Below are 68,163 nucleotides of genomic sequence, written 5' to 3'. Positions count from 1 at the left end.
TTACCATATTTACTATTTTTAAGTCTACAGTTCAATGGTGTGAAGTACCTTCATAATGTTGTGCAACCGTAAACACCATCTGTCTCCAGAACTCTTTTTTTTTAAAGATTTTATTTATTGGGGCACCTGGGTGGCTCAGTCGTTGGGCGTCTGCCTTCAGTTCAGGTCATGATCCCAGGGTCCTGGGATCGAGCCCCGCTTCGGGCTCCCTGCTCAGCGGGAAGCCTGCCTCTCCCTCACCCACTCCCCCTGCTTGTGTTCCCTCTCTCGCTGTCTGTCTCTGACAAATAAATAAAATCTTTTTAAAAAATAAAATTAAAATAAAGATTTTATTTATTTATTTGTCAGAGAGAGAGGGCGCACAAGCAGGGAGGAGCAGAAGGAGAGGGAGAAGCAGGCTCCCTGCTGAGCAAGGAGCCCGACCCCGACCCCGGGATCATGACCTGAGCCAAAGCAGATGCTTAACCAACTGAGCCACCCAGGCGTCCCTCCAGAACTCCCTTCATCTTGTAGAACTGAAACTCTGCCCCCGTTAAACAATAACTTCCCATTCCTCCTCCCCAGCCCCTAGCAATCGCCATTCCACTTTCTGTCTTTATGATTTTGACTACTTTAAGTAATTCCTATAAGTGGACTCACACACTGTCTTATTGTGAGTGGCTTATTTTACCTAGTGTAATGTCCTTAAGGTTCATCCACGTTGTTGCATGTGTCAGAATTTCCTTCCTTTTTATTTTTATTTTATTTTTTTAAAGATTTTACCTATTTGACAGAGAGACACAACGAGAGAGGGAACACAAGCACAGGGAGTGGGAGCCCGAGGCAGGGCTCCATCTCAGGACCCCGGGATCACTACCTGAGCCAAAGGCAGATGCTTAACACCTGAGCCACCTAGGCACCCCTTTCATTCCTTTTTAAAGCTAAGTAATATTCCACTGTATGTATATAACACATTTTGCTTATCCGTTCATCTGTCAATGGACACTTGGATTGCTTCCAGGTTTTAACTATTATGAATGATGCTGCTATGAATGTAGGTATATACATATACATATACATGTATATATTTATATATGACCCTGCTTTCAATTCTTTTGAGTATATACCCAGAAGTGGAATTGCTGGATTATATTGTAATATTATTTTCAATTTTTTGAGGAAGCACCATACTGTTTTCCACAGCAACTGCACCATTTTCAATTCCTACCAACACTGCACAGGGATTCCAATTTCTCCACATCCTCGCCAACACTTGTCATTTTCTGTTTCTTCTTCCCTCCTTCCTTCCTTCCTTCCCTCCCTCCCTCCTTCCTTCCTTCCTTCCCTCCCTCCCTCTGTTCTTTCTTTCTTTCTTTCTTTCTTTCTTTCTTTTTCTTTCTTTCTTTCTTTCTTTCTTTCTTTCCTCCCTCCCTTCCTTCCTTCCTTCCTTCCTTCCTTCCTTCCTTCCTTCTTTCTTTCTTTCTTTCTTTCTTTCTTTCTTTCTTTCTTTCTTTCTTTCTTTCTTTCTTTTTTTCTCCAACCTAATGAATGTGAGGTGGTATCGCATTGTAGTTTTGATGTGTATTTCCCTAATGATTAGTGATGTTGATCATGTTTTCACATGTTTATTGGCCACTGGTAGATCTTTTCTGGTGAAATGTCTATTCAAGTTCTTTACTCATTTTTGAATTGGGTTGTCACTATTGTTGTACCCATTTCTTTTTGAATGAGCTTTAACGGTTGGTGTTTGTCTTTTTTTTTAAGATTTTATTTATTTATTTGAGAGAGAGAATGAGAGAGAGAGAGCACATGAGAGGGGGGAGGGTCAGAGGGAGAAGCAGACTCCCTGCTAAGCAGGGAGCCCGATGCGGGACTCGATCCTGGGACTCCAGGATCATGACCTGAGCCGAAGGCAGTCGCTTAACCAGCTGAGCCACCCAGGCGCCCACAGTTGGTGTTTTTCAAGGAATTTGTTAATTTCATCTAAGTTGTGAAATTTATGGATATTTATGTTTGTAGTATTCCTTGCTTTTTTTTTAATGTCTTAGAGCCTGTAGTGATGTCCTCTAATTGCTATTATTTATAATTTACAGTTCTCCTTTTTTCTTGGTCAGTATGGCTAGAAGTTTATCAATTTTATTAATTTTTTTCCCAAAGAACTAATTTTTGGTTTCACTGATTTTTCTCTATTGTTTGTTCTTGGTTTCATTGATTTCTGTTCAATCTTTCTTTCTTTCTGCCTGACTTAGTTCTAATTTGCTCTTCTTTTCCTAGGTTTTTTTTTTTTTTAAGTAAACTCTATGCCCAACATGGGGCTCAAACTCACAACCCTGAGATCAAGAGTCGCATGCTCTACCCACTGAGCCAGCGAGGTATCCCTCTCTAGTTTTTTAAGGTAGAAGCTTAAATTACTGAGTTGAGATCTTTCTTATTTTCTTTTTTTTTTTTTTTAAGATTTTATTTATTTATCTGACAGAGAGAGAGACAGTGAGAGAGGGAAAACAAGCAGCGGGAGTGGAGAGGGAGAAGCAGGCTTCCCGCTGAGTGGGGAGCCCCATGCGGGGCCCGATCTCAGGACCCTGGGATCATGATCTGAGCTGAAGGCAGATGCTCAACGACTGAGCCACCCAGGCGCTCCAAGATCTTTCTTATTTTCTGACCTAAGTATTTAGTACTGTTTCCCTTGAGACACTGCTTAATTGCAACCCACAAATTTTGATGTTATCATCTGCATTCACTTTAAAATATTTTCTAATTTCCCTTATGACTTATCTTTGATCCATGGATTATTTACAAGTGACTTGCTTGGTTTTCAAATATTTAGAGTTTTTTTCCAGATGTCTTTTCTGTTATTGATTTCTAATTTAATTCTGTTACGGGCATAGATTATACTTCCTATGATTTCAGTTCTTTTACATTTGTTAAGGTTTGTTTTATGGCCCAGAATATAGTTTGTTTTGGTGAATGATCCATGTGCAGTTGAAGAGAATGTGTATTTTGCTATTGTTAGTTGGAATGTTCTACAAACATAACTCAGGTCAACTAGGGTGTTAGTGCTCCTCAGGTGTTCTATAGCCTTAGTAATTTTTGTCTACTTATTCTTTGGCTTATTGAGAGAGTGATTGTAGTTTCCTACCATAATTGTGGATTTATCTATTTTTCCTTTCCGTTCCATCAGTTTTTGTTTCATGCATTTGGATTTGTGTTAACAATTATGTATGACCTGTTTTTTAAAAATAAGTAAATTAGTGTTCACATAAATCAACCTGCAGGAATATCTAAATGATTAACAGTGATTACTGGGGTTTTGTTTTGTTTTGTTTTGTTTTTTTTTTTTGGAGGCTTTTATTCTCTGTGTTAGATAGGTCTATAATTTTAAGTGTTTTACATACAAATTTTTAATAATTGAAACATGAAGTTGTGGTTTAAAGTAAAAAGAGAGATAGTTGCCTGCCTATCAGTGTGTCCTGCAAAGCAGTCTCTGGACCACTGTGAAGAAGAGTCAGCTGGGCGCTCTCTGCCTGACCCATTCCTGCCAAGCTCCCCGACTGTGGCCCACACCTCCTGCTTCTGCTTCCTTACCAGCACTTCCTCACCTCCTGTCATCTGGCTTTGCGCCCAGGTACCCAGGAAAGAAACACCTTTCTGAGATCACCATGTGGCCTGCCAACCCAGCAGGCTTTCCACCATGTCATTTGACTTTGCCGAGCAAATTCACCCACTTTATCTTCGGGGTATTTCTTGAATATATTCATTTTCTTTCCTTTTTTTTTTCCTAACTGATCTCTACAGGCAACATGGGGCTCAAACACAACCCCGAGATCAAGAGTCGCATGTTCTACAGACTGAGTCAGCCAGGTGCCTGTGAATATATTCATTTTCTAGACCCTTGTTCCCTCAAGCCATTCCCCCTCTCTCATCACTGGGCCACCTCTTACTTTTCCCTTAGGGATCAGAACAAATATCTCTGCCTCCAGGAGGCGTGCCTAATCTAGCCCCCGCCCCCTCTGCTCCCCTCACTCCGTGCAGATACTCATCACTCTTTTTTTTTTTTAATTTTATTTATTTGGCAGAGAGAGCACAAGCAGAAGGAGAGAGAGGGAGAAGTAGGCTCCCTGCTGAGCAAGGAGCCCGATGTGGGACTCATGACCCGGACGGAAGGCAGCCGCTTAACCGACTGAGCCACCCAGGTGTCCCGATACTCATCACTCTTGTTGAATGCCGGGCTTCCGCGCTGACTGGAGGTCCTGTGGGGGCGGGGGCTATGTCGGCTTGCCTCTGCTATTCACTCACTGACCTGCAGATTCCCAATTTGCCTCCTTGTAGCCAATCCCTCCTGTATGTAGCTCCCAGGTGAATCACTTTAATCATGTCACTCCCCAGCTCAAGAACCTGCAATGACTCGCTGGTATGTACTGATTCAAGACCAGACTCTTCTTCTTGGGTGTATTTAATAATGTCAAAATTAAAGATTTCTGATCAATGAGGTGAACAAAATTAAGAGAGAGATGACAAGATGGGAGAATATTTTAGCAAGGTCTAAAACCACCAAAGGGTAGGGTCTTCCAGAACCTCTTGCAAATCAACATCCAAAAAGGCATCAACCTCAATAGAAATATGACCAAATGATCTGAGGAAACAGTTTGCATAATAAAGGCATCAACCTCAATAGAAATATGACCAAATGATCTGAGGAAACAGTTTGCATAATAGGAAATCTTAAAGACTAATCAGCAAATGCAGAGATGCTCGAGGTCTTTAGTGATCAGAGAGATGCAAGAACCATACCAAAACAAAAAAACAACCCAGTGAGGTAATAAATACCTCAGTCAGACTAGCAAAAATCAAAAAGGCTGAATAATGTCACTAATATGGGGTTATAGGAAACTCCTGGGCTGCCTGTGGGAGTGTGGACTGGTGCAGACAATGTGGAGAGAAATATAGCCATATTTAGTCAGGTCGAGACGGTCTATACCCGAGACTTAGCAAATCCACTCCTGGCCCCTGGGTTCATAACCCAAAGAGATTCTCACCAGAACCTTAAGGGGACATGCCCTTACTCGCTCTTCAAGTCCTTTGTGGGAAGGGAGTAGTGTGCAACTGGGTGTACCTCCCTGGGAGAGTAAAGAGGCCAAAGACAGCGGTGCCCCATGGAGCACCACACAAGAGCTAAAGCAACTCAGTGTTCACAGAGCAACTTCTGGATCTTAAAACCATAGTGCAGGGTGGGAAAGAGGACCAACAGAGCCAAGACTAGAACACGATGATGATAATGTATAGAAACACACACACGCATAGGACCAACCAATTGCAAAGAGACATCTTGAGAAATTTATTACAGATTGGATATTAGATAATACCAAGGTATTATTGCTCATTTTCTTGTGAGAGTGGTGCTGCAGTTGATAAGAAAATGTTCAATGCTGGTGGGAGGATGCATAGCTGAAGGGTATCGGGTGAAATGGCATGATGTTTGAGGTTCATTTTAAAGTATTAAGTTCAGCAAAAGGAAAAAAAGAGAAAGATGAAACAAATGTACTTTAGGCAAAGATGTAGGCAAGATTTCAAGATAAAGTCTTTTTAAAAAAAGATTTTACTTATTTATTTTTGAGAGAGTGAGTGAGCATGAGTGGGGGCGGGGGCAGAGGGAGAAGCCGGCTCCCCACTGAGCAGGGACCCCAATGTGGGACTCGATCCCAGTACCCTGGGATCATAACCTGAGCTGAAGGCAGACGCTTAACCGACTGAGCCACCCAGGCGCCCTCAAGACAAAGTCTTGTAATTTTTGAGTCTAGGAGATAAACAAATCCAGGAGTGGATTTGCTAAGTCTTATGTCTACTATTGTGTATGTATTAAAAATTCCATAATAAAATGTAAAACAATATCAATGACATCTTTTCAAGAACGTGCCCACACAAAAAGATACGTGTTCAACTTTTTAGAGCAGTTGGCTATGGAGGGAGAGTAAAAGAGGAGCAGGGGATGGAGACAAAGGGGAAGGAAGGAAAGAAGGAAAGAAAGGAGAGTTGTCAGGAGTGCCTGGGTGGTACGGCGTCTGGCCCGTGGCTTTGGCTCAGATCACGATGTCAGTGTCGTGAGATCGAGTCCCCTGTCGGGCTCAGCGCTCAGTGTGGAGTCGGCGTAGGATTCTCTCTGTCCCTCTCCCCCTCCCCCCGCCCCGCTCTCTTTCTCTCTCTCAAATAAATAAATAAATCTTAAAAAAGAAAGAAAGAAGAATGGTCAATGGTGATCTACCCTGAATTGAGGATGATGGATTTAACCCTTCGCACCAGGGGTCCAGATGCAGGAGGGGAAAAATCGATATCCCCTATAACTCTACCACCGCGGCATTTTCATTTCTCCTGTCTAAGCCTCTAAGCTTCATTCCTGTGCACACTACCCTCTTCTGCATGGCTGTCACCTTGAGGGTCACAGTACTTCATGCCTTGCTTAAGAAACAAGAATAAACATTTTGCTTACTAAATGCTAGCCCTGGGCTAGGACCTCGAGGTGTATGATTTCGATTTATTCTCTCAGTAACACTGTGAAGTATCATTACCTCCATCTTACAGATGCAGAAAACTGAGCTCAGAAATGGGTTGTCTGTCCATCTCCTACTAAATCACAAAGCTGGAATTCCAAACTCATTGACCTCGGAGGCCCAGGATCATGTGATTACACCAAGCTGATACAACAGCTTCTTCATCATCATTATTATTTGTTTGTTTTCTAAGTAATCTCTATGCCCAATGTGGGGCTCCAACCAACAACCCCAAGATCCAGAGTCAAATGCTCTACTGACTGAGCCAGCCAGGTGACCCTCATCATTATTATTTGTAGGACCCACCCTAGTGGTCTATTATATTGAGGTAGAGTGATTTACTGTAATTTACCACTCTCCTGTTACTGTTTGGCCTCTTCCTAGTCTTTTGCTTCCGCAGACAGTCCTGTAAAGAATATCTTCAGGTATAGGGGTCAGCTCAGTTGGTGGAGCATGCAACTCTTGATCTCAGGTCCTGAGTTCGAGCCCCATGTGTGGAGTAGGGTTTACTTAAAAAAAAAAAAAAAAGATATAAAAAAGAATATCTTCAGGTGTAGAGCTTTTAGATTCTGTTGAATTATTCCCTTACCTGGAGTGGGGTTATACTTTGTGCTCACACAAAAGTGTGGACCTCATTCCAGCAACCAGTTCACAGTGATGTAGTCTTCAAGAAGGGGTTGAACAAGGGGCACCTGGGTGGCTCAGTCAGTTAAGCATCTGGACTCTTGATTTCAGCTCAGGTCATGATCTCAGGGTCTTGGGATCAAACCCCTTGTTGGCTCCTCCGTGCTCAGTGGGGAGTCTGCCTGAGATTCTCTCATTCTACCTCTGACCTTTCCCTGGCTCGTGTGTGCTTGCCTCGTCTCTCTTTCTCTCTCAAATAAATACATCTTTTATTTATTTATTTTTATTTTTTTAAAGATTTTATTTATTCATTTCAGACACAGAGATACAGAGAGAGAGAGAGAGAGCATGAGCAGGGGGAGAGGGAGAAGGAGAGGGGGAAGCGGGCTCCACGCTGAGCCAGGAGCCCGATGTGGGGCTCGATCCCAGGACTCCGGGACCATGACCTGAGCCGAAGGCAGACGCCTAACCACCTGAGCCACCCAGGCGCCCCTAAATATATCTTTTAAAAAAATGGGGTTGAATTGGTGAGCAGGATTTAAAACCGCAGAGATTTTGAGGGAGCATTATATTTTGGGGGGTGGGAGTGGGTCAGAAGGACAGCTCTCAGAGGAAATGCAGGGGGGTGGAGAGAGTGGGTCAGGGCATCTGTGGGGGCGGGCAGGAAATGCAAGGGGAGGAAGGCCTCAGGACAGGCAGGAGGTCGATGAGATTGAATTCTGCAGCCTTCACACTTCCCTAATGCCTTCCCGGCTCAAGGTGGCCAATGAGGTTCTGGCAAGCCCTGGGGACAGGCCACCTGCTGCGGGGACATGAAGCTGCCGCACGTAGGAGTGGACAGCCGGGACTGCTCTCCCTGGGCCCAAGGTGGCTCCTCTGGCCCTTGGGCAGCTGCCCTGGGCAGCCCGGGAGGGGTCAGCTGGGGATAGGCAGCAAGTAAATATAGATGCAGGGAAGGAACCAGGCGGCCCAGGCCTGCACTGACCTCTTGCTGGAAGGCTGAGAAGGGTGGGGAGGGGTTAGGTTCTGGCAGCCTCCTCTTCAGGGCTGAATGACCCCCGGCTCAGCAGCCCCCTAGAATTGCTGGAAGCAGCTGGTCCTCCATGGGGACCAGAGTGAGGGCTCATAGAAAGCCTGGTGGAGAGGTGCTGCTCCTTTGTAACAGAGGGCAAACCGCATTCCCTCCCTGGTGGTCCCCTTCAGAGGCGCTGCCCAGCGTGATGAGTGCAGGAGAAGGTGCTGACCAGCCCAAAGGGACATGGGGCCCACAGTGCAGGGGTCTTGCTTATTCTGAAGAAGGATGTCCGGAGCGTAAAAGTGTCTTCCCTTGCTCTCCCACCCTCTCGCTGGCGGCTGGCCCTCTCCACCCCAGGACTCCGGGCCCCCAGTTCTGGCCCAGCCCCCAGAGCCACTGCCACCCCCCCACAGCCTGGCTCGCCCTGCCCCCACCCCGGGTCACAACTCTGGCACCAGCTCCCCACCATGCATGCCACGTCCACCCGGTCCAACCAAGACCCCTTAGCTCCCCGCCTCTTGCTCTGGGAGGGAAAGGCCAGCAAGGCAATCACTCCACCACAGACGTGTTTATTGGCAAAACCTATAACCAAGCATCAAGGGGAAGGGTGATAGCAGAGTGGTCTTTCCACTTTCCTTAGCGGTGTTCAAGGAGCGGGGGCGGGGGGGCCGCGGCATCCCAGGGAGGATAACCACACCAGCAGCTAACGTTTACAGAGCGCTTCCTCTGAGGCCTGAGGTCAGGCTGTGCTAAGCATGCGCTTTACTGTCTCATTTTATCCTTACAGCAATCCTACAAGGTAGGTACCATTATCGTCCCCACTTTCCTGATGAGGAATCTGAGACATAGGACAGTGAAGTGGTGAGAGGCGGCTGTCAGCCTTCAGGGCTGCACCTGACAGCCTCCCGTCAGGGGCCCCCAGCCCCTGGTTCTCTGTTTCAACCAATTCTCACCACTTCCAGTTCTTTCAGCTCTTTTTTATATTTTTGTTTTGTAAAAAAAAAATAGATTATGCCCATACTCTGCAGAGCCCACTGACCTTCACCCCAGTTGACCAAATCTGGGTTCTCCCCAAGATTCAGCTGGGGTGAGACCGTGGACAGCGCGTCTCAAACGAGAGGCCTGGGTGTTTGTGTGAAGCCAGAGTACAATGAGAGCTCTTAGAAAATACAATCAATAAATTACAAACCTCCCTCCCTTCCCCCACCCCGTTTCCTCCCACCCCCCCCATCCAAATCTAGAACAGACTGTGCATTGCCCCCCACCCCCCCCAACCCTGCCCCATGGCAGCATCTCGTCTCAAGTTGCTTCTGTATCTGCGGGGTCCGGGGCCCTCCATAAATGTTTGTGGAATGAATGAATGTGTGAGTGGGAGGAGGGAGTGAGCACGCTGGAGTCCTGAGTCGCAGCCCTGATTGTATCCTCACCTGCACTTTGCCCTCACCAGGACACCTCCCTCTGTCCCAGAAAAGAGGGTCCCCGGGATGGGGCTAGGAACAGAGAGGGGGAGGTGGGGAGTCAGCAGGGATATCTCTAAGCATGGGAAGGTAGGTGACTGAGGTAGAGCATAGGGCTCTGGCCTCGGAGTCAGGAGACCTGGTTCAGGTCCCAGCTGTAAGGCTCAGGAGCTGTGTGACCCTGGGCAGGCGGGAAGAAGAATGATGACTACCATATGATAGTCCTTTCAGAGCTGACAAGGCCCCTTTTTCACATTTATCTTTGGTCCTCAGTAACCATCCTGTAATATGGGTGTTATTATAAATATACCCATTTTACAGAAGAGGAAGCAGAGGCTGGGAGAAGTCAAGGGACTTGACAAGGTCACACAGCATGCAGGAACTTGAACCCCGCCCCCTCTACCTCCCTTGCTACGGCCCCTGCCTGTGCTGTGAAGAGGTTGGCTCAGATCTAAGTCCTCCAGCTTGGGAGCCCCACGTGGCAGCGGGGTGGCAGGAGAGACTGCACAGTGAATTCCCCGACGTAGACCCTACTGACCATCTCCAGCCATAAAAGCTGGTTTACCCCTCATGGAAGGGTTTCTAGACACCCCTTCCATTCCCCACCCACGACCCTGGGGTTCCAGTTGCGACCCCAGGCGGGATCTGAGAGTCCATGAGATACCCATGAAGTTCTGCTTTTCCTGGGAGAGTGGGGAAGTGGGAGGCAGGAGGGAGGGAGGAGGCCCATGCCTTCCCTTCACACGGGCATGGTCACCTCGTTGTATTCATCCCGACCTTCCTCTTCATCGAAGGTCGGCTTGGCATCGTCAGCATCCAGCTGGAAGGCAGAGTAGGAAGGAGAGAGAGGGTGAGCTTCTGGGGAGGGCTGGGGCAGATGAGCCCTCCCCCCAGTGCCGAGAGCACTTCTGGAATGAGGAGAGGGACTGGCTCTCACTGGACCTTGGATAAGTCATGTCCTGCCCTCTCAACCCCTAGGTTTGGTCTGGATGAGTTGTTTCCAAAGGGTGAGGGGCCCCTGGGGATGTGGCGCCCCGGCAGGGAAGGGCCTACAGAGGGTGGGCAGGACACCCCTTCACCAGGGTAGCCCCACGGCAACTCTCACACCGTGGGAGAATTCCAAAATGACTCAGAAAACCACAGGTTGAGCTGCTCCACGGTCAGGACAGCTCACGGGGGGAACACACCCTGCGCGCTTCTTAACCCCTCCCTGCCCCCAAGCTCTGGGGTCCGGGCCTCCTGCCTCTGCCCTTTCTTTGCCCTCCCTCCTGCCCCAGGTCCGCAGGGTAGGGGTGGGGAGCAGCCACGCACACACTGGAGCTCCAGCGTCCTGAAGATGAGCGGCAGCAGAAGGCGGCGCAGAGGCACCGTGAGAATGAGCACGAAGGGCAGGACCAGCGAGGTGGTGGGAAAGGTCTTCACCGTCCACAGCCCTGCCAGGCAGATGATCTGGATGATCGTGAACAAGTGCATGCGCCAGGTGTTCACCTGCAGGTGGAGGTGGGGGTTACTGCCTGCCCTGCCCTGGGGCCTGGCAACCCCCCCCCCACTCGGGGCTGGGCAGCCAGGAGGACTCTGTACCCGCTTGACGTAGGGCACATCTGGGTGGTACTTGGACGGCTTGAACAGAAGCAAGACGCGGTCAAAGAGCTGGATGCCGCTGAGGGACGTGACCCCCATGTAGAGGAAGATGCCAAACAGCACAGCCAGGGGGATGAGGGACAGTATGGGCCCCATGAGGATGGACAGGCCTGCAGGGAGAACCACGGACTCTTAGCCCCTGGGGCCGGGGGTGGGGGCGGGGGCCCAGAGGGCTGACAGCATCAGGGGCTGGGGAATGAAACCACAGGTACCATATGAAGCCCCTTCTGTGGATCCTCTTAATAGGTATTACCCCATTTTGCAGACGAGGAAACAGATTCAGAGAGGTTAAGCAACTTGCCTAAGGCCACATAGCTACTAAGTGGCAGATCAGGGAGTCAAACTCCTGCCTGCAGGACATCAAAGCCTATTCGTTTAGCCTCGGGGGTTCACAGAGGTCAGAGAAGCCCAACTTTTCTAACACCCCAGCCCAGAGTGCCCCCGTCCCCCTCCACCTATCCAAACCCTAACCTTCCTCCAGCTAACACCAACTTCGCCTCCTTTAAGAAACTTCCCTGGCAACTCCCTCAGTGACCATGGCGCAGCCCACACTGAGCCCAGCTGGACTCTCAGCTGCTCCATAACTTGGATCAACCCCAGTGATCCTCTGTCTTCTGCTTTCCCACCCCAGATTATGCTCGGAGCTCTGCCCTTGGCATCAGTTATAGAGCAGCCAAGCTAGAGAGACCTCAAGGGCATCTAATGAACCCGCTAATGGCACAGAGAAACTGAGGCCCAGGATGAGGAGGGATACTGAGTCCAGCAGGGCTGGAACCCACTGTTCGCTAAGCTTCTGTTGGATAAAGCTCGAATACCGGGTCCTATCTAGAGAAGGCCTCCGTGTGGAGCCCCCCTTCCCTCCACCCACTTCCTCCCCTGCTCAGATGTCTATCTCCGTGCTTGGGCCTTGGGCATTTCCTCCAGAATTCCCTCATATGAACAAAGGACCCTGGGGAGACATGGTCAGGGGGTATGTGGGGAGAGCCGGCTATGAAAGGGTGGGCAGGGCTTCAGAAGGCGCTGGATCCTAAGAGGCAGAGGCTGGGGGCCGGAAGCAAGGCCAGGGGGTGGCAGAGAGTGTGGCCAACCCTTACTCACCCACGAGCACAGCGACCAGGAGCCCACTGATCCGCTGCTCCTTGACCTCCTGAATCTGGGCTGCAGCCCCTGGGGCGCTGGCCTTGCCCATGACAGTGAGCGCGTTGGCGTGGGTGACGGAACGAACAGTGGTGGCACTGAGCCAGGGCATCCCAAAGAGGGCAGCCACACCGCCCATGCCTATGACCAGCAGCAGGTCCAGGTGGAAGCCAGAGCCCTTGACCATCTTGCGCTCTGGTTTGCTGATAATCAGCCTTGGGGGGTATGGGAGGTCAGGGGTAAGCAGCGGTCTCCCTCGCCCCCACCCTCTTTGCCCCCTCCCTCCTTCTCCATACTTGGGTCCCTCTGTATCTTCGTTGACCCTGCTGTGTTCCTCTCCCTTGGAATTCCTTGCTCCCCTCCCTCCCACCCTCTCTGGTGAATCCAGACTCTAAGAGTAGAAGGATCTCAAGTTAGCCCCTAGAATGTCCACAGGTAAATTTACGCTGAAGCCAATGAAGCTGAGCTGGTAACGTTTCCTTCTGAGGTACGCCACTTCATTTTGCAGTTCTCATTTGTATTCTTTTTCTTAAAAAGTCCTCCCCAAATTATACCCTGTCAGGTCCCACAGAACCTGCCCCTGCCCCTGCCCATCCATCACTCCTGCCCATGCGGAGGGCCCCAGGTTCGACTAAGCCGAGCACTCAGTCCTTGCTGTCATGCGTGCCTGGAGCCCGTCCCTTTCCCCGCACCAGACCCTCCCAGGCCCAGCTCTGCCCCTGGCTCTTACGTGGTGATCTGAGACTCAAGGAAGATGAGAATGAAGACCAGCATGGCAGGCAGCGCGGAGGCAAACATCATCCAGATGGGGAAATGCGAACGCAAGCCCAGTGGGTGGATGACCCAGCCCCGGGCTGAGGAGTTGGACACCGAGAGGCCTTTAGGCACACTGAGTTTCTGTGGGACGGGAGATGCTGGTGAGAACACTGGGGCAGGGGAATGGGGGAAGGGAGGCAGGGAGAGCCAGGGTCCTGGGCACTTGGGAACTTACTTATATTGAGCAACTACTTTGTACCCAGTCACTGCACTAAGCCCTTTACATACATCTTCTCATTCCCCACTTTATAGATGAGGAAACAGGATCAGAGAGGTTGTGTCGTTTGCCTTGCATCACACAGCTATTTGGTGGCAGACCTGAGATACATAATCAGATCTGCCTGGCTCCAAAGCAGATTTTTTCCTACTGCCCTGGGTTAAGGAGTAAAAAGGCAATTTGACCCAGGCCCTTGCTTCAGCCAGAGGGGTGCTGTAGGGCTGTGGGAAGAACTTGGGGCTCTCGGGGGAGGCAGGGATGAGTAAGGGGAGTTCTAGTTGGCTTCAGGTTTGGGAAAGCTGTTCTTGGGAGGGGGCATACTGGGAGAATCAGCTGACAGTAGGAGGAGAGTGTCACCTGGGTGTAGGTGTCCTCGATGAAGAAATCCACCATGACCATGATCAGAATGGAGATGGGGACCCCGAAGTCCCCGATGACCCGTCGCAGCTAAGGGCAGGTGGAAAAACCCGGTCAGCGCCCAGTTTCTTCCCCACCTCCTGCCTCCCACTTGCCCCCACTCCTGCCCCCTCTTCATGCAGGGGGGCCTTGCTCTTCCCAGGGGACCCATCAACATCTAATGCCTTGTCCTGCACCTCAAGCTACCGGCCTCCTTTCTTCTTTCCCTGGCCCAGCCCCACCGCCGGCCCCACAGCTTCTCCACCCCTTTCTAAGAACTGTCCCTGGCTCCCCACTAGGTTCTCAGCCTGGGCAGGCTGAGAAAGGGAGATGGGCTTGCCTGAAGAGTGAAAGTCTAAGTGAGGAGGGGATCAGGGAGGCTTGGAATGGGGAATGGGAATCTAGGGTAAGAAGGAGAGCTCATGGCATTGAGGAACCTGGAGGAGTGCTTTGGACGGGGACGGGACAGTGTAGGCAAGAGCAGGGCTGGGGGGTGTTGAGAATGTACTGACCACGCCAGGGAAGTAGGAGCTGTTCTTGAACTTTCGCAGCATCATGGCGAAGAAGAAGGTGCCAGCCATGAGCACAAGGGAGAGGAGGGCTGTGTTGGGCAGGGGACCCTGAGGTTTGGGCACCACTGTCACATTGTGCTCATAATGCTTCTGAAGTGGATGGTCTTGGAAGATCTGCAGCAGAAAACCAAGGCGTCCTATTCTTCTCAACCAACTGTCAATCTGTCCGTCATCTATCCATCCATTCATCCATCGGTCCATCATCTATGTATCCATCCACCCATCATCCATCATCCAACCACCCACCATCCATCCATCAATCTGTCCACCATCTATCTATCTATCTATCTATGCATCCATCCATCATGCATGCATCCATCCTCTTATCTTCTTCCTCAACTGACAGGGTAACAGAGGGACAATGGGATTCACGAGTTTGGTTTTCAGGAGTGGAGACCAGGCTCAAGCTTGAGAGGGGCAGGCCACGGTGGCAATGAGGATACGTGTGCATGTGAGCACGCAGGGTCTCAGAGACATAAGGCTGGTGGGCAGGAAAGAAGTGCCAAGGATGGGGCGCCTGGGTGGCTCAGTCATTAAGCGTCTGTCTTTGGCTCAGGTCATGATCCTGGGGGATCCTGCTCCGAGGAAAGCCTGCTTCTCCCTCTCCCACTCCCCCTGCTTGTGTTCCCTCTCTCGCTGTGTCTCTCTCTGTCAAATAAAGAAAGAAAATCTTTAAAAAAAAAAAAAGTGCCAAAGAGGGTCCTAAAAAGGGCTTCAAAGACTTGGAAACAGAAAGCCCCACCAACCAACAGAATCAGAGGCAGACATGCAGTGTCCGCCCTCCGTCCATATCCAACGCAGATGTACAGGTAGGCATAGATGAAGGTGCTGGAGCTGAGGAGGCAGGGTGCTCCACCAGCAGGCCCCGTGGTTCTTGAGGGTGAGTGCCAAAGGGGGCGGGGGGGGGCCAGCAGAGCCTCTGGGACCCCTGCTGCCCCTCCATGAATGCAGTTTTCCGTGTTCAGTCTTGCACACACACTTGCCTGTAGTCACTCTGGGTGAGGTTATGACCCGGACATGCACACATGGAGGTGCCACTCCCCCACCCCAAGGTAGGCGCAGGCGCTCTGCACGGTCATGGCCAGAGTACCGGCCTAGAGGCAGCTGGTGTCGACGTGAATGTGGTCACAGCCACACACGTGCCATAGGGACACGTGTGCAATGACACACACAGCCACATAGTTTGTGCACAGAGTCGCACACACACGTGCGTCCGCACTGTCGCGGCCCCCACCTTGATCAGCTTGACGAAGGTCTCATAGATGAAGATGAGGGAGATCAGGAAGGAGAAGATCTCTTGGGTGTAGCGGGAGATGAAGCGGACCAGGAAACTGCCCTCGAAGGCCACTATGAGCACCACGAACAGGACCAGCCAGAAGCCGATCCACACGCGACCCACGATGTACTCCAGGTTGTAGTTAGCGCAGAACTGCAAGGGGGTCAGAGAGGCCTGGGTCAGGCGGGTGGGCCCAGGCACCGTGCGTCAGGCAGGTGGGGCCAGAGCCGGTTACAGGGTCTGAGTGGGGCCAGAAGAGAGCTACCGAGAAAAAGGCTTCTTCAAACACGAGCAGGGGTCCTGAGAAGCCAACCACAAGTAGGGGCTGAGCCCCGAGCAGGGAGAAGAGAATGCCCTGCACTGCAGTGGAGATGAGCAGCTCCGACACCCCCATCTGGTTTTGGGTCTTTTCTCCTGTGGGTAGAAGTTACAGTGTGGTCAAGGTCAAGAGGTCATTTCCAGGCTCTAATATAGAGCATTTCACGGGCAGGCTGTGGTAGGGGTCCAGCCTGTCCGATTGGGTCAGAAGGCAGGGCTGACACAGAGGCCAAAGGGTCAGAGGCGAGAGTTAGGGAGTCATGCAGAGGCACTGACCCAGGAGGCCGCCGAAGGTAATGGCAGGTGACAAGGCAGCAAAGTAGATGAAGATGACAGCAGCCAGGACCTGGGGGCTGAACGCGTCTGTGATGTCACTCAAGTAGCGGGGGTAGCGGCGCCGGATGTCACGCACCAGGCCCCCAAAGAGCAGGCCTGTCCGCTGCAGAGGGTCGTCTGGCCCAGCAGGGGTCCCTGGGCCCCCATACAAATCTGTAGTCAAGGACAGGACCATGGTCACAGGGGGTCACGGGAGGAGGCGTGGGAAGAGAGGAATCGCGGGGAGAATCTTCTGATGGGAACTGGGTGGCCATGGAGGCTGGGCGGCATGAGGACAGAGAGAGGGGACACCGGGGCATTGGAGGGGAGGAGGGGAGGCAGGGGCTCGCAGGGCTGTGCTGGGGTCTCTGAGGGTCTGTGGGGGCTGTGGGGCAGGTACCCAGACCCTTGTAGAAGCGGGGCTCGGGCTTGGCGGGGCTGAGCAGGTAGCGTCTCCGCAGCAGCTCCTTCTGCACGGGCACCAGACTGAGCAGGGCCTGCTCAGAGGGGGCTTCACAGGGAGGCAGCACCAGGCTGCAGTCCAGGAAGCCCTCCAGGTTGCGGACCAGCTCCGCCTTGCTCTGAGCCAGGTAGGCATCTGTGCGGAACACCTGGGGGCCAGAGAGAGGGTCAGGGCTGCCGGGACCCGCTAGACAAAAGGACCCAAGAGTCCACATCCACGGCCTCCAGGAACCAGAACCCTCTCTCCTGGCTCCTTCTTGCTGGGAACTGCTTGCCCTGCTGCCCCCCTCACTTCTGTGCCCACCACAAAAGGGTTTTGGGGAGGCAGACAGGGCCTTGAGTGGGGAAAGGAGAAAGCACTAAAGCAAACGGGCTAGCTTAGAGCGGACCGGCTGGAACTGGAGTAGGCCAGACCAGGCCAGACCTAACTGGGTGGACCCAGGTCAGAGTGGCCCTAGACAAGGCCCGATCAGGCAGGGCCCGGCCAGACCCCCCGCCCCTGGCCAGAGAGGCTAGAAGCAGCGGGGTGAGACGGAACGTGCCAGTCTAGCACAGCTCCGGTGACCCAGGCCCGTCCAGGGAGTGACCTCAGCTGCCACCCAGCCCCCAGGTTCCCCCCACCCCTCCCCAGCCCCTCCTCACCCTCTCGGACATGAGGGTGGCCGCCGCCCGACCGAGCTGGGTGTAGTTGATGTTGGGGGCCTCGGGTCCCAGCAGCACAAAGAGGAAGCGTACAAGCACTGGGAGCCCCACAGCCTCCAGCTCCGTGGGCGCCTGCAGCCGCACGAAGCCCAGCACCGGGCGCTCCAGGAACTCTGCTCGGCCTGCGAGGGGAAGGGGCGGCGGGAGGCGGGAGGTGGTCGGGCTAGGCTGAGGGGCTGCTGCCAGGCCCATGCTTCGGGAGAGGGGAGAGGGAGGCTGGGCTGGGACAGGAGGTATAGCGCGGGGCGGTGGGGGTGGGGGTGGGGGGGTTGGGAGTGGAGACCCCAGCTGCTTACCCACGAGCACCAGGGTGGCCTCCGAATCTGGGGGAATCTTCTCTAGAATTCCAGATGGGGAATGCCCTTCTGTGCCCTCCTGTCCCCGTTGGAAGGAGGCCAGTGAGGGGAGTCCCCTGGCCACTCTGAGCATCCAGCCCCCTCCTTCCCTAACCACTCTGTTTCTAACCCTGTTCAGGTGGGTCGCTTCCTGGCTCTACCCACAGCCCTAGTACGGCCTCACCTGTTCACAGAAGAGCTCCGTCTCTAACGAGGGGTGCTGGGGGAGCAGAGGCTGTGAGGGGTTCCCGGAACGGGTCAGAACCGTGGGCTTCACACCCCCCAGGGCCTCCAGGTCTCCGGCATGGCTGCGGGACACACAGGGGACACAGGCTGAGTAAGCTGTTCGGGCTGGGCTGTTAGTAGCTCTGAGACCCATGGCGGGGGCGGGGGGAGGGGGGGAGGCAGGGATCAAGTAACGCTTTCCAGTGAGCAGACTGGAGGGACCCTGGGGCCAAAGGACAGTCAGCCTCCTTTGGAAGGGTGTTGTGGATGCAAGTGGGTGGTCTCCGTCTGGAATGCCCGGGGGGGGGGGGGGGCAGGACGGATGGCGGGAAGGGCCTTGAGAGCCTGCCCTCCTGAGGACCAGTAGCCCCCACATCTGAACACGGAGACACGGCCTCCCCTCAAGAGGTGTCAGAGGCAGGAGCCGTCGTGGAAGAAACGTGGGCCCTGGTCTGGTGAGGGAGGGGCCACCTGGGCCTCCAGGGAGAGCTCGGGGCCTGTGGGCCAGGGAGGCAGGCCCTTTGGCTGTGGAGTCCAGGTCCTGGTGGGCAGGGGCACCTGTGCTGGAGAAGCAGGACCCGGAGCAGCAGGTCTCGGGCCTCAGGCCGGATCTGCTCCTCGTAGATAAACCCGTCCAGCAGCTGGTTGGCCACCCCCGCCAGGGAGGTCTCTGGCAGATCCAGGAGGACAGTACCTGCAAGGGGTGGCGGGGTGAGCTGGACGGCAGGACGGTGGCCCCCCGGCCCGCCACCGCACCGTACGTGCAGGTCTTGGGGAGGGGCCCGGCAGGGCTCACCCTTGGCAAAGGCTTTCTGCAGCTCCAAGAGGCTCCAGAAGTTGAGGTAGGACAGGTGCGGGCGGCTCCAGACCCCGTCCTCCCTCAGGTTCTCCTCCAGCCGCACCCAGTGCGCTGCCTCCATCCATCGCAACTCCTGGTTCTTCTCATCCATCACCAACTCCTGCAGCTCCACGTACACCTGCGGCCCCACAAGCCTGAATCAGTGTCTTGGGCCCAGGGCAGCGCCCTGCGGAGACTGGCAGTCCAGGGCTTTGTGGGCACTCAGCAGGCTCTGAGAGATGTTTGGAGGAGGCCCAGAGTCCTGGAGCACTCAGGGCAGACCCTGAGCTCAGAGGGGACCGGCGGGAGAAGCAGCCTGGGTGTGTTGAGTGACGTAGGAGGTGGGGGGCCGGGTACAGCCCACAACTCTGGCTCTATTCCCCAAATCCCTGACCAGACCCTTACCCCATTTCAGAGGCATTTGGAGAACCTCTCAACCAAAAGGGGTGCTAGGGCGGACACTTGGGAGGGGCCAAAAAAAAAAAAAAAGGAAGCCTTTGGGGTCATTGGGTGGGTCTCCTGCCTCCAAGACTGTTGAGTGGGATCAGCATTCACTTGGGTTTCCTCGGGGCCACCTGGCCGCTCCCAGGGGCCTAGCTGAGGGCAGATCCAATTCCCTAACCAGCTAGACAGTCTGATGCCCAGCAGGGATGCGTGGGGCCTGGAGGGCCTGGGCAGAAGGGCACGTATTTAATTCTGTGCTTCCCCAAGGAGCCCCTGACAGCCCGGCCAGGGCCAGCGGGCCGCGGGAGCGCAGCCCTCTGGCAGTCACTGTATGTCTGCCCAGGGAGCTCCCTGCTCGGTGGAAGAGGGACCCAGGTCTCCCCCCTCAGCAGGGGTGTCCTCTTCCGTTCTGCCTATTTCTCCGGGCTGCCGGCTCCTTCTCTGCCTGTTTGTGGGGTTCCCCCATGCTGAAGCTGTGCCTATCCCTCCTCACCTCCCTTCTCCTGGTACAAGGGTGGGTGCCCCCAGGCAGCACAGAAAAGAGAATCGGGCGGTGCCGGGGGTCCTCACCGCGTGGGTGCCTGCGCGTGATGTGGCGTCTGGGTCTGGGCTGGTGTCGTAGTCTGTGGCTGTTGGCTCAGCGTGGTCAGCTGAAAACCCCGAGGCAGGTTAGTGTTGCCCCCAGATAATCCCCCCCCTTAGGCTCCTCCTGCACCACCCACAGGGAACCTCCGAGAGCCGCCCCGGATGATGCCCCACTCCTTCCCCCTGCTTCGGGCTAGGACCCGGGTGCCTGAGCCCCGCCCCACCCTGCCCCACCCCTGCTGCTCAAGGGTCTGTGGTTCCCTGTGCCTGTTCTTGGCCCAGCCTGGCCATTTCATGCCCCATCCGAGCCTTGTGGAAGAGCCCTGGGAGTCATCTTCAGTGGTGACGGAGAGGGTCACCTCCAAGGTGGAGAGTCCCGAAGGGCAAGTCTCTGGATTCTCCTTGGATCTTCTCCCTCTCCTGTCACCTTCTGGGACCAGCTTCCCTTCCTTCTTCCCCTCTGCCTCAGCAATCCCACCAGCTCAGTACTTCTCCCTGTCTCCTATCAGTGGGGCTCTGGGAGCCAGCGTGGGGTCTGCCTTATATTGCCCCCCCACTCCCCACCCCACTCCCAGCCCTCATTTCCCAGAGGGGCCTCTTATCTTCAGTACCAGTTGCCAGCACTTAAGTCCTATTGACAGTAAACAGGTCCCCACCTGGGGCTCCCCAACTGAGACCTTGGCAGGGCTGGGAAGGTTTCCCGATGTCTCTCTGCCCTGGAGGTCCCCATGGCCCCTCATTTCTCAGGACTCCTAGACCCCCAAACAGAATGATGTTCCCAGAACAGGCCCTGTGCCTGGCCTAGAAGTCAGCATGGGGTGGGCACAGATGGCATGTGGGCTCATGCCCTGTCGCAGGTGGGCCTGGCTGCCCTGTCCCAAACCAAAGGGCCCGGCCATGGGTGACTAGTCCTTCCCCCGCCCCCCAGTCTCCTCCTGTGATCATTTCAAACAAAACTCTGTTTATCCTTCAATCAGCCAGGACTGTGGGAGAACTGGCCCTGGGGCTGGGGGGCGGGGTGGATTTGCGGAGAAGGGACAAGGTCCCTTACTGTCTCTGTCTGGGGCTCAGCAGCTCATCCCAGCAAGAGAGAGAGATGGGGCTCACCTACTGGCTCCTCCACCTGAAGCACGGGGACATCTGGGTCTTCATACTCCTCCTGTTCCAGAGCGTCCTCCAGCCCCTCCTCATGATCCTCCTATAGGAAGTGGCCATCAGGGCTGGGCTGTGAAGGGCTTTTCGAGCCACCATGAAGGTAGGAGTCCAGGGTTGGGTTCCCAGAGCCCCCAGATAGGAGCCCGGCAGACACCACGAAAAGCTCACCTGCCAGCCCTCCATGGTGCTGTCTTGAGCGTCCAGTTGTCCACGGCGATCCAAGCCCCCAGCATAACCCGCACCGCGGGTCCCTGCAGCGGCGAGCACGGGCTGAGTGAGGCCTAGGGCATCCTCCCCCAGAGGCGGCTATATTTGAGTCAAGGGGGATCCCAGGTGTTGAGAGGCAGTGGGGTCAGGGGAAGGAATTTGGGGGGGTGGGAAGGAGCTAGATTTGCAGGTGTGAGGGCAGGTGTACAGGGGCCGGGAGAGCCGGGGCAGGAAGAGGAAACTTGGCTGGCATCACTCAAAGGGTGTTTGAGAGGATGGGGTGTCCTTCAAATTCAACTCCTTCTTCCATCCACCAGTCCTCACCTGGCTTCTTTTCCTGTCCATCCCCTGGGCTTAGCCAACTCCAGGGGCATGACCTGCTCCTTCTTCAGGGAACTTAATTCCCCTGAGAGTCTTCACAACATACCTTCTCCCAGAAACAGCTACTTTCTGCTGGGCATGGGGCTGTAGCATCCTTGGGAGTGGCTCACAGGCATTGAATGAGGTGGCCCTGTTTCTCTGCTCCACCCCCTCGTGAACTCCATCTCTCTTGCTTGCTCCCCACCTATCCCATTGGCCTTACCAAGCCCTTTCCTGCCCCAGGACCTTTGCACACACAGTTGTCCACATCCTCAGTGACCCTCGGGCCCCGCACCTCATCCCTTCTCACATCTCAGCTCTTCAGATTCCCTTCTTGGCCACCCTAACATTCACTAGCCCAATCTATCATTTTCTGGTTTCTTGATTCATTTGTGTATATATCGTCTGAGGAGGCCTCTAGAAGGGAAGCCACTCGAGTGCTAAGATCCATGTCTCGGTCCCCACTGCATCCCTTACTCCTAGCAGAATGGTTGCCACAGAGTTGGGTGCTCAATAAATACGTGTTGGGTGAAGGTACGGGTGGCTCCCCCTTGCAGGCTTGGGCCTCTGAAACTGAGGACTCAGGATGACTAGGACCCAGCCAGGAGGAGACCGAGCCCTGTGTCTCAGGTTTGCTCAGCTGTATCTCCGGCAGAGAGGAAGGTACGCTCACCCCAGGAATGTGAGGCCCAGCCCGAGGGGAGCACGGAAGTCCCCTAGGGTGGCCCCAGCCTGGGTGTGGAGGGGCTCCCTTTCCCCCTCATCCAGCAACAGGGATTGGGGTCGGGCGACAGACGTGCCCATTCTGTGCCCACATGGCGCTGAGCAGTGGGAGCTGAGATGAACAAGACACTGTCCCTCCTCCCGAAAAGCCCTCAGCCCTGAGGAGGCAGCTGGGAACATGTGACAGGCGAAGTGCTTCAGGAGACGATACGTCCCCTAGACAAATGAGAGATGAGCGGAAGGTGTTGGGTGCCAAGGATCATACCGCAGGATGAAAGGTAGAACAGACTGGGGGGATTAGAGTGTCTCTGGGGGGGGGGGACCCTGGCGCTGGGCTGAGCAGCACCGGTGGGGATCTGAAGGGCTGGCAGGTGGGGAAGGGTGGTCCAGGTGTGAGCATGAGCATGCAGAGGTAGGCGCATGCCAGACGGGGCTGGCCGCTGTTGCGGGGGAAACAGGGCAGGGAGGGCGTACAGACAGAACGGTCCGGGGACATTTCCTCCTGAGGGCTGGGTGGTGCTGCAGTCCCAAGAGATAGAGAGAGGGAGAGGGTATGGCAGAGCCCCACCAAACTGAGAAGGGCAGGGGTTCCTGCATTGGTAGGGGAAGTGATGACCAGGGGACGGTCCCCAAGCCCGAGGACAGGGCCATCCCTACCGCACAGGATTTGCCCCTTGACGACCCTAGTCACGCCCCCTTTCCTCTCCTTCTTCTGTCCCTCTCTTTCCTTTCCTCCCACCTCTATTTTCTCTCTTCCTTCTCTGGCCTTGCTCTCTCCTCTGCCTGGGCCTCAAATCCTGAGCAGTCTCAGGCCTTAGGTGTGAAAGGTCCCACCTGTGGGGGCTGGGACTCTGCCCTTCGTTTCCTGTCTGGGAGGTGGATTGGTCAGAGGGGCCTCCAGAGCCAGAGGAGGCTGCCTGTCCGCTGCTGACTGGCTGAATAACCTTGGGCAGCCCCCAGCCTCTCTCTAGGCCTCGGTCATCCCATCTGTACAATGGGAGGGCCTTCCCACCAGGGTTCTGAGACCTCAATGAGAGAGAAGAGGGGAGAATGGAGGTGCCTTGAGCTCAGCTGGGGCCTTAGAGGGTGCCCCCATGACTCAGATTGCAGCCCCCACTAGGCCCGGCCCCCCCACCCCCCAGCTGCAGGCCTTGCTCTGGCACTGATAAGAGCTTGGAACGCGATCACGGCCCTGCGTCTGGAAGCTCATCAAACACCTGGCAGGCCCGCCAGCCAGGGCAAGGCCAGATAAGGGTGAGCAGGGCATCTGGAGCCCAGGAGGTGGAGCACAGCTGGTAGAGGCTTGGCGGGCGGGTGGGGGGGGGAACCAGATGATGCGGAGGGCTCCCTGGTGGCGTAGCACAGCCTCTGTGTAATCGCCCCCACACCGCACAAAGCCGTACTGCTTCATCTCTTAGAATCCTCAGAGCACTCTGCCAAGTGGGTAATGTCACTAGCTCCGTTTTACAGATGAGAAAGCTGAGGTTCAGAGAGGTTAACTTGTCTTGGTCCTCTGGCAGGTGGGTATCAGAGGCAGGACGAAACCCTGGCCTACCTGACTCCAACTGCATCTCTCGCCATCACGCTGAGTTGCCTTCCAGAAGAGAAAGCAGCTCTAAGCTGGTTGAGTGCTAGTGGGTTGAAAGCATGGACTCTCCAGTCGGCCTGCCTGGGTTCAGGTGCCAGCCCTGCGACTTACTGTGTGACCGTGGGCAAGTGACTCAACCTCTCTGAAAACCTCAGTTTTCTCCTCTGCAAAGTGGGGTAATAGTAATGATACCTACCTTATAGGCCTGTTGTAGCGCTAAGTTGATCTACATAAAGCCCTTAGAACACTGCCTGACACAGAAAGAGCTCCGGGTGGATGTTGGCCATCATTATCACTGTGACTGGGGATCAAGGTCAGACTTGCTATCTTCCTCTCTCTCTGATCTTCCTGCAATTCCCATGAAATTAGCCTAAATGCTTTGAGATCCTCGGGTGATGGGGGACTCCTCCTTTCCCTCCAAACAATCCCTAGGCTGGGGACAGGGCTGGGTCGGCCTGCTCAACTCCCTGGAACTGTCTCAAAATGGGAAGCAGTGTCAGCAAACAACTGTCCTCACAAGAGGGGGATAGGATGGCCTGTGGGTCCCCAGGCGCAGAGGAATGAGGGGGTTGGGGGGAGAAGACCTGAGTCTGTGGGATCCAAGGGGCTGGTAAATAGAAGCCTGACAAGGACCCACACCTGGAGGGGGATCTGATTTGCCCCCCCGACCAGCCACACGTACCTCCGTTGCCACGTGCCCGCTTTTTTTTTTCCTAACACCTGCAGCCCCACGCTCCCCAGCTGCAGGTGCCAACGGGCCTGTGCCCTTACGGGTAATAACACACATCCTACCATTCTCATCCCACTCACCTGCACCCCCTTGGAGATCGGGCGCCTCTGTCCACCTGGGCGCGGATTCAGGCTGGGCACCTGCAGAAACCCTCAGGACAGGTGCCGCAGGACCACCCCCAGCCCTTCCCAGCCCTGCTCACCTGCTTACGAGCCTTGGGGTCCCTCAGCGAACTCCTGCAGCCACGGGTGTCCTCTGCCACCAGCTGAGCTCACACCTGCTCTAACAGCACACCGAGTCCTGGCTCCCAAACCCCGGGGGCAGCTCCCAAACCCCTGACTCATGCCCCCGCCTCCTAATCTGCCCGCCCCACCATCCCGGGGAGCCCCTTCCCACCCCCCCGCCCTGCTCCTTCTGGGTGCCCAGTAAACAGAGTTATCTCTCACACACATCTGGACAGCTGTGCGTCTGGCCCACCCCACCCCAGCCGGCCTGCTCCCAAGAGCTTCTGCTGCCCTCCTGGCTCCCAAGGACTCTCCTGGGTCTTCCTTCATGGACTAAGTTTCGATGGCTGGGTTCTCGAGCTCTCAGCCTCCTGGTAGGTGTGCCCCCAGCTCCTGGATGCTCCCGTCCTGCCTCTGTCCGTCCTCACTCTGGCCAGGCTCCTCTGCTCTGGCCCCAAGAGACACAGGTGCCTTCTCTCCTCTCTCTCAGTGTCTTCCCTGAACTCGTTCGTACTCTACAGCCTCGCCCACGGGGACCTGCTCAGTGCACAGAGGATCCAGGCAGCCCCCTCCCCTTCTTGCCCCAGACTAGGGCTCCCTAGCCACCTTCTCCCCAAGACCCTGGATGGCTCCAAAGAGCCGGTCCCTGGGCACTAAGACGCTGCCAATGAACCTGAAACAATGTCAGGTCAACACAAACAACCTTCCCCACACGGAGCTCAGGGCTCACAAAGCCCCAATGTTTGGGCACACTGGCTCTTCTGTCAGCAGCCTGGCCCAGGCCCCCAGGCCAGCGCAGCCCGCATTCTCTGCCCCCGCCATGCCCCTGCCCACACCCCGCAGCAGGGCAGCCTCGGCTCCTGGGGGTGCTGGGGCCAGTCACCTGTCTCTGGGCTCTGGTTGCTAAAGAAGCAGAGACTGAAAGATGAGTTCAGATGGGCAAGAATGAAGAGAGGCTTGAAAGCCGACAGAAAGGGGGGTTTGTAGATACTGCTCTGGGCACCGAGAGGGGAAACCATCCTAGCGCAGCACCAAAACCCACTGGCTGTGGGACCCTGGGCAAGTGCCTGCCCTCTCTGGGCTTCAGTGCCCTTACTATAAAGTGAGAGGGCCCGGTTCTGTGGCTACCAGCTTGGAGAGTCCCCATTTCCAATTCAGACAGACAGGAGAGAGAGACCGCATATCCAGCAATTTCCCCACCCTTTCCTGGGTCTCGACCACAAGCCTGCCCCGTGCCGAGCCCGCCAGAGACGGAAAGGGGCAGCCAATTCCTCCTGCGTCTAGGCACTGGGCTGGGGCTTCACCTGGAGGGCATACCTAATCCTTGCAGTTCCCTCAGTTCCCGCAGAGGGCACCTGGAGGGACAGAGTAGTCCAGTGGCTTCCAGGTGAAGAGAAGAGCCGATGGACTGACGGGGGCTCTGTGCAGGCCCTGCGCCCAGCCCTGCGCCCAGCCCTGCAGACTTCAGGTCCTTATTGCTGTTCTCTGACAGATGAGGAAGCCAGGGGCCAAGAGGTGGGCTACTGGTCCGGGCCTCTTAGCTGGGGGAGCGGGAGCAGGGCCTTAGGCCCACTCCCCGCCTGACGCTAGGCCCTGTGCTCCCTCCTGCCCCCCTCGGCCTCCATGCTAGTCACTAACGGAGGCCCTGGCTAAAGGCAGCTGGGGGGTGCCTCCTCCTTCTCCAGGACTGGTGCTCACCCTGGGCTGGGAGGATCTGTCTCAAGCCCTAGCCAGACTGGGCTGCGGCAGCGACAGCAAACGCCAGGTGCAGACCCTGCCCTCTCACCACAGCCTGGAGGGCCCGGGCACCCTGCCCTGCTGCCTGCCCCGGGAGCGAGAGGTTGCTGAGGCAGGAGGCAGCACGGGAGCCCCTCTCCCCGGCCCAGAAAGGACTGGCAGCTGGGGGCTGGCGGTGGGAACGTCTGGCTTAGGGGGACGGTCGGCCCAGCTGTTGGGCTGTTCTGCAGGTACCCTCCCCTGACAGCCCACCAGACACGCAAGCAGCAGCAGAGTGGATTAGCTTCTGGTTCTTTCTACTCACACCACGTGTTCTGGGTCGTTCTTGTTGTCCTGACTGAATGCCGATGTTTCCCCAAATCTGCCCAACGTCCCGTTTTGCTTGTTTATGCTTTTCCAGGAAGAAGCGATGGCTCCTATCACTCATTTTATTCCAACTTGGGCTTCGGTTCATCTGAAGGCTCCACGAGCCTGGCACTGGGCGAGGCGCTGAGGAAATAAGAGAGGGGCTTACCTTCCTTTAGCCATGCCCCTGGGCTGGATGGAGATGGTCAGAAAGCCTGGCATTTGGGGGAATGAAGCAGGGCCCCAGGATGCCTTGAGTGTGTACCCTGATTCCCTCCTCCCATGGAGTCCCTCTTACCACCCCCTCCTGTCCCCCACCCCACCCCCATTTCCTAGTTCTAAGGGAAGAGCCTACCAGGTTCCCCTCTCCAAGGTTCATGGGTGTCCTTATCCAAGCCTGTGCTCATGGAAGGTTGGGAGCCAAGGCCAAGTGTCAGCAGGAACAAGGGAAGCTAAGGGTGGATCCCCGGGCTGAGCCTGAGGAAGCCCACCCTGAGCAGTGACTTGGTTGCACGCTCTGTATGATGTCATTCCAGACCACACAGCCCAGATCAGGGACTGGGACACATTACCCCAAAGGGAGAACTTCTGGGCAGGGAGTGCAGTTCTCCTGAAGGATGAGACTTTCTCATTTTCCATCATCCCCGGATGTAGTAGTCCTCGGTGAGAGGTGAGGACTCGGCAGCAGGCCTTGGAAAGGAGGCTGCCTTCTCTCTCTTGGTCTGAAGGAGGAGAGGCTGAGATTCCACATGAGAAGGGGGGGCGGGGGGGCGGGGGGGGATTAATGGCATTCCAGCAAGCTATCCCTTGCAATGGACTTGACAATGAGGTGTTAGGTGGAGCAGCTTGGGCCTGTGACCACTGAAGGCAGACACAGCTCATAATCTCACACCTGCTCTTGGGTACCCATTGGGTGAGTTTGGCGGCTCTCCCCAAGCCCCCAGCAAAGCCTTGCCGGACAGTCCCCCTGCAGGCACTGGAGGGAAGATCTGGGCCCACATTCAGGACAAAGAGGGCCGTGGTTTGCAGTGGCCGCTAAGAGGAGGGGATGTCCAGATGGTATGGCGTAACCCACTGAAGGGAGCCAGGAGGCTGCCAGATGGGACAGGGTCTGGCCAGGTGACATGGAGGGGCCCATGGGTATTTCCTGGTGAAGATATGACTTCCTGTGCCCTCATGGACTGGGGACTCAAACCATGGGAAAGTGCCCCATGGCTGGGACATCTGTGCTCAGTGGAACTGCTGGGGCAGGAGGCTTTGTGACCCAGGTGGATACATGACCTTGAACTGGCCATATCTTCTCTCCACTCTTGGTTTTCCTCTCTGGACTGTTGTGAAGACCAGATGAAATGAAGACGGGATCGACCTTGACAACATCGCCTGTTCTGGACACAGGTAAGGGACTGATTATGTAGGGGGCGAAGGAGCCATGGGGACTGAATCACACAGTACCCCCTCCTCAAGGAGTCCATGTCCAGTGCGGATGGCAGCACATAACAATCACAGAGTGCAATGACGGGTAGGAACAAAGGATGGGTGGGCCTGAATGACAAGTCATTTGGGAAGTGGAGATGTCCCCAGGGAGTCTTCTGAGCTGAGTCTTAGAAAAGTGCATCAGAAGAGGGAGCAAGGCCTCCCACATGGAAGGACCAGAGAGGTGTAAGGTACAGCGTGAGCTGGAGGCGCAGGGCCGGCCGGGGGTTAATGGAAATGGGCGGTAATCCCTGCACATTATGAATGGACCAGTCATCATTAGGGCAGGTGAGCGGTGTGGGGGTGGGAGGACAGGGGAGGTGGGGGGTTGGGAGTGGAAGTGGAAAGGAGCTCAGGGATGAACCAGCCCAGCCTTCCTCTCTGGGAATCCTATACCCCCACTATCTCACTCCTCAACCACCCCAGGAGCCTCCCATCTGATCACCTGGCTTCACTTGGGGCCCCTAGGGGCCCTCCAGCACTCAGAGTGACCTTTTATTTTATGTATGTATGTATGTATGTATGTATGTATATTTTTTTAAAAAATTGATTTATCTATTTGAGAGAGAGAGTGTGTGGGGAGGAGGGGCTGAGAGGGAGAGAGAATCTCAAGCCGACTCCATGCTAAGCACCGAGCTGACACAGGGCTCGATCCCAGGACCCTGAGATGAGGACCTGAGCCGGAACCAAGAGTCCTCGGATGCTTAATTGACTGCGCCACTCAGGCGCCCTGCAGAGTGACCTTTTAGAAACAGGTCAGAAGACATCACTCCCTTGTGTAAAATCCTTCATGACTTCCCCCCATGTGGGGTGACACCCACTCCCTACTGCAGGCCCCTCCTGCCCTTTGCTCACCCCCCCTTTTCCTGCTCCACTAAGGCACCTGCATCATTCTTTTTTTTTTTTAAGATTTTATTTATTTATTTGAGAGAGAGAGAAGGCACAAGCAGGGGGAGCGGAAGGCAGAGGGAGAGGGAGAAGCAGGTTCCCCGTTGAGCAGGGATTCCCCCCTCCAAAGCTGGGCTCGATCCCAGGACCCCGGGATCATGACCTGAGCTGAAGGCAGACGCTTAACCAACACTGAGCCACCCAGGCGCCCTAGGCACCTGCATTATTCCTGCCTGTCTCTCTCCACCCTGCCTGGATGCACCCCGGCGGCTCCTTTTCACCATTCGGGCCTCTGATCAGTTACCCCTGCAAAAAACCTTCTTCGACCAACCATTTAGAGATAACCCCCCACCACTCTATCACAGTGTCAAGGAAAATCAGGGTGGACTGTGTGTGATAGAAAACCCAAAATCTCAGGGGTTTAAGCAAAACAGGAGTTTATTCCTCTTTGATGTAAAACCTGGAGTAGGAGGTCCCAGGTTGCCCTGGTGCTCTACAGTGTCAGGGACTCCACCCAGGTACCTTGTATTTTGTGGCATCTTTGGCAAGTGGCTTTCTCTTCGTGGTTCATGATGGCTGCTTGAGCTTCAGCCATCACTTCTGCATTCCAGTCAACAGGAAGGAGGAAAGGGTAAAGGACGATGCGCCCCTTCCCTTGAAGGACATTTCCTGGAGGCTGTTTCTGCTTACACCCCATTAGTCAGGACTTAGTCAATGGCTATGTTCAGCTTCAAGGGAGCCTGGAAATGTAGTCTTTATTTTGGGAAGTCTTGTGTCCAGAGTTCTAGTTCATGGGAAGAAAAGGAGAATGAAAATTAGAGGACGCCCCGTCATTCTCTGCCAGAATCATATCACCTGCTAAATCCTCTTCTTTTTCTGACCAGCTGATAGTTTCCTGCTTAATTACCTCTTTCCACTAGAAAATAAATTCCATGAGGGCAAGTTTTTTGCTAGACTTGTCTATCACTGTATCTCCAGAGCCTAGCACAGTGCCTGGCACAGGTAGGCTCTGAATTTTTACTGAATGAATGAATGACTCCCCACAATAACTGTTTCAGGGAAACAGATGGGGAAAATGAGGCTCTGAGAGATTAAGTAACTTGCCTAAGGTGACATAGCAGGTAATAGGGCCATGAACCTTGCTCTCTGTGGCTCCAGCGTTGGTTCAGTGCTTTCTACCCATCGCGCCCGCTTCCCTGAGAGGAGATCCTCCACCCTGGATCAAGTTAGAAGCCAGCAAACAATCATGGGGACTCTATTAGTGCTGTTTCCCTGGGAAGTTCCCACCTCGAGTTCTCACCATGGCATGCCTTTAGCTTCTAATGGAATCAACATAAGAGCTGGTTGTTTTGGACGGTTTTCTGTAACTCTTCCACAAATCACGGGGTGAGGATGTTACATAGAAGCCATGAATTCGTTCGGCCTGGAACCCAGTGCTAGGAAGAGGTTTGAAACTTCAGGGGAACTAATAGGTTGTATTGTTTCACTTTGTTTCGGCTGAGGGAGAACTACCTACCTATCTTTTCAGATCTTCTTTTCTCGGAGGCTGCTAGGAAATTTGGAGTTTAAGTTTCGCGCCCAGAGGTAGCCCCACCCTCAGGAGAAGTGCTGGAGGGGACAGACCGTGTGACTTGGAACCAGGGGGCCAGGACTTGTGTCTCAGCTGATGCTCGGTGAGGAAGACTTTCAAACTTCCCTGAACCTTAGGCTGGAGGTTGTAAACGTTATCTTCCTTCCCTCCCAGGGCCCTTGGGAGGATTAAATGAGCTAATACGTGGGAAAGCTCTCTAGAAATGCCTCAGTGATGCACAGATGGTTGGCCCTTACCACATGCAGTAACAGGGCACCCTGCTCGCCAAGGCTGAGCTGCAACTGCTCAGGCCCCAGGAGTTCTCTGATTAGATTGCAAAGTGGTCAGGGAAGGCTTCAAGGAGGAGGCTTCTTTCCAGACAAGTGGGACCCTCTGGTGCAGAACACTGACAGTGCTGTCTCGTCCCCTGTAGTGCTGGCCCCTTCCATTTCCCAGCCCAGCAGGTCCTGGTCCAAATAATTCTTTTTGGTTCCTTCTCATCCAACACTGACCCTGTGGTCTAGCCTCTGTCCCCAGGGGTAAAGCACAGCCCACAGGGGGAGAGAGAAGCAATGGGATGGCACACAGCTCCCCGGAGACTGAAGGGCTTTGGAATGAGGAAGAGTTTAGACTTGGGCCAAACCTCAGCCAAGGGTGGGGAGGCTAAACTCCGGACCCTTCCCACCTCGCTCTTTCCCATTAACCAGCAACCTCTGACCCTCTGCTTCCTCAGCCATAGGAAAAGACTTGGATCACAGGGCGCAAAGACCACCCTCAACAAGGCCAGCTGTCCTACAGGCTCTTCTTTGTTAATCCTCCCAATATTTGAATAAAGTGGGGCACAGAGAGTTCAAATAACCTCCCAGAGGTCACACCGCTCATAAGCGTGGAACTGGAACGGGATTCCCACAAGGGCAGCCAGGGTACAGAGATTGGAATGCGGACAGGGAGGGCAAACCCTCAAGGAAATGGCTCTTCTCAGTCAGTGAGAGTTCCAGGTCAAGCCGCCCCAGGGAGCCAGACCCAAGCGGGACCCTCAGGCTCAGGTGGGGCCGCACTAGGCTTACAGGCTTACGGAGGCCTGGAGGGCGGGTGGACGGGTTGGCCAACCCCTTCCTTCCAGCGGAATCCACATTCAGGCCTGAATCCTCCCAACCTCTGCCCACCTAGGGCCCAGACAGCAGGGGGAGGGGGGATGCAGGCCTGTTTGTGGGGAGCTCCACGCCTGAAGGACCTTTGGGGAGGAGCAGAGAACCCACAGGTGAGTGGGCTGGAGAGAGGCCCCGTACCTGGAGGCTCCATGCATGGGAGCCGTGCCTGGGTGGAGGAAGTGTGGAGAGCGCTCCCCTCTTCCTTCCCACAGGGCTAGGGGGCTAGGGCACACAGGGAACCATACACAGTAAGCAGGGGCCCCCTGACCCTGCACTCCGTAGTCCACGCCCAGCCGCTTCTGGCGACCTCAGGATAAAGTCCAAATTCTTCCTTCTGACCCAGTTTCTGTTGACATCCTGGTCTGGCCTCCTGGCTGTGAACTTGCTCTTGATCCCAGGTCCTGCCGTACTAGTCCTGGTCTCTGCACTCGCCCTTCCCCTGGCTAAACGTTTTTTTAAAATTGAGCTCCGTCCCTCTCCTTAGGCAGGCCAGCCACCTCCCCTTCAGTTGACTTGCCATGTGTTCCCCATTGTGGCTGCTCTTCTCTGGGTCTTCCTGCAGGGACCCCCACCTATGCGCTTCCTCCCCTTCACGACGGCCCCCCTGCGACTCAGTCCCCCTTTCAGGGCTGACCTGCACCCAGCAGGAGCTCCGAACTAGGTGGGGTGGGGTCCGCCTAGGCCTCACTCGGGCTACCAACCATCAGGCTCCGCTGGGAAGCTCGCTGTCCCTACCCCCTCCTTCCCAGGTCAACTCGGAAGTGCGAAGTAGGCCACAGCCTCTTTGGCTGGGGGGATGGGAGCGAGGGGTCCGCCCCAGGCAGTATCCCTCTGGGCTCGGAGGGTCCCTGATGCCAGGAGGCAAGCTGGCAGGGTGCTACGTCTAGAAGGCTGCATCTGTGGTCCCCGGGGCAACTTTTGCTGTGTGGGAGGAACCCCGGCATTAAGGAGGGGTCTCCCCCAGTCACCCTCTCCGTGCCACTCGTTTTAAAGTGCTGATAGAATGCGGATCGTTGCAGTTGTGACGCCACAGGAAACCTTCGCAGTAAACAATGAGGGCAGCTCCACACTTGCTGGGCCTGGGCTGGGGGAGGGGGGAGGCGGCTATCGGGATGGGGCGCAGGAATTTGCTCCTGTTCAGTCGCGGTGGCAAGAGGGCGGCTGGCGCACCTGAGCAGGAGCAGGATTGGGGGAGGTCTCTTCCGTCTCTCCTCTGTCTTTCCTGTCTTGCCCTTCGCTTGTGTCTTATATGCGTCCCCTGGGGTCTCTCTCTCTGTGGCTGCCCCTCCAGGGCAGGTAGGCCTCCCCGTCTGTCTGGGCCTCCCCTCCCAGCCCTCCTTCTCTCACCGTCCCTCCTGGCGGAAGCGACAAATGGCTCCTCCAGAAAAGGGCCAGGCCTGATGTGAGGGACAGCTCTTCCCGCCTCTAACAGTTCCATCCCCTCTCTGTCCCTCCTATCTGCTAAGCCAGATGTTTGGCGCCTCTGCCTGACAGCTGATGGCAGGGTCTGTCCCAGGGCCTGGGCCTATGGGTGTGTCCGTGTGTGTGTGTGTGTGTGTGTGTGTGTGTGTGTGTGTGTGTGTGTTTTGCAGGGGCATTGTGGTATGCCTCTTACCAGCTGTATGACCTTGAGTAAGTTCCCAGATATCATTAAAGTCTCAGATCCTTCATAACATTCAGCCTCCCAGAGAGGTTACGAGGTAGTATGAGATTTTGTACAGGAAGCCCTGTACAGAGCTCTAGGCACATAGTCATGTTTGATAATTAGTAGCTATTGGGGCGCCTGGGTGGCTCAGTCGTTGGGCATCTGCCTTCAACTCCAGTCATGGTCCCAGGGTTCTGGGATCAAGCCCCGCGTCGGGCTCCCTGCTCAGCTGGAAGCCTGCTTCTCCCTCTCCCACTCCCCCTGCTTGTGTTCCCTCTCTCGCTGTGTCTCTCTCTGTCAAATAAATAAAATCTTTAAAAATAATAATAATAATAATAATAATTAGGACCTAGTGCCATGGTTAGGAGAAAACCCTGTCAGCACAGGGGTCTCTTGAGGGAGCCCTCCATATGCTGGACCCTGAGGTGTGATATTCCCAGCCGGTGGGGGTGGATGCCCAAAGGCCTGCTGGTGGGGAAGGAGAGTTGCAAGGCCTCCGGGTTCCAAGAACCCCGGACCCTAGCTTCTCCTCCTTTGCAGACTGTCCCAATCGGGGGACCTTGAGCTGCCCACCCCCAAACCCAACAGGAAGATTGAGCTCTGGGGAGACCTTGTGGGGGAACCTTCAGAAACCTCTATTCCTCCCATGTGCCTCTGTGTCCCAGGGTGGGGAGATCAAGAGGCTCCAACAGACTCAGTTCAATAGCAGCTGCTCCTCCCAGAGCCTGGAGGAGGGCAGGGAGCCCCCCAAGGCCAAGCTCACCAACCTCACCTCCCCACCCACCCACCCCCACTGCTTCTTGTTTCTTTTTGAATAAGCCTTGGAGCAGCCAATCAGGACCCAGAGCCTCGGGCCTGCCCCCCACGCTGGTTAATTTCAACTTCAGCCTGGCCAGTGGTGCCGAAGGGGGCACTGGGTGGAGTAGGGTGGGGTGGGGAGTAGAGAGTGGTGCCTGCTGGGCCCAGGCCCCTATCACAGAATCCAGTGCTGTCAGCTGGGCGACTTGGGAGGGGACATTAACCCATCTTGCCTTGGAGAAAAAATACTAGGTCTGATATGGGTGGGAAGCAGAGGATGGGGGAAGGGTTTCCAGTTGATGCTTCAGTTTGTCTTTTGGATAGCTGCAAGACATGGGGTTTGCTAAGCCTCAGCTCTGACAAGATGGGGAGTTAGTTCATTTATTCATCCAAGGAGTAGATCCATAACATTTATTTTGCCCTATAATGTGTCTGGCACCGTACTAGTCCTTGGAGATACAAAAGCCTCAAACCCATGCTGAGGGGCCTGGGGCCTCAAGTCTGGGAGAGAGTAAGCCCCATGGTCCTGGGACTGTGCAGAGAAAGGCAGCCGCCCAGAACCCATGTGAGCCTCCCAGGCACCAAGTCACACATCGTTTTGGCCTATAAACCTCAGGATGAGCAGGGATTCCCACCCCCCAACCATGACGTAGCAGAGAGGTAAACAGATGTGCTCAAAGCGCTGTAGGTACTATGTCCATGAAGGAGTGGGCCCACGGCTTGGTGGGTCCCGCCATCTCGTCTCCATCTCAAATGGGAAGACCTGGAGGGCAGCTGCCAAGGTTGGCCAGCCCCTGCGGTGTGTAGACCCCCCTCCATCTGCCTCCTCTGCCCAGCGGCCCCCAAACCTTGCATGATCCCACCACAGGTGTGTCCTCTCACATCCAGGACTCTGCTGTTGGAGGTCCGCACTCAGACTCAGACCACATGTGGCCCAACACCCAGGTTGTTCTAAGTTCCCTCTCCTCGTTTTGTACTTTTTTTTTTTTAAAGATTTTATTTATTTATTTGACAGAGATACAAGAGAGGGAACACAAGCAGGGGGAGCAGAGAGGGAGAAGCAGGCTTCCCGCCGAGCAGGGAGCCCGATGCGGGGCTCGATCCCAGGACTCTGGGATCATGACCTGAGCCAAAGGCAGATGCTTAACGACTGAGCCACCCAGGCGCCCCTCATTTTGTACTTTAAAGACAGAGTTTAGATCATTGGAAAATAACCATTGCAAAGAATCCTGAGTTGGCCTGGTAACCAGACATACTATGTTTGGAAATAATTTTGTGTCTGTTTTGTCAATTGTTTAAGGTGTGTAAAGCCTTCCGAAAAATCAGCCATGTTTCCATTACAGTGCCTAATTGTGGTAGAGTCACCATGGCCCAGATGACTGAGTTCATATTCGAACTCTAGCATTTTCCAACTGTGTGACCTTGGGCAGTTTACTTCACCTCTCTGGACTTCAGTCTGCTCAGATGCCAAACTGGAACCGGGTGATATCTAGTACCTTCCTCCCAAGGTTGTGAGGATCCATGAAATACAGCATATAAAGCATGTCAAACAGTGCCTGGCACGTAGCAAACACAATAGTAAGCGTTCCCTGGTTTTATTGGCATTGCCAAAAGGCAATTCGTGCTTAACATGTTTAGAGAAAAAAAATGTTTAGAGAAATCTGTCAAATTCCTAATTTGGGTGAATTTGTTGGGTGAATATTAGAAAGATGTTGATTGCTTAAAGCGATATCAATTCCTCAGTAGATTCAGAAGGTTAATAAATGGGACATGAAACCAAGTTTGCATACTAGTGAGGATTTCTCTCCACCAGTAAAGGCCCTTGGACTTTATTTTTTTATTTTTTAAGATTTTATTTATTTGACAGAGAGAGACACAGCGAGAGAGGGAACACAAGCAGGGGGAGTGGGAGAGGGAGAAGCAGGCTTCCCGCGGAGCAGGGAGCCCGATGCGGGGCTCGATCTCAGGACGCTGGGATCACGACCCAAGCTGAAGGCAGACGGTTAACGACGGAGCCACGCAGGCGCCCCAAGGCCCTTGGACTTTAAAGAATTTAATAAATAACCTCTCCTACCCGCAACTCCTGTAAACGTGTCTGTAGTGACACCGCCCGCCCTCCAGGGGGCTCAGGCTGTTCCTTGGGACTCCCTACCTCTCCTGAGCACACCACCCCCACCACTTACAGTTTTCCTCCCTCAAGGTCGTCCCCCCGCCCCCGCTCCTTCTCTACAGCCCGAAATGAACTTAAGCCTACCCCATTAAAATAACCGATCTTCTCTTGACCCTACAACGATTGCCCTGTTGCTCTCCCATTCACAGCTCACCTCCTCTTCCTCACCCCTCGTTCCCTCCTCTGCCCAAGGCTGTCCAGCATCTCCTCATCTCCCCTTTCCACTAATAACCAATTAGTTGCTAAATCTAATGGACACTGCCCAGCTCCCCAACTGGATTTCTCCGTAGCATTTGACATGTGCAGCCTCTCCCTTCTTGGAAATGTCTGCTTTTAGCTCCCCTCCTATCTCTTTGATGGTTTCTTCTCTATCTTCTAGGCTGGCTCATCTTCCTCCTATCACCTCCGCCCTTGTCGGTGCTCCCCAAAGTTTGTCTTTCCTGAGCTGTCTTCTCCTTACACTCTGCACGCTCTTGTAACTTGGTCCTCTTCCAGGTTGCCCTATCTCAGCCAATGACATCCCCAGCCACCCATTGCTCAAGCCAGAAACCCGGGAGTAATTGCAAAACTTCCACCGTATCTGGCCAAATCATCAAGAAGCTATCCATTGGCTTCCCTGTGACTGATGACCTTTCTATAGCCCAAATCAGAGCCTTTTACTCCTTGCTAATGTTCAAATGTCATAGCTCTAACTTCCAGTTTCCTTCTTCCTCTTCATTTCCCCCACTTATGCAGGAAACTACATGTAGAACGTGGTTGAGTATCACAGGGCATGGCACACACAGATGCTCAATAAATGTTTGTTGAATGTGCACGCTGATGCTGATAGAGGTCAGAAGATGGGCAAATACATACCATGCAGTTCCCGATGGTCAAGCCTAGAACAATAGGAGCAAAAAAATAAAGTAGGGGCACCTGAGTGGCTCAGTCGGTTAAGCGGCTGCCTTCAGCTCGGGTCATGGTCCCAGGGTCCTGGGATAGAGCCCCGCATCGGGCTCCCTGCTCAGCGGAGAGTCTGCTTCTCCCTCGCCCTCTGTCTGCCGCTGTGCCTACTTGTGCTCTCTCTCTCTCTCTGTTAAATAAATAAATAAAAATCTTAAAAATAAATAAATAAACAGAGTAGTATTGAATTATAACCCAAAGTATAAAATAAATATCCATGAGTCTGTATTGATATATTTAAATGTTTGAATAAATTAATAAATGGAAGGGAAGAGATAAATCTCCCAAGCAGAAGAATTCTAGATAATATATATTGATACTCCGGGCGCCTGGGTGGCTCAGATGGTTAAGCGTCTGCCTTCGGCTCAGGTCATGATCCTGGAGTCCTGGGATCGAGTCCCGCATTGGGCTCCCTGCTCCTCGGGAGCCTGCTTCTCCCTCTGCCTTTCTCTCTCTGTCTCTTATGAATAAATAAATAAAATCTTTAAAATATATATATAGGGGTGCCTGGGTGGCTCAGTTGGTGAAGCGACTGCCTTCGGCTCGGGTCATGGTCCCAGGGTCCTGGGATCGAGCCCCGCATCGGGCTCCCTGCTTGGCGGGAGGCCTGCTTCTCCCTCTCCCACTCCCCCTGCTTGTGTTCCCTCTCTCTCTGTTTCTCTCTCTCTCTCTCTCTCTGTTAATTAAATAAATAAAATCTTTAAAAAAAAATTAAAAAATATATATATATATTGATACTCCATCCTCAAGGAGGGGGAACATAACTCCCCACTCTTCAAGTGTAGGCAGTGCACAGTGACTCCCTTCAAGAAGTTTGGGAAGTGTGTGGGGGGAGGAGGCACATAACTTGACAGTGTAGTAATCTGACAAATGCTACCTCAGCCATGAGCAAGGTCAACATCATCAGCCATTAATTATGTTGATAGTACATATACTTGATATGATTGGATGAATAGGGGACTCCATGCTCTTCCTTCCTAAAACTCATGCTCTAATCATGAGAGAAGCATCAGAGTCCAACAGAGCAATGTGATGGGTTAGTTCTACATGTCAACTTGACTATAGTGCTCCATTATTCAGTTAAACACTGATCTAGGTGTTGCTGTGAAAGTATTCTGTATATGTGATTAACCCCTACAATCTGTTGACTTTAAGTAAAGCATAATATGGATGGTCCTCTCCAATCAGTTGGAAGGCCTTGAGAACAAAAGGAAGGGCTCCCTGAGGGAGGAGAATTTATGCCTGTGGACTGCAGCATCAGCCCCTGCCCTACAGACTTTGGACTTGCCTAACCAGCCCCCCACAATTGAGTAAGCCAATTTCTTTGTGATAAAGCAGTAAATCAAATGTACCAAATATAAATATTTATATGTATTTATATATAAATATCTATATGTATTTTAATATATACACATTTATCTATAAATATCCAAAATATATTTATAAATATATATACATATATATGTTCACTGAGAGAGAGAGAGAGAGAGAGATATCTCTGTCTGTATGTCTCTATCTATCTGTTCTACTGGTTCCCATGGGTTAAAGAAGAAACCAAAATGGAAATTATAAAATGTTTTGAACTGAATGAAAAAATATTTGTGGGATGTGGCCAAAGCAATATTCAGAGAAAAAAATTATGGCCTTAAATGTATATATTGGATAATAAGTTTATAATAAATAATTTAAGTACCATTTCTATAATTTAGCAGAACAAGATGAGTCCCTTAAAAGTAGAAAAAAAACTAAGAGTAAAAATACATAAAATCCAAAATAAAATATCATAGAATGAGTAACAACAAAGTTAGTTGTTCTTTTTTTTAACATTTTATTTATTTGACAGAAAGAGACACAGCGAGAGAGGGAACACAAGCAGGGGGAGTGGGAGAGGGAGAAGCAGGCTTCCCAAAGAGCAGGGAGCCCGATGTGGGGCTCGATCCCAGGACCCTGGGACCATGACCTGAGCCGAAGGCAGACGCTCATGACTGAGCCACCCAGGCACCCCCAAAGTTAGTTTTTTAAAAAAGATTGATAAAATTTAAAAATCTCCAGTGGATTTATCATGAAAACAAAGATCTCATATTGCAAATATCAGAAATGAAAAGGTGATGGAGTGCCTGGCTGGCTCACTTAGAAGAGCATCCAACTCTTGATCTTGGGGTTGTAATTTCAAGCCCCATGTTAGGTGTAGAGATTACTTAAAATAAATAAATAAAATGTTTTTAAAAAGAAATGAAAAGGTAAACTTCGCTACCAATTTTAAGGGCATTAAAAAATAAGAGGATATGATGGATGAATTTATGCCAAAATTTTTAAATTTTCAATAAAATGGACAAAGTCTTAGAAAATTATGACTTAAAATAATTGTGACTTAAACCAAGAAGAAAAAAGGGAATTCTATCTCATCCTGACAAAGTTACAAGGATTGGACTTGCTGTCTTGCTGTAAACAACTAGAAAGCTAGAAAACATATATGAAACAACTGTTTTAGACCCTGATGACAGGCAGGGCAGGGCCGAGATCTCTAGGAGAAGGGGAGAAACAAGGTGAGCCCTATAATTGTCGCAGTTTCTGCCTGGAGGCACTGTCTAGACCACAGTACTGGGAAGTTTTCCTAAAGCAGTGGGTTTGCTGGGTTGAGCTGAGAGATCAGAGTTTGGGGAAGCTGTAACAACTGGAATTTGCAGAATGGAATACTAAAGAAGAAGGAGCTATGGATGCAAAGAGCTCCAGAAATATGCATCGGAGCGTCCTAGAGACTGCTGTTGAAGACTAAGCCATGTATGTGGGGGTGAAACTCCACACATCTGAGAGAGGCAGTGGCCTGCTGTAAGCTAAAGACTTCCCAGAGATTACAGAAGACTAGGATATAGTTAAGTTGGCCATCCAGAGTGGAGAAACCTTGTTAAAACACTCAGGACAGGGGCGCTTGGGTGGCTCAGATGGTTAAGTGTCTGCCTTCGGCTCATGTCATGATCCCAGGGTCCTGGGATCGAGCCCCACGTTGGGTTCCTGGCTCAGTGGGGAGCCTGCTTCTCCCTCTCCCTCTGCCTTTTCCTCTGCTCATGCTCTCTCTCTCTCTCTCTGTATCTCTGTGTCTCAAATGAATAAATAAAATATTAAAAAAAACAAAACAAACACTCAGGACACTCAGTAGAGACTCCAGAAAGGTAACAACACTTTAGTTAGTAGGGCAATTTTAACCTTAGAGTAAAGGCAAATTTAGACCTTCCCTAACATCTAAAAAATAAGCTTTAAAATAATTAAGTTAAAAAAATAAAAGAATTAAGTTTATCATGAATAAATTAGCTAATTGCCTGTTAGAACCAAGTCCAGCATTTTGGAAAACAACAAAATCCAGCACCTTGAGTAACTCAATAAGTCATGGTCTGAGAGAAAATGTTTGCAACATACATATCTGACAAAAGCCTTGTATCTAGACTATATAAAGAGCTCCTACAACTCAATAATGAAAAAGGCAAACAACTCAATAAAAAACATGGCAAAAGTCTTGAACAGACACATCACAGACTTACAAAAATAAATGGCTAATAAGCTCATGAAAAAGCTCAGCAGCATTAGTCATCAGAGAAATGCAAATTAAGTCCATGATGAGATATCACTACATACTCACCTAAATGGTTAACATGCAAAAAGATCAAGGTGCCTGGGTGGCTCAGTCGTTAAGCGTCTGCCTTCGGCTCAGGTCATGATCCCAGGGTCCTGGGATCGAGCCCCGCATCGGGCTCCCTGCTTTGCAGGAAGCCTGCTTCTCCCTCTCCCACTCCCCCCGCTTGTGTTCCTGCTCTCGCTAACTCTCTCTCTGTCAAATAAATAAAGTCTTTTTTTTAAGATTTTATTTATTTATTTGAGAGAGAGGGAATGAGAGATAGCACGAGAGGGACGAGGGTCAGAGGGAGAAGCAGACTCCCTGCTGAGCAGGGAGCCTGATGCAGGACTCGATCCAGGGACTCCAGGATCATGACCTGAGCCGAAGGCAGTCGCTTAACCAACTGAGCCACCCAGGCGCCCAAATAAATAAAATCTTAAAAAAAAATGCAAAAAGATCAACAGCACCAAGTGTTGGAAAAGAGGTGGAGTATTGGGAATCATACACTTTTATATATTGTACAAATTGTTTTTTTTTTTAAGATTTTATTTATTTGACATAGAGACAGCCAGAGAGGGAACAAAAGCAGGGGGAGTGGGAGAGGGAGAAGCAGGCTTCCCGCAGAGCAGGGAGCCCGATGCAGGGCTTGATCCCAGCACACTGGGATCATGACCTGAGCCGAAGGCAGATGCTTAACGACTGAGTCACCCAGGCGCCCCACATTGTACAAATTGTACAACCACTTTGGAAAATGCTTTCGCAGTTTCTTTAAAAGTTAATCATATACTTATCTTATGATTCATTTATTCACTCCTAGATATTGATCCAAGAAGATATGAAATATTTGTTCACAAAAACCTTGAATGAGAATGTTCATCAAAGTTTTCTTCATAATCACCGAAAAACTAGAAATAGTTCAAACTTCTATCAACAGGAGAATGAATTGGGCACCTGGGTGGCTCAGTCGTTAAGCGTCTGCCTTCGGCTCAGGTCATGATCCCGGGGTCCTGGGATCGAGCCCCGCATCGGGCTCCCTGCTCAGCGGGAAGCCTGCTTCTCCCTCTCCCCCTGCTTGTGTTCCCTCTCTCGCTGGGTCTCTGTCAAATAAATAAATAAAATCCTTAAAAAAAAATACTGAATGTTGGCAACTATATGAAGCAAGTGGACCTCCCATACATTGATGATAGGGATGTAAAATGGTACAACCACTTGGAAATTTCTTACAAAGTTAAACACATACTTACCATATGATTAGCAATTCCATTTCTAGGTATATACCCAAGAGAAACAAAAATATTTGATTACAAGTATTGAAAATTTATACAATACTATTTGTAGTAGCGTTAGCCAAAATAGTAAAAAAGAATCAAAACAATCCCAATGTCCACCAACAAGTGAATGGACAAATAAATTGTGTTACATCATACAATGGAATAATACACTTTATCCACTATATTTATCCACCAATCCCCATCAGCAATAATAAGGGATGAATTAAGGACACTTGCAACAACATGAATGAATTTCCAAAATGTTATGCTAAGTGAAAGAAGCTAGACACAAAATTGTACCTCCTATATGATTTCACTTAATGAAGTTCTAAAAAAAAAACAAAAACAAAACTAGTCTACAGTGACAGAAAGTAGATAAATGGTTGCCTGAGGTGAGGGGTGATGCAGAGGAATGACAGGGAGGAGGCACAAAGAAACCTTTTTGGGGATGGAAATATTCCATATCTTTATTGTGGGTGTATACATTTGTCAAAATTCACTGACTTGTAAAATTAACATGGGTGCATTTATTGTGTGTAAATTATTCCTCAGTGATGTTGATTTTTAAAAATGGAGAAACCAACTGACAAAGTCAAAATAAAAAACTAAGAATAAACAGAATACCCAAATAATCCACAACTATTAAAGAAATTGGATCAGCAGTCAAAGATAGTTCCGTGACCAGATAGCTTCATCACTAAATTCAGCCACATATTCAAGAAGCAAATGCTTCTAAGATTCACAAATTATTCCACAAAGCATAAAAAATAAGAGGGCATGTCTTAACTCATTTAACATAATCTTAATACCCAAACCTGGCATGGATAGTACAAGGAAGGAAAATAACAGGTCAATCTCACACATGAACATAAGTTTTTAAATCCTAAATGAATAAAACATTAAGTAACCTAAAACCAGTTTTATATATATATATATATATAACTATAATACACCATGACCAAATTGGCTTATCGTATAAATGGAATTTATAACATTAGAAAAATCAATTAATGTAAACCTCCACATGAATATGAAGAAAGAGTAAAAACTATATATTCATCTCAGAAACAGAAAACACATTTGATAAAATTTGCCATCCATTGGGGCGCCTGGGTGGCTCAGTCGGTTAAGCGGCTGCCTTCGGCTCAGGTCGTGATCCCAGGGTCCTGGGATCGAGCCCCATGTCCGGCTCCCTGCTCAGCGGAGAGCCTGCTTCTCCCTCTCCCTCTGCCTGCCACTCTGCCTACTTGTGCTCTCTATCTCTCTGTCAAATAAATAAATAAAATCTTTAAAAAAAAAAATTTGCCATCCATTAATGATTAACACTGAGCAAACTAAGAATAGAAGGGAACTTCTGTAGCCTGAGAAGGAATATCTATAAAAAAAACCTATAGCAAACATCACACTTAATAACGAAATCTTTCCTTCTGAGGCCACAGGACAAGGATGCTTGTTATTTGGCAAGGAAAAAACAAACCTGTTTTTGCAAATGACCTAATTGTGTGTCAAGACAATCCCAAAGAAGCTGCAGGTCAATTATTTCGTCTTATAGAAATTTTTAGTAAATTATCAGCATCAGCTTAAAGATCAATTGCACAAAGACAATCAACTCAATTAAAAAATTGTCAAAGGGGGCGCCTGGGTGGCTCAGTCGTTAAGTGTCTGCCTTCGGCTCAGGTCATGATCTCAGCGTCCTGGGATCGAGCCCCACCTTGGGCTCCCTGCTCGGCGGGAAGCCTGCTTCTCCCTCCCCCACTCCCCCTGCTTGTGTTCCTGCTGTTGTTCTCTCTCTGTCAGATAAATAAAATCTTTTAAAAATAATAATAATAATTGAGCCTCAGGACCATCCCACGTGAGGGCTGAGAGAACTGAGGTATTTATTCACCAATTCCCATCCAGTATTCCCTGAAGGTTGCTCTGGATGGGAGTACCATTCCCCAGAACTTTCAGCCTGCCCAGTGTTAGTAGGGCAGGCTCCAGTGGCCAGAGAAAGCCCTCAGGGAAAGAACTGCAGTTTTCCTGGCAGTTGGAGGTTCTTCCAGTGTACCCAAGGACTTGGGGAATGTGGAAGGAGCATGGACAACATTGACTTCATCAAGGGAAGAATCCTTTCACTAGATGTAACAATGGTTCCATTCAGCTGGAGATTAAGGCTTGCCTGGGCTCAGAGCACAGAAGGAGGTTACTTTCTGCGGTGACTATCCCGAATACCAAGGGATATTGCATTGCAGCTATACAATGATGGTAGGGTGGACTATGTCTAGAACCCATGTGATTTGCTGGTAGGGCTCTTTCTTCCATGTCTGATAGCAAAAGTTAAAGAAAAAACATAGGGGGAGCCTGGGTGGCTCAGTTGGTTAAGTGACTGCCTTCGGCTCAGGTCATGATCCTGGAGTCCCGGGATCGAGTCCCACGTCGAGTCCCACGTCGGGCTCCCTGCTCGGCGGGGAGTCTGCTTCTCCCTCTGACCCTCTTCCCTCTTGTGCTCTCTGTCTCTCATTCTCTCTCTCTCAAATAAATAAATAAAATCTTAAAAAAAACATAGGAACTCAATTCTGAGGATTTAGATTTATCAAGAATGAAGATTTGGTCACCTGACCTGGTCAAAAAACAGTAACAACAAACTGAGATTTTGGCTAAGGGCAAGTGAAAATGAAATGAATAATGGAAGAGGAGAGTTATAAAGATCAACTTAAGACAACTTACAGAAATAAGGATTGTAGAAGCTACTGGTATTTTCTTTCTTTTTAAGATTTATTTGAGAGGGGCACCCGGGTGGCTCTGTCCTTAAGCGTCTGCCTTCAGCTCAGGTCATGATCTCCGGGTCCTGGGATCGAGCCCTGAATCAGACTCCTTGCTCAGCGGGAAGCCTGCTTCTCCCCCTCTCCCTCTGCCCCTCTGCTCACTTTCTGTCTCTCTCTCAAATAAATCTTTATTTATTTATTTTTATTTTTATTTTTTAAAGATTTTATTTATTTGACAGAGAAAGACACAGCGAGAGAGGGAACACAAGCTGGGGGAGTGGGAGAGGGAGAAGCAGGCTTCCCGCTGAGCAGGGAGCCCGATGCGGGGCTCGATCCCAGGACCCCGGGACCATGACCCGAGCCGAAGGCAGACGCTTAACGACTGAGCCACCCAGGCACCCCTCAAATAAATCTTTTTTTAAAATTATTTTTATTTATTTGAGAGTGAGCATGAGTAGGGGGAGGGGCAAAGGAAGAAAGAGAAAAGCAGACTCCCCACTGAACAGGAGCTCTATCCCAGGACCCTGAGATCATGACCTGAGCTGAAATCGAAAGTCAGATGCTCAACGGACTGAACCACACAGGCGCCTCCAGGAATTTTCTTTCTTGCTTGTTTTGTATTATATATACCCTCTCTCTATTTTAATTCCCCTCATCCTTTCTTACCCTTATTACTTTATATAAGGGTTGTTGTTGGTAGTGAATTTTATACTTCAGTCTTTAGGTTACAGAATCCTCTAGAGGAAATGTGGCTGAACTAGGAGAGGTATTAGCATCACCCAGAAATGGATACTGTTACTGTAGAGATTTTGCATCTCCACTTTTGGGGAGGGCGCCAGAGCATCTTCTTTTGTACAGAGGACAATTACATCTTGCTAGGCAAAGGCATGAAGTTTGTTACTGTTCAAATATGTATAGAAACATGTGTGTAAATGTTGAGCAGGAAAAGAGGTAGACGGGTACCTGTTATTCATTTCTTGCCTTTCTGCTCCAACTCCATTCTTCGCGTCTTTGCTGTCTGCTGCTGGGTGGAACTAAGACTCTGCAAACTTGTTTTCCAGACTCCATTACTAACCAGCTTTCTGTTAGGTTCTGTTAATAGGAGACACTAGAGAGAGATGGAACACAGGAAGAAGGGAGAGGAAACTATCTCCCCATTTTTCTGGTTTTGTTCAGAGTTGCTCTACTGTTGGAAGTTGGCTCCAGCCTTCAGTTTCTTTCTGCATGCCAAGAACCAGCTTTGTAGAAGCCTCCTCTGAGGGTTAAGCAGCAGCCCGCTGGTGACTCTGCCTGAGTCTGAGCCCCAACTCAGTAGGGCCCTCCCTGTGGGCTCCTTGGGTGTAGTAATCCCACCTCTTCTCTTTTGTTCCCTGAGCCCTCGTTGCTTCATTTATTACTGGTTCCATGGTGTCTCGGTGTTCCCTTTCTTTTTTTGCTTTTAGTCTTCTAACTCTTGTGTAACCAATTCCCTGTATTAAATTTCCTCTATCTGAAATACATAATATGGTTTCTGTTTTTCTTACTAGGCCCTATCTGATACACAAAGTTACCCTCAATGATAGAATAGATAAAACTGTAGTATTGACTTGCATTGGAATAGTATGCAAGGAAAAAAATATAGAATGACTAGAAAGAATAATATAGAAAGAATTTTCTTTTAATAGAGAAACATTAAACTACATTTTTTTATTGATGGACACATAGGTGATAGAACTATTAAGAAAAGCAAGGAAATGTTTATCACAAAGGTCAGTGGTTATCTCTTGGGGGTATGGATGAAGATGAGATCTGGGAGAGGTATATGGGAAATCCTGAGTTCTTGACAGTTTTCTATTTCTATTTCTTCATCTTTAAGGTGATGACACTGGTGTTTGTTTTGTAAATATTCTTTAAACTGCACCTATGTGGTTTATGTGCTCTTTTGTGCATATAACATATCCTGCAATTGAAAAACAAAAGACCATCATGATTGGCATTGGCTATGTATCTGGAGGCAGGAAGATGATAAGAGGGGCTTCTAGAAGTGAGGTAAGAGAGAAAAGGCAAAGGAGCAATGGAAAAGATCAAGTCTGAGGTGCCGGGAGCCAAGAATTGAGGCTGAGGTTGAGTGGACATGAGATCTGTGCTGGGAGCCAGGACCTTCTCCCCTGCCCCCAGGGAGTCAGACCAGGGTTGTGAACTTGTACAGGCTTTTTATCTCTTCCTCCTCTGTTTGTGTTAATAGAAGGTCCCTGCCTGCTGATCATATTCAGATGTTGGTGCACATTGGAATCAATGTGGAGACATATGACCATACAGTAGCAAAGTGGAGTAAATCCAGCAGGTGGGCATAGTTGGTGAATAGATATGAGCTGAGCCCGAGGATGGACCTTCCTAAAGCCAGGTAGGGAAATTGGGTGGACCCCCTCTTAATGAGCACAGAAAGATTTCTGCGGGAGCTGGGGGTTTCAGTGTATGAAAGAGAACAGGTTGAGTAGAGGAATGGAGCAGGTGAGAGCAGGGATGAGAGAGCAACTGGGAGGCAAAGGGTGACAAAAAAGCCAGACTATGCATCCATCTCTTTCACCTTCCCCTAAAAGATGAAATCAGCTTTAGGGGCCCTCCTAACCTTCAGAGATTTGGTGGCACCATGCAGCAATGCTGGCAGCCACGGGGTTAACCCTCAAGCCAGGGGCCCTGGGGTGATGTGAGGGAGTAGGACTCCGAGAGAAAGCCGTGCCTTGGCACCACTGTGGGCACCAGCCTTACTGCTGGGAACCTCTACGGAGTCCAGGCCCGTAGCTGCCGGTCTAGTCTCACTGTCCTGAGTGGTTCCAGGCGCTGGGCTCCTAAGCTTATTCTGGATTCCCATCCCCCACCCTAGGAGCAGATGAATCCATCCGTTGGTGCTGACAAGTCAAACGCCAGATACACAGTCTCTCCGACAGCTCCTTGGCCTCCTAGGTTAGCGCGTAGGGCCACCTGCGCTCTCTGGACGTAGACCTGGCCCCGGCCTCACTGAGAACGCGGATACTAAATGGGTGGGGAGACGGGGCTGGGATGAGGGTGAGGACCTCCCTTCTCCGGCAGCAGGAGGAAAACTCTGAGACACCACTGATCACAGGTCAGAAACAAGGGAGGTCAGTCGTCGGAACTCGAAGACGCGAGGCGAGGGGTCCCCGGCCCTGAGTGTGGGAGTGGAGAACAGGCAACATGCCCCTTTCTTTCTCCTTCCAATAGCTGCCTCTTCCCGGGACCCCCTCCGTCCTCCCTGGGGCCCCAGCCCCCACCCCCAAATTCTGCATCCTCTGCGGATTGGTGCCCGGCCTGCCAGGGGCGGGGCCCGACGGCCCTGACGTCACCGGCCGAGGGGGGGGCGGGCGGTTAAGGGAGGGGGGTGACGGGCCCCGGCTCAGCACCTCGGAGAGCTCCCTCCCCGGCCTTGTTTTGCTCCGGAATCGCCTCCGGGGGAGGGTGCCAGGGGGCCGGGCTGCGGGAGCAGCGGCAGGGGGATGGCGGTGCAGGCATCTAGGGGCCCCGGCGGGCAGAGGGCCCAGCCGTGATCCGGCGGGGGGCCGGGGCGCCAGGCGGGGTGGGGGGCAGCTGGTGGCGGCAGCAGTGGCCGCACATCTGGATGGAAGCGAGCTTTGTCCAGACCACCATGGCTCTGGGGCTGTCCTCCAAGAAAGCGTCTTCCCGCAATGTGGCCGTGGAGCGTAGGAACCTGATCACCGTGTGCAGGTGGGCGCCGCTGGCGGGGGCTGGTCAGGGAGAGGCGTCGGGGCGGGCTGCGAAAATATGGACTGAGCGTGCCCGCGGGAGGATGCACAGCGGCCGCGGAGAAAAGGGAGGAAGCACAGAGTTAAGAGGAGCGCGTCCACAGTCCCTCAGGCCCAGACCAGGAGGGGATTTAGAGGTCTGGTCCCTACCCTTCTAGGCCAAGTCAGGCCTATGCCCAGCCCGGGGCCTGGGGGTTGAGGGGTGTTTCATTGGCACTGCAGCTTCCTGTGAAAACCAGGAAGTGACATTGTGTGTGAGGGGGAGGGGTGGGATGGCTGGCTCCCCTGCTGGGGGCGGGGGCGGGGTGGGCAGGGAAGCACTGAAGAGCGCCCTCCAAGCATGCCCTGACTCCCACCCCTGTCAGCCTGGCCTCTCCGGGGTGGGGCTTTCCTGAGAGATTTTCCCATGCTCAAACCTGGGAGCAGAGATCGGTGTCCTCCTCCATCTCTGGACAGCTGCAGCCTGTGGCAGGGTCAACTGGGGGTGTGGGCAAAGCCCCTGAATCCATCCAGTGAAGGGTGAGGGGCACTGTGCCTGCCATGGGGAGGGCTGAGGGTCTGACTGCGGAAGCCTGGGTCTCCTGGGTTCAAGGGAGGAGGTTGGGAGTGCAGGGCCATTGGTCCCTGAGGGTGGAGCTGTTGCAGCTTTGGGAAGATTCATCTGCTTTTTGGGGGCCCAGGAAGTGAACCTTCCCGCCTCAGCCCTGCAGTGACTCACCTTCACTGCCCTGCCCTGAGCCGGTAGCCACCGTCCCTCAGTTTCACCTGCCCTGCTCCCTCCCTCTAGGACCCCCCCTGCTAGCTGCCTTCTCCATCTGCAATCTCCCCCTCCCGCCCCCCACCCCCGCCATGCCACCTCTGAGGGCAGGGTGCTCCAAGTGCAGGCTCAACTGTCCTGCTTCGCCACCCCCACCTGTCTATACACAAGCCTTGGCCCTGCTCCTTCCCCCAGGAATCAGCGCGCACCTGATGCCCTGGCTTCTTCCTCCCATATCTCCTTCCAGGTTCCTGCACACACACCCAGCCATACTGCATCTGTCTCACACCATTATATCCTAGTCCCTAGCACGGTGCTATACACATCAGACCTCTGTAAAAATGCCTGGAATGTTATAGAAGGAATGAGTGTAGCAATGGCCCACCCAGCCCAAAGTACAGGCCGATGCCTCCACCCTCACCCCTCAAACCCTGCCAGTTTGGTATAAAACAAAGGTTTCTGCCTTTGGGGCCAGAGGATCCAAGGTCAAGCTCTTACTTCATCAGTTATTAGCTGTGCAACTGTGGGGAAGTCTCCTAACCACTCTGGGCCTTGGGTGCCTCATCATCCCCACTGTAGATGTAACAGCCACGCCAAGGAATAGTAATGGCATAATTCACGTAGGAGCCTAGCCCAGTGCCTGGCCCACGAAAATCACCCTGTCCTGATGATACCCTTCCTGTCCCTGAGAAGATACTTCTTTCTCTTGTCTGCTTTCCCCAGTGTATGGGAAGGGGGGGAGCTCCCTTTGGCCTAGGCTGGAGGAACAGAGGTTCTGGCGGATTGAAAGTGGGCTTAGAGCTGGGGTGTGAGGGATAGAGTTTTAGAGGGGATTGGGGGCATGACAAAGGCTCAGAAACCCCTCGGGCCTCTGCCACCTCATCCCTGTCATGTGGTTCGCCTCCAGCTCCCAGAACAGTTCCCTTTAGCAGGCCAAGGGCTCCCCTGGGCCCTGGCCTCCCTTTCTCCATAGTAACCTGCAGCAGCCACTGCACCTCCTAATAGGGAGCATACCATGGGGCTCCCGGGGGTGATGGCCAGTTCTGCAGCACCCCTGAGGATGGATGGCAGATGGCCGCCATGCTGAAACTAGCCCCAGGCCCCCACTGAGGGCTGACCCAGATGACCAGAAAATATCATGGGGGGGGGGGTGGTGTGGTGTGTGCTGCACAATGAGGCCCAGCTAATGCCCCAAGCACAGGCTCCTTCTGGTGGGGCCAACCTTCCCATTAATGGCCCTGCTCCTGGCCACCCCTGCCCAATGGGCTATACACAAGCCCTTTCCCCTAGTCCTTCCTGGAGTCTGGGGCAGGTACTATTATTCCTGTTTGGGCCTCAGAGAGATTAAGTGACTTGTCCAAGGCCGCAAGGGTATCACAAGGAAACAGGATCTGAGTCCACCAGGCCGCCTCCCCCTACTACAAACCCCAGCACTGACCTGGCTCTGACTTCAGGCCAGACCAGCTCTAAGCCCAAAGAGAAGGGAGGGGGGTCAGTTGGTTCAGGTCTGCCATTGGCCTGAGAGCCTCAGAGGCCAGTGCTTAATGGCTGGAACCTGCAGAGTGGAAGGCAGAGGAGGCAGGGGCTGCTCCTAGGCCTTGGTAATTGTGACAGCCAGCAGGAGGCCACAGGATGTAGCAGAAAGAGGAAGGGCTTTGGGATCAGACAGACTTACTTGACTCCTCACAAGCCCTGTGACTCTGAACAGATCAGTCAACCTCTTGAACCCTCGGTCACCTTATCTGTAAAATGGGGATGATGCTAAGAGGACCTACCTCCCAGAGCTGTCGTAAGGATGGATGAGGAGTACATGCAGTGCTTGGCACATTACAGGGCTTGATAAGCTTAGGGGGGAAAGGGCAGTTCCAAGCAGCCCCTGTATCCCTGGATACCCCACTCCTGCTCTGCCACCCACAATAGGGCAATAATGGGATGTTGCCAGCCGTGTCCTCATTCCTGCCCCACCCCACTGCAGGGATGGCAGGTGGAGATTGTAGGGGGAGGGACTGCAGAGGTAGCTGAGGCTCCAAGCAGGATTGCAGAGAGGAATGAGGGCTGCTGGGCTCCAGTTTCTCAGCCCTATTGGCTTCCCGTGGTTCCCCTCCTCTCTAAGACCCCTTCCAGAAATTTGCTGCCAACGCCCCCTCCCACCCAGTGTGTGTGTCAGACCCACACCCTGCACACATGCACACACACACACCCCGCCCCAGCCCAGCTCTGCACTGCCTGGTTCTGGGCAGCTGGTGTGTGGGCGACCAAACTAGGAAGGAGAAGGGGGAAGGGGGGCATCCATGTGCTAAGAGCCCACCTGGCCACCCCTGCAGGCCCACGCTCCATGTGCTTAGTTTCAACTCACATGCCCTGGCCCAAGTGACGCCCCCCCCCCACCCCGGCAGAAGGGACTGAAGTTTGTTCTAGCAGTAGCAGAAGACAGCTCCGGGCAGGGGTACAAATCCACTTTCTAACTCCTAGCTGACCTCCGAAGCGTGGGCAAGAGAAAGGGGCTCTGGGACAGCCCCCTGACTCCAGGTGCCTCCTCTGCCTACCTACTGTTCTGTCCCCTTTCATACCTTATTCCTAAAGCTTCCTTTCTCTGGCTGTCACCTCTCCTGTCACCCGTTTGTCAATCAGTCTCCCACCTGCCACTCTATCACTCCCATGTCACAGCGCCTCTGTGGTCACTGCCTGTCTCCCGTCTCTCACAGGCTTTTCCCGTGCCTCACTCCCACGCCCGTGCTCTTCATGACCTCCCCTCTGCCCTTCACTCCCTCTCTTTGCCTAACACCCCTCCTCTACCACCATTACCCTGTCTTCTCACTGGACACCCCACTGCCCCCTTTCCCCACCTCCCACCAGGTTCTCTGTGAAAACGCTGCTGGAGAAATACACGGCGGAGCCCATCGATGACTCATCCGAGGAGTTTGTGAATTTTGCAGCCATCTTAGAGCAGATCCTCAGCCACCGTTTCAAAGGTGGGCCCAGCTCCCTATCCCCCACTGTCCAACCCTCCCAACTCCCAGCCTTTAGCTTCCAGCCACCCACTCTGATCTACCTCGTGGCTTTCTGAACCCCATCATTGACCCTGGCCCCAATTCTGGCTAGGCCATGCACACAACTGGAAAGAGGGGAGGGGGTCTTTTGGCCACATACAGTGGGTGCCCACAAGCCCCATCAGTGGGCATGCAGGTACGTGCCCTGTGTGTACATGTGTGTGTGCGCACACGTTTGTGGCAGGAACTATGTGCAGGTGGGGCTGCTTATATTTATGCACGTGTGTACCCCATTCACGGACCCTCTACAAACTCCCTGGTTTTGCTGAGCCCCCTCCCTGCCCTGGCTCAGCCTGTGCCCCAGCAGGTCCAGTGAGCTGGTTCAGCTCGGACGGGCAGCGGGGCTTCTGGGACTATATCCGGCTGGCTTGCAGCAAAGTGCCCAACAATTGTGTGAGCAGCATTGAGAACATGGAGAACATCAGCACAGCCCGAGCCAAGGTGAGGGGCCTGTGATAGGCAGGGCCAGGGCAGCTGTTGGTTGCAGGGGGATACAGGGGGGATTGCCTGCTCCTTGTTCCTCAACTCTGCCTCCGGGCACTGGGTAGAAGAGCCACAGGAGATCTAGACACAGTGGTGCGCTCCTGGGTCCCTTCAGGGCAACAAGGAAAGTTGAGTGTGCTTTCCAGGGCCGGGCATGGATCCGGGTGGCACTGATGGAGAAGCGAATGTCGGAATACATCACCACAGCTCTGAGGGACACCCGGACCACCAGGTGAGACCCTCTCCATCAGCTCAGACCACAGGTCCCAGTGTGCACTTTCGTTGCCTAAATAAACTTGATCTTTAAGTTCCTACAGCAACCTTCAGTACCTGGACTACAACTCCCAGCATGCACTGCTAGCTTCCCTCTCCCAGACTATCCTCTGGCCACTGAGCTTGCAGTCCCAGACACACCTTTAGCATCACCACCATTTCTTCCAAGTCAAATTCATTCTTCTCCATCACTCCACAGTACTGATCTCACAGCTCTTACCTTAGACACGCCTCTGAACAAGCCTCAACTATGTATCATTTGATCTGTTGGCCTTGTTCCATGGTCTATTAACACAGAGCCCTACCTACTCCCTAAACAGGGGCAGCAGTCTGTACTTGCCACCGGTGGACTACAGTGTCCCAGTGTGCAGAGCTTGAGTCCCTGCACTATGAGTTTGCAGAGAGATTGGGTCTCAGGGGCAGGGGTCACAGGCAGGATGTGTGTCTGAAACTGAGTACAGTCGCAGGCATGTCTCTCTGCCCCCCCCCCCCCCCAGTGCCAGTGGTCACATACAACCTGATGGTTTTACTCGGTTCTATTTCTCGTCTGTCCTCACATTTCAGAGATCACATCAACATATTTTTGAGTACCTACTGTATGTCAAGCACTAATGATTAGAACTTGTTTCCTGACTTTACGGATCTGGATGATCCCATACTTGGTGGGAAAGAGGTAGTTCAGGGGATGGAAGAGAGTATTCTCCCGGAACACATGTTCTAATACATGGGAGACACAGTGGGCGCCACTCTGAGGGAGAGACAAGATCCACACCTGAGGGGTTAGCGGGAGAGATCCCTCCTTCTTCCTCTAGGAAGGGTTTGTAGTAAGCCAGGGGTCTTACTGTACTGTTTTACTACTGTTGGTAGTAAGCCAGGGGTATGAGGGATGGGGTCTCCCTGGGAGGATGAGGATGCTGCACCATCAGTCCCTCGATACCCCCCGCAGACGTTTCTACGACTCGGGAGCCATCATGCTGCGGGAGGAAGCCACCGTCCTCACCGGGATGCTGATCGGACTGAGCGCCATAGACTTCAGGTAGGGGTCTGGGTGGCGGGGGCGGGGGGAGTTTAGCCGAGAATGTTCACACTCGCATCCCCTCATACCCGCCCCCCCCACCCTGTGGTTCTTCCGCCCCCAGCTTCTGCCTAAAGGGCGAAGTGCTGGACGGAAAGACCCCCGTGGTCATCGATTACACACCCTACCTGAAGTTCACCCAGAGGTGAGCCGCGCGATTGCTGCGGTGGGTGCGGGGACGGCGGAGGGCGGGCGGGCAGGGCGGGCCGTGCCCACTGCTCCTTCCCCCAAGCTACGACTACCTGACCGACGAGGAGGAGCGGCACAGCGCCGAGAGCAGTACGAGCGAGGACAACTCGCCCGAGCACCCGTACCTGCCGCTCGTCACGGACGAGGACAGCTGGTACAGCAAATGGCACAAGATGGAACAGAAGTTCCGCATCGTCTACGCGCAGAAGGTGCGTGATGCGCGGCGGGGGAGCGGCGGGGCTGGGGTGGCGGGCGGGGGGCCGCTGGGACCCCCGCGCCCGGTCGCCCGGGCTGAGCCGGCGCCTCGCAGGGCTACCTGGAGGAGCTGGTGCGCCTGCGCGAGTCGCAGCTGAAGGACCTGGAGGCGGAGAACCGGCGGCTGCAGCTGCAGCTGGAGGAGGCGGCGGCGCAGAACCAGCGCGAGAAGCGGGAGCTGGAAGGCGTGATCCTGGAGCTGCAGGAGCAGCTGTGAGCGCCGCCGCCGCCCTGTCCCCGTCCCGGCCACCCCGACCACATCGCCCCCACTGACTCTAACATCACCTTTCTTGATAACAGCATCCAGCGCCATCAACCGCCAGCATCAAACCACTGATCCCCTCACCTCCACCCCAAGACCCCCTCCCCAGTGAACTGAATTACCCTCAACATGAGACCCAGGGATACCCCCCAAAACCGGCGCCCCACTTCATCCATCAGCTAGCATGGCTACAGAACGTTACTGCTGCGACCCCAACATTACCCAGAAGGACCTCAGATGTTACTCAGCAACTTTCGACTTGACCGCATTATTCCCTCTGTTCAACACCCCTCTGATCTGTAACCACTATCATCCCCACAGTGACCCCTGACTTCACTGTTACTCATCCTTCTGATAGCTTCAGCCTAAACCTTTTCATCACCCTGTGACCTCCCAGCATGATCCCCCAAGATACTCCATTACCTTTCAGGATTCCCACTCTATTCTCTACCCACTCCATCACCCTGACTTGAGTCCCCATTATTCCCTCCAACTCCCATCATGAACATGAGCAAACTAAATCCCCATCTCCTCTCTGACCCTCAGTACCCTCCACTGACTCCCAGGATCTGCCCTTCTGGTCCTCAACATTGTCCCCATTTCTGCTGCTCAGATTTCATTCATAACCCCCCCACCCCTTGCTGAGCCCCCTTTCCCCACTTCTGCTCCCTCTCCTTGTCAGGCCTGACCCCTCCTCCCCATCCCAGGACAGGTCTGATCCCCGGTGACCACGTTCCCCTGGCCCAGGGTTCCAAAGACCTCACCACGCCCCTGGTCAACCAATGGCCATCACTGGGAACGCTCAATGGGGCAGAAGGTGCCAACAACCCCAAGCTGTACCGGAGGTAAGCCTCAGCCAGGCTCAGCTTGGGCCTGAGTGCTGGCCCTTACTGGGGAAGAGGTGTTCGTGGGGTGGGGGTGGGGGGGGGCAGGCTGTAGGCCTCTGCCTGCACATCAGCCCTCTGCTCCACCACAGACACAGTTTCATGAGCACGGAGCCGCTGTCAGCAGAAGCCAGTCTGAGCTCGGACTCCCAGCGCCTGGGAGAGGGCAAACGGGATGAGGAACCCTGGGGCCCCATCGGTGAGCCCCCCAATCCAGCACCCAACATTCTTCCAAGGAGGGCTGAGGCCAGGCCTTGGGGCCTGCAGTCAGACCCTGACCAAGTCCCTCCTTCCTTCAGCCCTTCCGGAGAGCTTAGCACAGCATTTAAGTGCTTGGTTTGGGGTGTTGGGCAGACTCTGCTCCAAACCCCAGCAGCGCCTCCTCCGGTTGTGCAAGCTTGGTCCATCACTTCACCTTGCTGAGCCCTTCTCAGCGGTAACACGGGGGTGCTGATTAATCACCAGTGTAGCGTATGGTGGGGGCTCAATGGCTTTTTGCCATCATTACATCCTCAAGGGGCTCACAGGTTCTTGGGGAATTCTTCGCCTAATTTGCTCTTATTTCATGCACTGTGAACTGCTTGCCTGACCATTGTTTCCCCCTTTTCTTTGGCTGCCAGGAAGCTCAGAGCCAAATTAGTGGCTCCCTTCAAGCGAATGTCCGGGACTTCAACGCATGCATTTTGTGTTGCCCTCCCCCCTGCCCCCCTCCCCCCGGCTTCACCTTGGTTCCCTACCCTAGTTTTCCCAGGGCCTGGACTTCTGCCTTTTCTTTCCAAACACCATACTGTACTGGATGACTTTAGATCTTCTTTGAGACAAGGCAGGCTGTGGACGTGGAACCCCACCACACTGTGATTGTCTGTGTGTCTGTCTCCCCCCCCCCACAAGACTGTGAGCTCCTTGAGGGCAGGGACCGTGTCTCGTCCGTTCTCTGTATCCCCAGTGCTTGGAACGGAACAAGTGCTCACCGTGTGTTTAATAAACAGACAGAGAGGTTGAACCTCAGGGGGAGACAGAGACATAAGCTGACGATTACAATACAGTGTCCCGGCACTGTGCAGGGCATGGGCAGATACTTACCCAGGTTTACTTGACAACGCCAAGTGCTCCAGAAATGAGGAAAATGTCCTCGGGGGGGGGTGACCTGAGGGCAACCCCCCCTTTCCCCAACTCACACACAGGCAGACCGGTTGGCTCGGCCTCACCCGCCCTCTCTCCCCAGGGAAGGACCCCACGCCCTCCATGCTGGGCCTCTGCGGCTCCCTGGCCTCCATCCCCAGCTGCAAGTCCCTGGCGAGCTTCAAATCCAACGAGTGCCTGGTGAGCGACAGTCCCGAAGGCAGCCCGGCACTGAGCCCCAGCTGAGGAGCGGCATGGGCAGTGTTAGCCGCACCTGCTAGGGGCACAGGCACCTGCCACCTCTCCTCAGAGTCCCCCAATCCAGGCCACTTTTCCAGAGAACGCTGCCCATCCAGCCATGGGTCTCTTGCAAAAGGCACCCTTTGCTTCTTGCTCATTTTAACTTTCTGCCCAAGGGAGCAGGGGCTACAAGGGGAAGCCCGCTGGGCCAGGGCGCACAGGCACCACGGCCACAGGGTGCCCTTGGGAAAGCCTGTTCCGTTCTTCTGGTGACCCTGGCACCCGGCTGGCTTCCTACCGGACTCTTCTTCGCACAGCCCTGCCACCCTCCTCAGGAGCTGGTGGTCCAGCCTTAGCACTCCCGCCTCCCATGCCTCTCCAGTCCATCCCTGTGTATTCCCCGGAGTCACTCCTTCCTCAGCCCCCAGGACAGGGGCTCTGAGGGGATCAGGCAAATAAAAACCAGAAGACTGAGGGCAACTTTGTCTGTGCGGGGGCTGGGACTGGGCACTGTCCTGAGGTGGCACAATTTGATAGAGCCAGTGCTGGGCCCGTAACCAAGGTGATGCTAGACCAGACACAACGGGTGTGTGCCCCCGCCAGGAGCAAGCCGGTCGGAACGATTCAGGAAGTGGGGTGCTTTTGTATGAAGTGTCCTAAATGTTGGGTCTGTCCAGGGCAGGACCACAACATGTAAATGCCCCATTCAACCTGATATTCTTAGTAACTTGCTTAGCCCCCAGCGGGGAAGACACTGAACACCCTGGGGGAAGGATGGAGGAGACGCCCTGGCAGGGCCCTGTTCTCCTTCCACCATCCTGAAATTCAGCTTTGGCCCAAAGTTGCGGACCCATCGAAGCAACCTCCCTCCTCTGTTGTCACTAGAGCATGTCCATCGGGAGAGGTCTCACCACCCTCCCCCCACCATGGCCCTAACACTACCTGTCACCCCCTCAACCCTGGGTCCTCACCCTGACCCAGCTCTCACTAAAGGGGGGGAATCCTCTATATGGGTACCACCTGGGTAGTCAAAACCAACATCCAGGCCCCTTCCAGGCCTCCTCTGTGCAAGTCACTCACCAAGTCCCACTTCCCTACCCACCCCCAAACACCCCACAGTCACAAGTACTGGAGAGAGGTTCATCATCTTTAGAGTCAAGGGATTAACAGGGATGGGTGCAGACTACACCAGGCCTAGGGTTTTGTGGCGCCTGGGAGCAGACCCAGCCATAGCAAACACCCAGGGAAATGGCAAAAAGGGAGGGAAGAGTTAGTAGATTTGGTCTTCAACTTGGGGCGGGGAGTGGTGGTGGAAAAGTGATTATTGTTGGGCCTGGGAATGAGAAACAGTAGGAAGAAAGCTGTTTCGGGGGTGCTGGGCAGGCCTCAAGGGGCAGCCCCATACCCCTGGGGCTCATAGTTGAGGGAGAAGGGAAATGAGGCCCCTCCCCTCAGTGCTGAGGACAAGGCACTTGGCTCAGTCTCCTTCCGCACCACCCCCAACCCCATCCAGGGAAAAGATGGGGTTCTGGTCCCCTGGCTCCTTTTAAGAGCCCAGAGGCTGTTCTCTGTTGAGCCTCTGGAAGAAGCTTTTGCCGAACTCATAAGTGCTGATCATGATAGCACAGGAAGGGGCGGCCTTGATGATCCTTGGGAGAAAGCCTGCAATGGGGGAGAGGGGGTTAGGGTCAGAGGCCAGGGCCCAAGGGGGCCCCAATCCTTCCTGAGCGCGGACACGCGGCCGGATGGATGCTCACCTGCGAAGAGCCCCCTGGTGCCCGACTCAGCCCGGATCCGCCGCAGCAACAGCCATGTGGAGTCAGCGCGTGGGGGGGTCACTGTGGATGTGAGGGGTGGCCCGGGTGAGACCCCACTTGGGCCCCCATCCGCCCAGCCCCACACCAGCCAGAACCCTCACCTCTCACAGCCTCCAGAGCTCCCAGCGCAACCTGGCGCTGAGTCTTCACCACGTCGAAGGGCAGAGTCAGGACAGCCGCCACCTGGTGCGGTGCGAAGAGCGCTGGTCCCCAGTCCCAGGGCCCCCAGCCCTCGCGTCTAGCCAGGCTCTGCCAGCCTTGGCTAGGGCTTCTCGAGGCAGGGCGAGCTTGCTCCTCGACAGGTAGCTACATGCGCGCCTCCCACAACCCTCGGGCCTCCCAAGGCCATATTCACTGGCCTCGCTCCCAGCCTGATCAACTCACCGTCCCGGAGATGCCCCCAGCAGCAAAGCTGATGCCCACGGATGTCTGGTCTTTTGGCCTGAGCCCGCTCAGCCAGCTCTTTGCCAGCTCGTAGTTGAACCAGTACAGGGCTTGGGGACATACAGGTACACTCGTCAGAGGTGGAGAAGGCAGTGGGGTGGCCCCAAACCTCCCATTTTCCACTGCTGCACGATGTGACAACCGTCCCTCCTGAGAATAAGGGCTGCCTGTGGCATGCCAGTTTCTGTAACAAGCCCTCTGCGGGGATTTTCTCTTGGAAACCTGGGTGACTACCCCGCCCGCTGGGCCCATTTCACAGATGAGTTGTTCAAGGCCCAGAAAGTGACTTCAAGATCAGTAACAGCAAAACTGGGACTTAACTGTAGACCTCCTGTATGTCATCCAGACGCTCCCTTACCCCACCCCCTGCATCCCTGATTCCTACCTGAAAAGGGCACATCCCGAAGGGCAGTGGGGCCCCAGCCCAACCACAGTGAGCGCCAGCCGCCCTGAGCCATGGCAGCTCGGACACAGGATCCCAGCTCCCGGTAGGACACATGCTGAGCCTGCAGCTTTGTCCGCACCAGCTCCAAGGGGCTGATCACAGTCACGGTGCCCACTAGGGGGAACAGCAGGGAGAGATCAACCCATAGGGCCCAACGGCCGCCTTTCCCGGGATCTGGGGGCCCAAGAGATCCCTCTACCCCTAAACTGCCAGACATTGGAGCTGGAAACCAGGACTGGGCTCCAGCAGAGCCGGGGCTCAGAGAGAGATCAAGGGCCCAGGGCTGTGCTCACAGCGGGCTAGTGCGCCAGCCACCATGGGTGCGTAGAGGTCAGAAGTCAGGGCCCGACCACAAAGGAAGGTCTTGAGTTGGTCATACGCGGTGAAGTAGATGGCAGTGGCCGGCACAGTCATAACCCTGGGAGTGTGAACAGACATTAGCTGGGACTCCCAAAGGCTGCCAACCTCCCAGGCGCCCCCTGCCCCAGCCACCTGACAAGAGAGTAAAGGATCAGAGGAGTAGAGCAGGGAAAAGTAATGTGTGGGACTGGGAGACTCACAAGGTGGCTGGGAGGCCGCTCCACAGGGTCCTGGTGCCCTCGTGTCTCACAATCTTCACGAAGGCGTCCTGGCCAAGTGGACACCCATTCAGGAGGAGGAAGGAGGAAAGTGAATATGCTCTGGGATGAGGCTCACCCTGACTCGGCCCTAGCCTGATGCCCTCATCTCTGCCCACAGCCCTGGGTCCTGCTGAGAGGTAGGAGCCCCGCAGGCTGGCACACATGCAATCCCGCATTTAGCTCCAGGTGGACTTCCGCTCACCCTTCAAAACTGCAGAGAGGCACCACCACTTGGGAAGCCCTTCCCAGGCTGACCCGGCCACTGCTACTTGCTTTGCATCACCCCCTCCTCCCTGGGTCTGCAGCCTGACCAACGTGAATCCCCCTGGAGCACCTAGAGCCCCAGGCGGGGGCACAGCCACTCCTCACCACTGTGCCAGTGAAGCGGGTGGGGTCCTGGAACCAGGTGGCGCAGCGGGCGCTGTTCGGGCACAGGTAGAGGGGCTCCAGGACACCATTGCAGTAGAGGAGGCACTTCCCTGTGGGTTGGAGAGAGGAGGGCACTGGGGAAGGGGAGGGGGCATTAGGAGAACAGTGCCCTGGAACCCTGCAGGGGGGGGGACTGAGCCCCATCTCTAGGGGGGCCAGCAGAGGCCGTGGTCCCTGGGTGGACATTCTTGTTCAGGACACAGGGCTCGCTGATAGGACCTGGAAGTGTGTGGCAGGACTGTGGAGCCCTCAGGTCCCCTGGGGAGACTGGGCCACTCCCTTCCCTGGACCTTCACAAGCTCCCTGTGGCTTGGGGAACTCACATTTGGTGTAGGGGAGACTCCAGAGTCTGGAGGGAGGCATCAGCTCTAAAATACAAGGCAGTCCCTTAAGTCAGGAGAGCCCCCGACCTGACCCGGGGACCCCACCTTGGGAAGATCTGTTTTGCCCAGGCAGCACCCCAAATGGGCTCCAGGGATGGGCACTCACCGCTGGCTGCCCAGGGGCGCTGAGACTGCAGGCGCACTTTCACCACGTCCAGGGGTGTCACTGGAGGAGGAGGGCAGGTCTGAAGGCTCCTTTCAGGACCCCACCCCTGACCCCTCCCCCAGGACCAAGTCACCTCCAATCTCTGGTCTGCCCCTGTCCCCAGTGCCCCCTCCCCACTTCCCCAGATCTTACTGAAGAGGGAGGTGACTACAGCGCCAGTGCCTGAGGCCACCATTTGCTGGAGGGGGCTAATGCCCCCAGGCTCCCGGTCAGCCATCTTGTAGCTTCAATTCTGAAAAACAGTCAGCTGGACTCACAAAACAAAATCAGTGGGAGGGGGAGACACAAGGCAGGGCCCTTCGGGATTTGACCCAGCCCTCTACCCGGATCCACTCACTGAATATGAACTCAAACGATCCTCACAATTACCTTCTACTTTTATATATTCTTTTTTATTTGGGAGACAGAGATAGCACCAGCGGGGAGGAAAGGGAGAGGCAGGATCCCCGCTGAAGAGAGAGCCCAACCGAGGCTCCATCCCAGGACCCTGGAATCATGACCTCAGCTGAAGGCAGAAGGCAGACGCTTAACCGACTGAGCCACCACGAACCCTCACAATTACCCTTTAAAGCAATTTTTGTCAGCTCTACGTTGCCAGTGGAGAAACAAATTCAGAGAGGTGAGATGACCTGAACAAGGTCACTCTGGGACTAGTGAGGAAGAAAGCTTGGGTAGTTACTCATGGATTAAGGGGCAATAACGGCCCACTGCCATTCCCTCATCTGAGCAACACGGAACTACTGTGCTCCCTCACCGAGGCAGGCGCTCTGTTTGGCCCAGGGGACCCAAAGATCAAGACGCCAGAGCCATCCCCCTAAGCCCCCCACTCCCGAGGCGGGCACTACTGTGCCCCGAGTCACCGGGCGTGGAAGGTGGGGCCGAGCAATAGGGGAAACGCGTAAACAAATCTTTGGGCCGCGAAAGGACCGTCCGCTCTCGGGACTGGAGGCTGGGTTCCCGGCCCTCCCTCCCTCACCCTCCTCCCGAGACCGGAAGGGCCAGTACCCCAGGCCTGGATAGAAGGGGCAATCTCTCTGCTCTCTCTCCCCAAGACAGAGGCCGGGGTTCGGCCGAGAGGGCAGAAAGTAGGTTTGGGAAGACAGGCTCTCTCCTTTCTTCGGAGAAACTCCGGCCCCGCGCGCAGCGGACGCCGAATGGGACCGACTAGGTCGGCCTGACGGCTCGCGACTCCGAGCCCCCAGCCCCGCGCCGGCTCCGGTTCCCCGGGACCTCCGGAGGCCCACCTCCGCCCCCGCCCCCAGCCTGGCCCTCAACCCAGGTCCAGCTCCGCCCACCTGACTCCAGGCGGGTGCTTGCGCTGCGCGGCGCCCGAAGCCCGGCGGGCCCATGACGGCTCCGCGGCGGGTTTACGGTCCGCGCGCGCTCGCCCCGCTCCAAGGCCGTCTTGGAAAGCACCCGAGCCCGCCCAGCTCCCGAACCGCGCCGCGAGGCTCCGCCCTCCGCCGGCCGACCAGCTACATGCCCGGAGTGCCGCCGGCCCCGCCCACCAGCTGCCTCTCTGGGACCGGCCGCGCCCCTCTCCCGGCGCCGCCGCCGCCGCGCCGCGGGTGACCGGCCGGGCCAGCGCCCCAAGGTCGTGGGTCTCCACGTCACGCGTGACCGGCGGCAGCACCGCACTTAACATTGTATTCTCACAAACTCCAACCCACCAGGACCCTGGCCGAGCGTTGCCCCCGGGAGTCCCAGCGCTCCCCCTAACTTGCCAGGCCAGCGTGGGTTAACGCGCTCTCCCGCTCTTCCTCAGTGTCCTCATCTGCCGGGAGGCAGGAATTGGAATCAATTCTAACAAGACCACGGAGATATCAGATAATGACGACAAACATTTACCCTCCGGGCTCCCTGCTGAGGTTTTACAACTTAATGGCGACCTACCGAACAGAAATCAGCATAATCCCCATTTTATGGATTATCGACTGAGGCGCAGCTCCAGAACCACTTGGCACACCTCTGGGTACCGTGCGCCCGTGGGTGATGGGATTAGACGAACTGTGACTCGGGCCAGGCAGGCTGGACAGGGAAAAGATTGGCCCGGGAGCCAGGAAACCCTGGGTCAGCCGGACTCAATTTAGGCTTAGTCCTCCCACCGTGTGACCTGGGGCAAGTTACACCACCGCTCTGGGCCTCGGGTTCCTCCTCCTTCGCACAGTGAGAGGACTGAGTAGGGAAGAAGGGGACTGACATTTTTGCGGTGGTTACTCTCACAACGTTACTTCTTCCAAACCCACAAACTTTTAGAAGTATATTATTATTTGGCCCCTTTTTTACAGAAGATGAGACTGGGGCTCGAAGTTTAAGTGCCCGGAATTCGAACCTTCCGGGTACTTTACCCTGCACGAGGAGGCCTCCCTGGGTGACAGGTGGGCTTAAATCCTGAGCTGACGTCTCTGATCCCGCTTCTCAGGGAGACACGTTTGTTTCCCCCGGCAAGCCCAGCACCTGAAAGCCCGCCACTCGCCTCGCCTTTAAAACTTTTGTGCGGTTTTTTAAACTATTTGTCCGAACACCAGGCGCGAACCTGCGCCTTTAAGAAGGGCCGACCGTGACTTTGACGTCACCAGCTTCTCCTGCTTAAGGGGCCCAGCCATTCGGCGCCTGCGAGGTTAGCACGTGGATTCTAAGGGGCCAACCATCAGCTTTCCCTGAAACTGGTTTTGCGGCTCCGAAAGGCTTGGCAGCCCAAGTTTAGGGGCGGGAAAGTGCAAACTGTAGCCTGTGAACTGGCCGCTGGTCGAAAGGGCTGGACAGAAGGCGCCCTTTGCATTCCCTTCCCCCATCCAACGAAGATCTGAAATTACACAAAATCATTTTATAAACTGTATGTTAAGTCGAGAACCCAGTTTCTATTACGGTCTTTCACAGCCTCAAAGTTATGGCTTACCCGAACACGTTCACAGCCCACAGCCACTCTCCCATTTTACAGAGGAGGAAACTGAGGGCCACGTGTGTAGTGACTCCTAGAGTGTAATGGAACCAAGACTTCTCCCGCGCAATATCCTATAAATGAGAAAATGGAGGCCTAGGGGTCAAATCGCACCAAGGTCACTCAAATCAAAGAGCCAGAATTCAAACCCCCAACTGCCTGAGTTCCAAGGCTCTCCCACCCACCCCATTCTCAACCTGGGTTCTCTGCTCCCTGCGGTGACCTGCTCACCTGTGAAGGTTTTATCTACTCTGGCCTCAGGCTTCCAGGCTTCAAGAACTCCAAGCATACAGGGGCGCCTGGGTGGCTCAGTTGGTTAAGCGACTGCCTTGGGCTCAGGTCATGATCCTGGAGCCCCAGGATCAAGTCCCACATCGGGCTCCCTGCTCAGCGGGGAGTCTGCTTCTCCCTCTGACCCTCTTCCCTCTCGTGCTCTCTATCTCTCATTCTCTCTCTCTCAAATAGATAAATAAAATCTTTAAAAAAAAAAAAAAAGAACTCCGAGAATACAGCCTGTGGGGCAGGAACACCTGCCTGCCTCAGGATTAGAGCAGCTGGGACACAGGAACCTGGCTGTTTCCTGCAGGAGCCGCTGGACCTCCAGCAAATGTCTTAACCGCCTCTAAGCCTGAGTTTCCCCCTTTACAAAATGAGCTGATGGGGGTAATAAGGCACCCACCTCACAGTAATTATGTGAGGATTTTTTTTTAAAGATTTTATTTATTGGGCGCCTGGGTGGCTCAGTTGGTTGGGCGACTGCCTTCGGCTCGGGTCATGATCCTGGAGTCCCGGGATCGAGTCCCGCATCGGGCTCCCTGCTCGGCGGGGAGTCTGCTTCTCCCTCTGACCCTCTTCCCTCTCGTGCTCTCTATCTCTCATTCTCTCTCTCTTTCGAATAAATGAATAAAATCTTTAAAAAAAAAGATTTTATTTATTTGACAGAGAGAGAGATAGTGATAGTGACAGCAGGAACACAAGCAGGGGAGTGGGAGAGGGAGAAGCAGGCTTCCCACTCAGCAGGGAGCCCGATGTGGGGCTGGATCCCAGGACCCCGGGATCATGACCTGAGCCGAAGGAAGGCAGACGCTTAATGACTGAGCCACCCAGGTGCCCCTATTATGTGAGGATTTAATGAGTTAATAGCTGTAAAGTGTTTAGACCCTTGTCTATCGTGTGGCAAACACTCAATGACTATCATTATTATCATTATTATTGATTCCCCCCAACAGCGCCACCGCCTGACCTGTATCACAGAAAGTTCTGGAAAAGGCCTTTAGAGCAGCCAGGTTCTGGCCCTACCTCTGACTCCAAATGCAGGCACAGAGAGTAATAATTCCTCACACCGCTTCCTGCCCAGAGCCAAAATCATACAGCTGAAAATTAGTGGTCAGGAACCAAACCTGGTGACCTCTGAGCCTCAGTTTCCCCCACAGTAGAATAATGGGCTTGCATTCCATTTCTGGTTTTCTTCTTGCAATAGGATGCCTTTGAGATTTGTCGCTACGCCTCAGTTTCCTTATCTGAAAATAGGGATGATGTCACTCGTCCCGCCTAACTTACAGACTCCTAGCTACGCTCGCATCCGTGAAAGCCATGTGAAGAGTCGACAAATGGTTCTGTGGCCCCTGTCAGGACCCCAGAGATGATCAGATCACAGTCCCTGCCTTCTGCCACAGGTAAATGCTTTAAGGCATCATTGGTGTGACCACAGCCCAGTTCTGTGGCAGCCGTCCGGGCAGGTGGGACAGGTGATTGGTGGGCGATGAGGCACCGCTGGAGCTGATGGCTGCATCTCCCAAGGATGGTCATGATGGCCGCAGCGGGGAGCAGAAGCCTTGAGATGCCCAAGCCCAGAGACCTAAGGAGGAAGCAGCCACTGTCCTGGCTCGCTTGGCCACGGTTCACACTGACTGCAGTGTGTCAATGGTCCTTCCAGAGGCAGCATGTGGCCCCACGTGGCCATCAGTGACTTCCTCATCAGATGGAAAAACAGAAACTCCTTTCAATCTTAAAAGGCGAGAAAACAGTCCCAGGCCCAGGAGCTGTTGTGGGGACTGATGGACAAGTCCTTGCCTGGCACTTGGGGAAGGGACATAAATGGAAGGTGGTTTAGTGTGAGACTGAATTATTCCCCAGCAAGCCCAGCAGCGGGACAGTGTCCTCCCCACGCCCAGCTTGCATCCGCAGGGCCCAGGAAGACATGGGTGGGGTTCGAGTAGGGCTTAGGTCCTTCCCGCAGACCCCACCAGCACCTGTGAGTCCAAGGCCAGCACTGTCCCCACCTGGAGCTGCCTTCCTGGAGGCTGGGTCCACAGCTGCAGGCCAACGGAGCTGGAGAGGAGAAATCCAAACTCCAGGCCCAGAGCTAAATTTCAAGTCAGATTTTTCATTGGGCCTTGAGGGCAGGGAGGGGTGGGTGAGTTACAGGAAACTATATTGGGCCAACTGGAGAAAATGGAGTAAGTAGATATTACTTCATCAATGTTAAATTTCTTTTTTTTCTTTTTAAAGATTTTATTTATTTATTTGAGAGAGAGAGAGAGAATGAGAGAGAAAGCACATGAGATGGGGGGAGGGTCAGAGGGAGAAGCAGACCCCCTGCCGAGCAGGGAGCCCGATGCGGGACTTGATCCAGGGACTCCAGGATCATGACCTGAGCCGAAGGCAGTCGCCCAACCAACTGAGCCACCCAGGCGCCCAATGTTAAATTTCTTGAGTGTGATAACCAGACTGTGGTTTTGTCCTTGCTCTTAGGAAATGCACATGGAAGAAGTGTTTAGAGTTGAATGTCTGCAACTTAGTCTCAAATGGTCCTGCATAATAAAGAGAGATAAAGCCAATGTAGCAAAATGTGAACAATGGTGAATCAAGGTGAAGGGTATATGGGTGCTCATTGTACCATTCTTGCAATTTCTCTGAAGTTTTTAGTTTTCAAAACAAAAAGTTGGAAAAAAAAAGTTGGTGGGGAAAGGGATTCCTTCCTCTGAAGTACTTAAAGAATCAGAAAGCAACAAAGCTGTCTTTTTTTTTGAAGGTTAAAAAGATACACATAATGGGCGCCTGGGTGGCTCAGTTGGTTGAGCGACTGCCTTCGGCTCAGGTCATGATCCTGGAGTCCCGGGATCGAGTCCCACATCGGGCTCCCTGCTCAGCGGGGAGTCTGCGTCTCCCTCTGACCCACCCCCCTCTCATGCTCTCTATCTCATTCTCTCTCTCAAATAAATAAATAAAATCTTTAAAAAAAAAAAAAGATACCCGTAATAGCTAGGATCAACCCACCTGGGAAAGGACATCCCTACTGACCAACGCCCCCCCCCCCCCCCCCGCCATGGCCTGAGAGGGT

The 68,163-nt window shown here is 53.5% G+C and overlaps 3 protein-coding genes and 2 long non-coding RNA genes across 11 annotated transcripts; 2 read left to right on the top strand and 3 right to left on the bottom strand.

Moving 5' to 3' along the window:
• Positions 1-9,435: 9,435 nt before the first annotated feature.
• SLC4A1 (solute carrier family 4 member 1 (Diego blood group)) lies at positions 9,436-24,969 on the bottom strand. Its single transcript, XM_028092800.1, has 20 exons — positions 24,862-24,969; positions 21,220-21,302; positions 21,004-21,094; positions 19,882-19,961; positions 18,826-19,006; positions 18,588-18,723; positions 17,989-18,112; positions 17,766-17,844; positions 17,410-17,591; positions 16,706-16,916; positions 16,267-16,479; positions 15,938-16,086; positions 15,631-15,825; positions 14,337-14,510; positions 13,786-13,875; positions 13,126-13,292; positions 12,357-12,610; positions 11,199-11,368; positions 10,929-11,105; positions 9,436-10,437 (listed from the first exon to the last, which is right to left on the bottom strand). Exons 2-20 carry the CDS (start codon positions 21,232-21,234, stop codon positions 10,357-10,359), a joined length of 2,769 nt encoding a protein of 922 aa, XP_027948601.1. The 5' UTR covers positions 21,235-21,302; positions 24,862-24,969; the 3' UTR covers positions 9,436-10,356.
• A 139-nt stretch (positions 24,970-25,108) lies between these two features.
• Positions 25,109-42,336, top strand: LOC114200617 (uncharacterized). The gene is made up of 3 exons (XR_003607485.2): positions 25,109-25,257; positions 28,305-28,360; positions 42,030-42,336. It is a non-coding gene; the product is annotated as an uncharacterized LOC114200617 (long non-coding RNA).
• On the bottom strand, positions 29,747-33,429 carry LOC148163448 (uncharacterized). Its single transcript, XR_015769109.1, has 2 exons — positions 33,395-33,429; positions 29,747-30,110 (listed from the first exon to the last, which is right to left on the bottom strand). It is a non-coding gene; the product is annotated as an uncharacterized LOC148163448 (long non-coding RNA).
• A 6,386-nt stretch (positions 42,337-48,722) lies between the features above and the next one.
• RUNDC3A (RUN domain containing 3A) lies at positions 48,723-58,040 on the top strand. 5 transcript variants are annotated; one of them, XM_028092838.2, is made up of 11 exons: positions 48,723-48,947; positions 52,599-52,714; positions 53,100-53,233; positions 53,422-53,507; positions 54,495-54,584; positions 54,688-54,768; positions 54,856-55,021; positions 55,123-55,280; positions 56,037-56,174; positions 56,306-56,412; positions 57,439-58,040. In XM_028092838.2, exons 1-11 carry the CDS (start codon positions 48,841-48,843, stop codon positions 57,579-57,581), a joined length of 1,326 nt encoding a protein of 441 aa, XP_027948639.1. In that variant the 5' UTR covers positions 48,723-48,840; the 3' UTR covers positions 57,582-58,040. The 5 variants fall into 5 exon arrangements, with proteins under 5 accessions (XP_027948639.1, XP_027948637.1, XP_027948636.1 ...); XM_028092836.2 differs by having other exon boundaries at positions 53,097-53,233; XM_028092835.2 differs by having other exon boundaries at positions 53,085-53,233.
• Positions 58,041-58,701: 661 nt separating this feature from the next.
• Positions 58,702-63,296, bottom strand: SLC25A39 (solute carrier family 25 member 39). 3 transcript variants are annotated; one of them, XM_028092785.2, is made up of 12 exons: positions 63,175-63,296; positions 62,012-62,111; positions 61,820-61,879; positions 61,654-61,698; positions 61,271-61,404; positions 60,842-60,909; positions 60,575-60,699; positions 60,222-60,395; positions 59,777-59,886; positions 59,494-59,575; positions 59,333-59,413; positions 58,702-59,237 (listed from the first exon to the last, which is right to left on the bottom strand). In XM_028092785.2, the coding sequence occupies exons 2-12, from the start codon at positions 62,094-62,096 to the stop codon at positions 59,122-59,124; spliced, it is 1,080 nt and encodes a 359-aa protein (XP_027948586.1). In that variant the 5' UTR covers positions 62,097-62,111; positions 63,175-63,296; the 3' UTR covers positions 58,702-59,121. The 3 variants fall into 3 exon arrangements, with proteins under 3 accessions (XP_027948586.1, XP_027948587.1, XP_027948588.1); XM_028092786.2 differs by having other exon boundaries at positions 61,271-61,380; XM_028092787.2 differs by lacking the exon at positions 61,654-61,698.
• Positions 63,297-68,163: the final 4,867 nt, after the last annotated feature.

The sequence above is a fragment of the Eumetopias jubatus genome, unplaced genomic scaffold (assembly GCF_037043125.1).
Source record: "Eumetopias jubatus isolate StellerSeaLion01/CBP00866 unplaced genomic scaffold, mEumJub1_p1.0 scaffold_10, whole genome shotgun sequence".
In the NCBI taxonomy this organism is placed as follows: Eukaryota; Metazoa; Chordata; class Mammalia; order Carnivora; family Otariidae; genus Eumetopias; species Eumetopias jubatus.
The sequence above is the reverse complement of the archived record's forward strand: the minus strand, read 5'-3'. Positions and strand labels throughout refer to the sequence as shown.

Excerpts from the sequence above, each read along its gene's own strand:
- SLC4A1 (XM_028092800.1), bottom strand. Across the intron at positions 16,480-16,705 it reads CCGCTTCTACAAGGGTCTGG|ATTTGTATGGGGGCCCAGGG; the intron begins GTACCTGCCCCA and ends CCTTGACTACAG. Across the intron at positions 14,511-15,630 it reads CCTTCGTCAAGCTGATCAAG|ATCTTCCAAGACCATCCACT; the intron begins GTGGGGGCCGCG and ends TTTCTGCTGCAG.
- RUNDC3A (XM_028092835.2), top strand. The coding sequence starts at position 48,841 with ATGGAAGCGAGCTTTGTCCAGACCACCATGGCTCTGGGGCTGTCCTCC. Across the intron at positions 55,022-55,122 it reads GCATCGTCTACGCGCAGAAG|GGCTACCTGGAGGAGCTGGT; the intron begins GTGCGTGATGCG and ends GGCGCCTCGCAG. Across the intron at positions 56,413-57,438 it reads GGAACCCTGGGGCCCCATCG|GGAAGGACCCCACGCCCTCC; the intron begins GTGAGCCCCCCA and ends CTCTCTCCCCAG.
- SLC25A39 (XM_028092785.2), bottom strand. The coding sequence starts at position 62,096 with ATGGCTGACCGGGAGCCTGGGGGCATTAGCCCCCTCCAGCAAATGGTG. Across the intron at positions 61,405-61,653 it reads GAGTCTCCCCTACACCAAAT|TGCCCTCCTCTCTCCAACCC; the intron begins GTGAGTTCCCCA and ends CCCCTTCCCCAG. Across the intron at positions 59,576-59,776 it reads CTGGGGGCATCTCCGGGACG|GTGGCGGCTGTCCTGACTCT; the intron begins GTGAGTTGATCA and ends GCACCGCACCAG.